The sequence below is a fragment of the Phaenicophaeus curvirostris genome, unplaced genomic scaffold, assembly GCF_032191515.1.
Source record: "Phaenicophaeus curvirostris isolate KB17595 unplaced genomic scaffold, BPBGC_Pcur_1.0 scaffold_219, whole genome shotgun sequence".
In the NCBI taxonomy this organism is placed as follows: Eukaryota; Metazoa; Chordata; class Aves; order Cuculiformes; family Cuculidae; genus Phaenicophaeus; species Phaenicophaeus curvirostris.
Window position 1 is genome coordinate 8927 of NW_027206834.1, and position 71515 is coordinate 80441.

General features: G+C 42.3%; 3 protein-coding genes across 4 annotated transcripts; 2 read left to right on the top strand and 1 right to left on the bottom strand.

Annotated features, from left to right (window-relative positions):
• The first annotated feature begins 5103 nt into the window (after window positions 1–5103).
• LOC138734787 (centrosomal protein of 85 kDa-like) lies at window positions 5104–9382 on the top strand. The gene is made up of 4 exons (XM_069882598.1): window positions 5104–5345; window positions 6851–6984; window positions 7257–7321; window positions 8150–9382. The coding sequence occupies exons 1-4, from the start codon at window positions 5104–5106 to the stop codon at window positions 9380–9382; spliced, it is 1674 nt and encodes a 557-aa protein (XP_069738699.1).
• Window positions 9383–23887: 14505 nt separating this feature from the next.
• Window positions 23888–48991, bottom strand: LOC138734785 (otogelin-like protein). 2 transcript variants are annotated; one of them, XM_069882596.1, is made up of 23 exons: window positions 47162–48991; window positions 46294–46471; window positions 45279–45421; window positions 44052–44075; window positions 43867–43963; window positions 43049–43234; window positions 40619–40833; window positions 39435–39576; window positions 38912–39097; window positions 38216–38428; window positions 37231–37335; window positions 36818–36925; window positions 36337–36438; window positions 35046–35150; window positions 34914–34954; window positions 33878–33941; window positions 32710–32888; window positions 32254–32358; window positions 31349–31468; window positions 29355–29400; window positions 27445–27516; window positions 25317–25396; window positions 23888–24188 (listed from the first exon to the last, which is right to left on the bottom strand). In XM_069882596.1, exons 1-23 carry the CDS (start codon window positions 48923–48925, stop codon window positions 23988–23990), a joined length of 4476 nt encoding a protein of 1491 aa, XP_069738697.1. In that variant the 5' UTR covers window positions 48926–48991; the 3' UTR covers window positions 23888–23987. The 2 variants fall into 2 exon arrangements, with proteins under 2 accessions (XP_069738697.1, XP_069738696.1); XM_069882595.1 differs by lacking the exons at window positions 27445–27516; window positions 46294–46471; window positions 47162–48991 and having other exon boundaries at window positions 45279–45411.
• A 12389-nt stretch (window positions 48992–61380) lies between these two features.
• On the top strand, window positions 61381–65659 carry LOC138734788 (centrosomal protein of 85 kDa-like). Its single transcript, XM_069882599.1, has 4 exons — window positions 61381–61622; window positions 63128–63261; window positions 63534–63598; window positions 64427–65659. Exons 1-4 carry the CDS (start codon window positions 61381–61383, stop codon window positions 65657–65659), a joined length of 1674 nt encoding a protein of 557 aa, XP_069738700.1.
• The last annotated feature ends 5856 nt before the right edge of the window (window positions 65660–71515 follow it).

Sequence of the window (71515 nt, forward strand, 5' to 3'; positions counted from 1 at the left end):
CCCTGTGTGTCTCCCCAGAAGTCTGTCGTGAAGAAGACCTCTAAGAGGAGCTACAAGAAGCAGTGAGGTACTGCCCAGGCACAGGGGACAGGCTGGCATCTGGATGCTGTGACCCCGTTCCCTGTTGTGTGTCTGCTCCTTTTGGTTATGACTGTGTGGAGGAGAGCTTCGGGACAGAGAAGCTTTATCCCTGTGCCCATTAAACACAGATGCCCCACTCCCAAGTGTTGAAAAAGAGAAGGAGTGGGAGAGGGATGCTGAACAGTCTCTAGTCACCGGTACTGCAGCCAGGCCCCAGATACGGATTGAGCAAGGCCTCTCCTGGCACGCTATAAAAACTCAGAGGCTGTACCAAATCCACAAGTGGCTGTGAGTTGATGGCCTAGGACATCCAAGACATTGGGACAATGGGCAGTGGAGGGAAGACAGCAGGACAGACGTGAACCTCTTGACGGAAGCTGGTAAATGCTTCACAGGAGATAATGCTTGTCAAAGTCAGCAGCTGAAAATAAGGACTTACAACTTAATGAACTTATAAAACAGATTTCAAACGAATCCAGTGAAGAGAAAAAGAAGATGGAGGAGAAACTTAAAAGTAGAGACCGATGTATTAATAGCCTGAACAGAAATGCCTGGAGATGTCTGAGCAAAGCAAAAAAAACCAAAGACAAATTGAAACTTTATTGAAATATCTGACTGATCTACGAACGCTGTATGATATACAAGGGCAGACTAAACAGCTACAAATTTTAGAAAAGAAAAACAAGCAACTTCAAGAAACGAAGCTGAGAAGCTGCAGTGCCTGAAGTGACGGAAGCATCTGCAGGTGATGGGCATCAGCCTATTGGGAATGGCGCTAGCTTTGGTTTGTGCGTATTCTTGCCTGGTCTTCAGCATCTTCTACTTCATTTTTCTTGCACTTTTCTCAGAGGAGAGAGAGGGCTGGAAGGCAACCCGCATTGTACTCATCATCAAAATTATAACTCTCTCTGGAGTCCTGGGTACGTTTCTTTTCCAAATCTCACAGTGGATTCACCTCTCGGATTTCACTGGGGGCTTCCTGGCACTGCTTGGCACTCAGGTTCTGCTGCTGCTCTAGATTCTCACAGCCATTATGAACCTCAACTGGACCAAGAACACACACCTGTATCAAGGCCCGTGTCCAGCCATGCCCTGACACATGGCTGTGTCCAGCGCTGCTGCAGCCAGCAGGCAGCAGACACCGACAGCCCCCACCCAGCATACGAGCTCCAGGGAATAGCTGAGTGGAACACCACCCCTTGGCCTAGGGCACAGCATCAAAGCAACAGGATTCCGGGCCCTGACCCAGAGGACAGTGAAGGAGACCCACCAGAACACGGCAGACAGTGGACACAGCCCCCTGAGTATAGCTAGCCTAAAAAAGATCACCCTGATGTATTTCAGAACATTACAGAGTCCTCCCAGCCTGTCCTGTGTGTCGGCACCAGCATCAGGAGGTGATGGGAGAGCTGGACTGTGGTCGTTGCCTCCCGCTGTGCTGGCTGTGCTTCCAGAAGCCTCATCTGCTGTTGCTTGGAACTCCTGCTCCTCTTGGCTTCCAGGTCGGGCATTCTCCTCACCTTCCTCCCACTGTCGATTCTGACCAAAGGGAAAATGACGATACTCAGCTGTGCACAACTTGACCCCAGAAGCACCCCAAGGGGTAGGGAGCAGCCCTTCACAGTGGAGGCTGCTTTTGTCTCGCATTGCCCAGTGGGGCAGCTCGGGGATACAAAGGCAGCTGCACTGGCACTGGCACCTCTGGGACAGGACCAGAGCTGCGTCCCCACCCCCAGGGATCCAGGCTCACCTCAGCCAGAATCACCAAGGCCACATCTGCTCATACCAGCAATACTGGCAAACAAATCCTCTAAGGCTCATTCTGGAGTGTTAAAAAGCAAACATCCTTTATCAGGCCTGGGCAACACGAGGGACTGATCTCCATCAATCATGTGCTGCAACACAAGTGCTGGTTACAGAATACATCTCCCACTCACAGGCAGACAGATAAATCTTCCCAGAAATCTTGTGCATATTCTATTACTTCTCCATCACACTGATCCAGTCCAGGAGCAGCCGCTGCTGGACGCCCCTCACCACCTCCGCACTAGAAGCTGTCATACCGCCCCAAGTGGGAAGCACAGGCACCCACGTGCCCCAAAGCATCGCTAGGGCAGCATTCTCTCATCAGTCCCAGCCCTTTTTGCCTCCAAATCATGGATACAGGTGAGCAGCAAACCAACCAGGTGATACAAGAAGTAGTTCCTGCTGCATAAAGTGGAATATTTTTGCTCACCCAGGGGGAATAATGGACACCCAGATGCTGACATAGAACTTGACCTGATGCATCTCATGGCTGCGGGGCTATTGGCTTTTAGGTGGGGATGGTGGCAGGGAAGAGACATGATATTTGGTGAAAGTTTGCAGATGACACCAAGCTGAGAGTTGGTGTTGTCACACCAGAAGGACAGGATGTCATCCCGAGGGACCTGGGCAAGCTGGAGAAGTGGGCCTTTTTCTGGTGGTTGTCTCTGTTCATTTTTCAGAGATCTCAGTGTGTGGCGCCACCAGTCTAACTCTTACTCAGACTCCCTGATGCTTCTTAGCCTGTCTACTTCCCCTCACAGCTCTGCCACCAGGCTGAAGAGGTAGTCCACTGGATCACAGCTTATACATCTTTTGCCTCTACTGCCCTCTGTTTCCCCTGCACGCTGGTGTCACTCCCTGCAGCCAGAGACGTGAATGGCTGTGTCTTCCTGGGAGCTCAGTCTGGGTTGACACCTCCCTTCTGGCAGGTGCAGAGGATGCAGTCTCGCCAGGAGGACACCATGGCTGGGCTCCCTCTCACTGACTGAACTTACCTCTTAACCTCGGAGACAGACTGCACCCTCCCTGCTCACCCTGCCTGCAAGGGATGCAGGCAACTTGCTGGGTGATCCCATCTGTGTCTGTTCCATGCATTCCAGAAAACCACAAATGTCTCAGGCTCTTCCTATTAGTTCTGCTTACAGATCAAAGGCGGCATCAGCAGCTCTGTTCCTGTACCATCCGTGTGTGCAGCATCACGTGCAGGAAGGCAAAGAGCAACAACACGGGGTCATAGCCAGATAGAAGCCTCGGAGGGCTACACAAGGAGAGGGTGCCCTGCCGGGCTTGCTTGGTTGCCAGGACAGAGGCAGGAACTTGCACAGGGTGGGTAACGGACACACAGAAGCTGACACAGAATCAGGGTGAAATTTCCTTTTGAGCTGGGCAGGTGATAGTTGGTGATCTCGGATTTGCATAGGAGTATTCTGTTCCCAGCTCAAGTCTAGGATTCCCTCTCTTGTCTGACTCTTTCTATGAAACCGCTAAGTATCCTTGGGCAGTGCACTTGCGTAGCTTGGAGCAAAGAGCGGTGACTGACTGAAGCAGTTGATGGCAGGGATTAAGCAGAAGCTTCATGGGATTTCAAGCCCCCCTAGTGGTCTTTGACAAGGTCCAGAAAGGAGCACTCTGAGAAACAATTGGATACTCTTAACTCTGAAAATGTTTGATGCTTTGTGAGCTAAGGTATAGTAGGAATTGATGGAGTTCAGTGGTCAGAGCTGTGAACAGGGGAAACAAAGGGGCCTACCACCAGCCCCTGGTCTCACCCATAGCATTCATGAACAGAGATATCCTCATCTCTGGCTTCCATTTCTCTTCTACTTCAGATAATTATGGGGAGTTAAAGCCCTGGTCCTCTGAGCAACATTCCATATCTGCCGGAGCTGCTCCTGTTGCCACCTCAAGGTCTCAGCATAAGGGCAGTCTAGAAGAGATGCAAACACTCCAGAGAAGAGGAGATATTGATGATGGGCTGGCCCAATTCAGTGGTTTTCTGAGATGATCTTGCTTCCTGAGTATCATCTTTGGGTAGCCAGCTCATGGTGGCTTTCCTCCAGTCTAAGCTGCTGAAAGGAACAGAGGAGGAACCTCCTGCCCCTGTTACAAGCTTCCACAGGGGAAGCAACTAGGGTATTAATGCAGAACACGACCTAGGAATTCTTGGATACAGCTGTTGGAAAACTCTGTGTACACAACGCAGGACATGACTACACCTAGTGTACCGTTCTTCTGATATCCACATGCCAAGGCCCTTTTGCCTCATCTCCAGTTTTGTAAATAACTGCTTCGTAAAATGACCGGCACACTTTAGCGGGGACTTCAAATAGAAATACATGCATTGTTCCTCTAGAAGAAACAATACACTTTTTCCTCAGTAGGACAGATCAAGAATGCTCGAGGAACAGAAGGATACCTCCTTACTCCGAAGGTGGCCGCACTTCTTCTTTGCTAAAGCGACACTGGAAAGTAGCTCTGGGTTAAATTCTTCACTGTGGCAAGCTTACACTTGAAATAGAAATTCATAACTCTGTGCTAGAAATCCTAAATAGAAATGAGTGAGGCGGTCAAGGTTGCCACACCAGAGGATTCTGTGTCAGATACTGTGAAATGTAAGAGAGAGAATATTTGAAATCCAGAAAATTTTTCCTGAGTTTTGGAATGTAATCTGAAAGGGTAATGATGAAAATCAGTCATCTCGAATGATAGCCCGCTTCATCACTTTTTATGCAATGCTTTAGTATCATGTTCAAATTAACACAAGAAAATTCTACAAGGGTGGACCAGGTTGGAGTAGGCTTTGAGCAACCTGATCTAGGGGAAGGTGTCCCTGCCCTTGGCAGGAGTGTTGGAAATGGATGATGTTCCCACCAAAAACATTTTATGAGTCTATGGTTCTTCAAACTTGTGATCCTCTGACTTCCACAGCCTCCATCACCCTGACCCTCCCCCTGCTGCCCCCCCACCCCCAGCCCTGACATGACACGCCCCAACAAACCCCACCCCCAGCCCTACCCCTCTTTGTGACACCACAGTAAACTCCCCACCCCTGTCCAGACACCCCGCAGGCAGCAGCCCTCAGTGCTGTCGGGGCTGTGCCTAGACTGGCAGCACTTCTCTGCCTGGCAGTGACGAGAATCAGTTCTTGGTTCTTCTCACCCTCCCCTCACAACCTCCCCACCCCTACGCTCTCTCCACCCCCATCCCCATTGTACCATGCAGCGCCTCACCAAGCACCTGAGGCGGGCATGGGAGCGACTGTCATGCCGCAGCGCTTCTGCGGCTGTTGATGTGGCTGATGAGCCCGATGAGCCCAATGAGCCCAACGAGCGCAACGAGCCCCAGGAGAAGAGCCGGGACGGACTGCACAGCGTAGCCATCAGTGGTCACCTGGCCAAGGCGCATAAGCACCAGTGGTGGAAGAGGCTTCGCATCAAGAGACAGTCTGCAAAGAAATCGTAAGGCTCAGGCAATGCCTGTTGCTAAGTCTCCAGCCCCTTGGCTGGAAGAGGGAGGAGGACTGCCCAAGCTGGGACAGGAGCCGGTGGATGCTCCACTCTGCCCTACACTGCCGTGCCCTTCCCTGCTCTGCTCTGCTAGACTGGTGCCTGTGAGAAACCTTGTGTGGAGCTCAGCAGGCCTTCGTCCAAGCAGAGATGGCTCCTTTCCTCTTGTCTGACTGAACACCTGGCTTGAGCAGGGCATGTGCTTCCAGGAAGACACCACACAGCCGTGCCGTTGCTGTTTAGAAATCCCTAATCCCCTCTGTCTCTGGGACATGTCTGATGTGGGACTGATCAGGGTTAAAACCAGAGTTCTATACAGGCTTTCCAGTCTCCATAGATGTAGGTAGCCTCCAGAGACTCCTGCCTTCCAAGACACAGTCTCTTTTGCTGTGCTTGATGGCTGGGCAGCCCTGCTGGAGGCAGAGACCAGTGCCTGGGCACAGGAGTCTCTTTGGGCAGGGAGCCCAGCGGTGGGTGAATGAACTGCATTATGCCTAGGAGCTGAGCATGCCTTGTCCTGCTACAAACCACTGCCTGACACTTCATGGCACTAGATCTCAACTTCAGTCCTTCTTCCCCTGCCCCTCTCTCAGCCTGGATTGATGGGAAGCAGGAGGGAAAGGTGCCTGTAGTAAAAGTCCCTTTAGGAAGACAGCAAGCTTAAGGATTTGCTCTATCAAAACAAGATGTTCATTCCCTTGCCTCCAGGCTTCTGGCAAAGTATCAGTATGGCGTTAACACACCATTTAGCGGAGCAGACTTGACCTGGAGCATGTTGTTAATGTTTTCTTTCCTTGTTTGTTTGAGGGTTTTGTTTTGGTTTTAGTTCTGCTTATGAAGCAAACCTGAAAGCAGTCTCTCTCTGGAGCACCAAGAGACCCTCTGCCACGGGTGTTAGAAGAGAATGCCTATGCAAAGTAGTTAAGCAGTGCAGTGCTTGGAATGCAACCCCCATCTTTCTTGGTCCCTTGCTACTCCACTTAGGAGCTCTTTAAAAAAACGGCTCCTGAGACTATCCGTGGGAATACCTGAATCCCTTCAAAATGAGGACTGGGTTTGAGGAGATGTTAGCCGAGCATGATGTGAAGAGTTGTTGTAGCATTACTGCAGCATCCTGATGAGGTACAAGCCTTGTAGCTAGATGTCGGTATTCCAGTGGGCTTATTATCCTCCCCGACCCTCGAAGCAAAGAGGGGATTTATCAGATGCGACTGTAGCCAGCAGGGATGAGTTACTCCAGGGACAAGAATAGGTGGCAGTAGCATGAACGTGCCTGTAGTCAGTGTTTCAGTCTCCACTACTAGAGTCGTGCAGTAAGTTGTGTGTGAGTTACCCTTTCTCAGAGGTCTATGAATATAGGTAGAATGGCAAAGAAATGGCCGTTAAATTCCAGCAGAAAGGGTATGCAAGTGTGTGTGTATTTTTGCGGAATGCATTCCCTTCCTTTCTGTGTGTAGTGTTACTGACCATCAGAAGGATGATGCAGAAGATGACAAGACAGAAGGATGTTCTGCGTGGGGCACAAAAGGCCAGGAAAAAATGGAGGCGGCTGCAGCCTTTCCCAAGGATGAACCTATATCGATGAAAGAAGGTAGGACACTTGACCATGGAGGAGGCTATGGGGACAGATAGGAGTGGCCTGTATTCTGTGCCTTCCGACAATGGGCTGGACAATGACATTATCCACGAGCAGAGAGAGACGGAGCATGCTCATGTTCCATTTTGGGGAAGGATGGCAATGGTAATTTCGTAATGAATTAGAAGGGCCACGTCTTCCAGATTCTCTGATGGGGAAAAGCAGATGGGGAAAAGCAGTGTGAAAAAGCTTCCACAGCTCCTTTGTGCTTTTTGCCTCCTTTGCAGATGATTTTCCCATATTAGACATTGAAAATGAAGAAAATGATGAGGACGTCTTGAAGGACTCTGAGGTAGAATGATAAAATCTGTAGTTATGGCACAAAATTGCACACGGTATTGGAGGAATGGTCTCAGCAGTGCCAAGTCAAAAGGGGCAATCACTTTCCTAGTCCTGCCGGCCAAACTGCTCTTGCTGGAAGCCACGATGCAATTCGCCTTCTTGGCTGCCTGGCAATCCTTCCTACTCATATTCAGCACCTATTGAGCAACACCCCCCAGCCCCTTCTCCACCAGCCAGCTTTCCAGTCACTCTTGCCCTTCTCTGAAGGAGGCAGTGGAGCCCCACTGGGCTGACCTGCTTCTGGACTCCTTTTCCTCTGCTGCTTCTGCCACACCTTCTCACGGGGACCTTGACGCACCAGTGCTGTAGACAAGATGTTCAATTAGGACTGAGACAATGTTAGGGCAATCTAATGACTTGGCTCTCCTAGTAGCTGCCCTTTGAGCTTGATTTCTAGTAGAGGACTGATGCAGTTAAGCCTCCTGCCACTTAGAGTCCTCCGAAAACCTAGGTGGCTTCTGCTGCGAGAAGAAATGCCTTTCCACCACTCAGCTCTCTTGCAGATCCCATCCGTGTCAAAGGATTGCCCATAGGACCCACAATCTAGACAAACAGGTGCTTCTGCCTCGCCCCTGTGCATCTTGGGCTGGTGTACTTAAGCCCCTTTCAAAAGCCCTACTCAACAGAAATGCCAAAGATGTTCTCGGTGTTTCTCCCTTCTCTTCCATCCCTCACCTCTAACATTTTATGCATGTTTTCAAAGAGGGAGCTTTGTGCGTGGCAATGGGTTGAGAAGGAGCCAGTGCCAGTGCTCACGTATCTCTTTTAAATTACACAGAAGGAATCTGTGCCTTCCGACGATGAGCTGGACAATGGCATTGTTCCAGAAGATGGCAGAGACGGAGCATGTTCGCGATCTATTTTGGAGCGGCATGGTAATGGTGAAGAAGATAGCAAACCTATGTCAGCCATCTGTGAAGCATTTGGACAGACATATGCAACTCTGGGACAGTTTGCAGCAGCTGAAAAGAAGGAATTACAACTCAATGAACTTATAAAACTGATTTCAAACAAATCTAGTGAAGAGAAAAAGAAGATGGAGGAGAAACTTAAAAGTAGAGACCAATATATTAATAGCCTGAAAAAGCAATGCCTGAAGATGTCTGAGCAAAGCAAAGAAAAACAAAGACAAATTGAAACCTTAATGAAATATCTGACTGATCTACGAACGCTGTATGATATACAAGGGCAGACTAAACAGCTACAAATTTTAGAAGAGAAGAACAAGCAGCTTCAAGAAACTACGACTGAGTTAGAAACGAAGCTCCTAGAGGTCCGGTCGCAGTGCAGAGAGAGAGAATTGCAACTCGTGTGTCAGAAGGAAAAAGAAAAAGAGCTGGTCACAGTGGTACGGGGTTTACAACAGAGAGTGGAAAAATGCCTGGAAGATGGTGCTCGCCTTCCCCTGTTGGACAAAAACCAGCTTCTGAGTGAGAATGAATGTCTCAAAGAGAAGAATGAGAAAGCCAGTAAGGTCATAGAGAATCAGCAAAATCAGATAGCTGCACTGATTTTAGACATGCAGTCTATGCAAGAGAACCTTTTGCAAGAAAATCAGGTAGTGGAGCAGATGATAAAAGGACTGGAAGAAAAAGACAGGAAAATAGAGCAGTTAAAAAACATTTTCTCGGAAAATCAAAGACTGATGGAAGAGAATGCCACTCTGAAAGAGCAGATGCGGCAGGTGGAAGATTCCAGGCAGCCAGTATCGGAGAAGATGCATATAGCAGACCAGTTGTTCAAGGAAATGTCCCATTGCATATTTGAGTTGAAAGCACTGTGCAGTATTCTGACTCAGAAAGCCCAGGGTGAGGAGCCAAATCTTTCCTTACCGCCGGAAATACAATCACTGAGCTGTTCAGCTGATGAGAATGAAAATTACTGCAGCGCAGAAAGCCTTCCAAAGAAGCTCTTGGACGTTTCTCAGTTACGAAAGGACATTGATGAATTAAGGACTATGATGTCAGACCGTTGTGCTCAGGACATCGCGGACAATTGTACCACTCAATAACAACATTTATTAAATGCTGCTGTGTCACAAGTCTTTGCATTTTTATTTGCATCATTGAATGGAGTGGTACAAACTACAAGAAATCTTTTCTCCAAACTCCTGAATGTAGGAACAAGCTGTGAAGAATGATTATTTGGATGCTCCGTTTCCTTCATTAGGGCTCATTTTATTATTTTACCTAGTTTCTGGAATCAAAGCATCAAAACAGCCATGCTGCTACTACTCTCAGTCTTCTAAGTTAGAATCATAGAATAATTTTTTCAGGAAAGAGCCTGAAGATCCTTGATTCCAACAGGAATCTTAACACTTCCAAGTTCACCTCATAAACCACGTCCATAAGTGCCACATCTACACTTTTTCTGAATACTTCCAATGAAAGCTAGGCAAGCACTTCCTCGGGAAGCCTGTGCCAGTGCTTGGTTGCCCGTTGAGTGAAGAGCCTTTCTGAATCTCCCATCCAGTCCTCCCCAGGAACCACTTACGGCCGTTCTATACTCTCCTATGACTTTCCGCTTGGAAAAGGACAGCCACATTCACCTCGACCCAATCTACTTTCAGGTAGCTCTAGACAGCAGTAAGGTTTCCCCTCAGCTTCCTGTTTTCTACTTCAAACAAGCCCAGTTCCTACGCGCCTCCTCCGAGCAGTTGTTCTCTAGACCATGCACCATGTCTTTTGCTGGAGGTGTTTACCCTTTTTTTTGCTTTGTCTCAACCTATATAGTTTTTAGCATGGCAGGAAAAAACAGTGGGTTTTTTGCATGGCAACAGGTAAAGAAGGAGTCGGTGTCACTTCTCAAGTACCTCTCTTATATTACACAGACTAATTCTGTGGCTTCTGAGGACAGGCTGGCCAATGATCTGATCCCACCTCCCTCCTCTGGGAAGGCTTGAGATGGGATTGTGCTCCAGGTCAAGGACTAGCACAGACCTACTGCTAACAGTCAGTTACCAGGAGTTTTTTTGCCTTAAAATGCAGAAAAAAGAGCTCTAAAGAGCAATCCTCAGTCCTCCAGGGAGTCTAGGCAAAAGATGGTGGCTGGGCTTCTGGTAGCCATGGAAGCTTTGCAGATCTCACGGGGATCTGATGGATTTGTAGCCTGCTGAGGGGTAAGATGTGAAGAAGCGGCACAAGCTGGAAGAGGGGGAATCCCACCTGAGGAGAACTATTAGACATTCTGGGGGCCTGAAAGGGTCAAAGACAGAATAATGAAAGCCAAGAGCCTGGAGAGCAATATTCTGTCTGGCCTGAAAGGGTCAGGAACAGAGTATCATGCCAACAACAAAGCTGCTCCTCCTGAAAGGGAGGTTGTGGACTATCAGGGCTCTTGGCAACATGCTTAGTTTCTCATCATTCCAGGGCCCGAGTTAAATATATTTCAAGAACACCTGCAGGTCTAAGATAAGACCAGCACAAACAGAAGAATGTGTGAATCCTTGAACAGACACGTAGTCCCTCACTTGTAGAACTTACATAACTTGTATTCTCACGGTAAGAATAGCAGTAATGTAAACAGTGCACTCAAGCTTGGTAGAAACTGACAAGCTCTCCCAGGAGAGTATAAAAACTCTGGTTGAGGAATAAAGATTTGCTACTTGCCACCAGAGCAGTAGTCCGTCTAGTCTCTCTTAGACGTCCCTGTGAGCTGGTCTCCGTCATTTGGTGCCGAAACCCGGGATACTCGGTTGCTAAAGGACAGGACGTCGCTCGCCTTCACGAGCCGCGGTTGGTAAGTTGAAATCGAGGGCGAGGACAAGGGATTTTGAGGCAGACGAAAGAAAAGAGAAAGAGAGAGAAGAATAGAAAGAAAGAGAAAAGGAAAAAAGAGAAGAAGAAGAATAAAAAAAAAAAAAAAAAAAAAAATGGGCATTGCTTTCAGTAATGAACGTAACATCTTTGCAAGTATGTTAAAGTCCCTGCTTTGTGCTAGGGGGGTAAAAGTTACAAGAAAACAAGTTGATCATTTTTTAGATTTCGTACAAGAAGTTTGTCCATGGTTTCCTAAAGACAGTACAATTAATGTTGAAACTTGGAATAAGGTAGGAGATAAGATTCAAGGCTATTATACTATTCATGGGCCTGAAAAGGTCCCTATTGATGCCTTCACCTTGTCGTCTCTGGTTAAAGAATGTTTAAGAGGGGACACAGGTGATGAAAAGTGGGTAAGAGAAACGCGCTCCTCCATTAAACGACTGTATCCTTCGCTTCCCCGTTCTAAATCTCTGGATGCTTTTCCTTCTTCGCCCCCCGCCACCCCCCCACCCAGGGTCCCGGAGCTCCGCTCCAGCCGCTCACCACCACCACTGCCGCCACGAAACCAAGTGGTGCTGCAATCGTCTGCACTTCACACAATACCACGGAACGTAAACGGACCATTGGGGGGTGGCTTTACTAACTTGTAATTAGAATGATTGTCAATAATTCGATTGGGAATCTTTGTTTTACCTGGGGTCATTAATGCAGGCTGTACTGGAACGATTTAAGCAAGAGTATGAATGCTGTCTCCACTAGTGTTACGAACACCATTTCCACTAGTATTAATAACAACAGATAGCCGAATAGTGTATTTAATTTTATTCAAAGCAATTGTGTTCCAAGCTGACTCTGTAGAGCATGACTCACAAAGATTTGAGTCCATTAGAATCCCTGAAATACATTTGGCTTAGTCCCTATAAACTCAGCCTCTTATGTTGAAATGTAGTGTAACCCTTAGCTGTGCACGTTCCACTAATCTTGTGGGGGAGAGATGTATTAAATACAATGGGAATAGACATTGGAATCATGAACGAGTGAAAAATTGGGTACATTTCAAAATTTAGTGGAAGAGCAAATAGATCACGGGCATACAGTCCCATTTAATAGTCCTTGGAACATACCCGTATTTGTAATAAAAAAGAAATCTAGAAAATGGCATTTATTACATGACTTTTCTAGACAAACTACAAGAGACCCTAGATAAGCAAGCAGACAATATCACCGCTAGATAAGTGTTGCTTAAACGATCAGCCTAAAAGAATGCAAAGATGGACTTAGTACATTGTTAATTGCATGATCACCTGTTACAAAGATTGCTTGTTTTACCAGAATTGACTGATGCCGACTTTATGAGAGCGATGCAAGTAATAGCTTGAATGCCTATGCCTCCTGACTTTATATCAAAGGGCACTAGAATCATTCAACTGATTTGTTTTTCAGCAGTTGCACCCCATGAAGAGACAGAGGCTGTGGTTCAACTGACCAGTCCGTGATTCTATCAATACAGAAACTACAAAAGATTACCATAAGTGAAATATTTGTTAGACAATCGACATAAGCCTTATTAGATAATGCATCTGCGTAATTTAAGTGTTGTATGTTCCCGGTACCGTGTGTAATTTAAACATCCGTAACATGGAAAAATTGTGGATCCAATAGTAATAACCAACATTGTATGACTGTATTCGGCTAGCTGAGAAATGAGTGGGTGTGCGTATGTGTGTTTGAAGCGCTTCAAACGTTTGTAAGACTTAAAAATTGTTTTTGATTAACCTTGAAAATATATCTCTGGGACCTTTCAATCTCAAATGTCCACTAAGCCGGCAAACAGGTAGATTTACCTGGAGATCTTTGGAATGAAAGGCTTCAGAAGGAAAAGTTTTAAAATACCTAGTAAAAGAAAAAAGTTTTAAAATGCCTAGCAAAACATGCAGCTGTATGTGTGTGAGTGCCCCCCCCACCCCCCGCCCTCCCACCCTTCTCTTTCCTTTCTAAGTTTTTTTTTCCTTTCAGCTTTGCAGCAGTCTAAAGGAGTTAACGGTGTTATCTTTCTAGGAAAATGTTGTGAGAACACTCTGCATTCCAATGTTGCTCGTCAGCAATTGCTGGGTCCTAGTGCAGACAACCTTTAGGGATAATTGAGGCAATAATAGACGAAAATTCAAAAGCTTCATTACAAATTATTGAGTAGATATTTTACCACATTAACCCCAAAAACTATATTCACTAAAATTGAAATGATTATAATGATAATCACTAAAGGAAGAAAAAGAAGTGTTCAGTTATTAGGCCAAGGCTCAACAATCATTTATATCACAATGATAAATGAATATGCTAAGTGCTGCATAGCAAATATTTTGAATTTATAAGTAGATCTAATAGATTATCCAGAAAGTATTGACATCCATTTACCCAGTCATGGCATTATTGAACCATCTACTTCTCCATGGAATTCTCCTATATTTGTAGTGAAAAAGAAAACAGGTAAATGGAGATTATTGCAAGATCTTCGGGCAGTAAATAAGACCATGCATCCCATGGGTGCTCTGCAACCTGGGCTACCTAGCCCTATGGCAATACCACCAAATTATCAGAAAATAATAATTGATTTAAAGGACTGTTTTTATACAATATTGTTAGATCCCGATGATTGCCAGAGATTTGCTTTTAGTGTTCCTTCTGTCAATTACAGTGAACCTATGGACCGATATCAATGGAAAGTTTTACCTCAAGGTATGGCGAATAGTCCCACTTTATGTCAGAAATTTGTAAACAAAAGTCTTCAACAAACTAGATTGTGTTTTCCAACATTAATTTGCATTCACTATATGGATGGTATTTTGTTGGCTGCTGAATCTGTGGAATTACTGACAGCAGCCTATTCTCATATGGAACAACAATTAGAGCGAAATGGGCTGAAGATAGCCCAAGATAAAATACAGCGAACTTTTCCTTTTAAATACCTAGGATTTCAATTGTATCCTAAGTATTTTGCACCACAGAAAATTGCTCTTTCAGTACAACATCTGACAACCTTGAATGATTTCCAAAAACTTTTAGGTGACATCAATTGGATACGGCCGTTTCTGAAACTCACCACTTCTGACCTCAGCCCTTTATTTAAGATATTGGAAGGAAACCCTGACCCTAATTCCCCTCGTGGCTTGACTGAGGAAGCCTCTCAAGCCTTGACAAAAGTAGAAAAGGCCATGACAGATGCGAGATTAAATTACACTGACATAAATAAGCCTTGGGAATTAATTATTCTTCCCACTAAATTATCTCCTACATGAGTATTGTATCAGGATGGAATCCTCTGTTGGATTCATGGCTGTCATGGTCAGAATGTTGTCTTAAAATCGTACCCCCATAAAGTTGCAGAGTGTGTGCAACAAGGTCGAAAATTAAGTATAATTTATCTTGGAAAAGAGCCAGTAAAAATAATCTTGCCTTATAAACCTGATCAAATTACATGGTTGCTCAATATGACGGATGACTTTGCCTTATCCCTTGCAAATTTTCCAGGACAAATATCTAACAAGTACCCATTAAACAAATTACTCAGTTTTGCAACATATCACTCTATTGTTTTTCCCAAAATTGTAAAACAAGCACCTTTACAGGATGCTTTGACTGTATATACTGACGGATCTTCAAATGGTCGTGCTGTACTATTATCACCACCTGATCATTTTGTTTGGATTTTACAGGATGTTTCTGCACAAATGGCTGAACTATATGCTGTTTACCAGGCATTACTGAAATATGCGCAACCTTTGAACATTATTACTGATAGTTTGTATATTGTACAGGCTCTGTGTATGCTTGAAACAGTACCAATGATACATTCTAAAGTAACTTTCATTCAACAGCATTTAAGTCTTATACAGTCCCTGTTGCTGCCCAGTTTTTGTGGGGCACATTCATAGTCATTCTAATCTGCCTGGTCCTATGGCACAAGGCAATCAATTAGCTGATGATCTGACAAAACCGCAAGTATATAATATATGTAAGGCTAAACAACTCCATGAATTACATCACTTATCTGCCCGTACCTTAAGAAAAATGTGTAATATTACACGAGAACAAGCACGATTGATCGTTAAAGATTGCTCCTCTTGTGCTCCATTACTGCCTGCCCCTCACTACGGCGTTAACCCTAGAGGCTTGTTGCCTAATGATTTATGGCAAATGGACGTTACTCATATTCCAGCTTTTGGGAAACTTTCGTATGTTCATGTCACCATAGACACTTTTTCACATTTTTCCGTTGCATCTGCTCTGTCAGGGGAGAAATTATTGCACGTATGTACACATTTACTTCATTGCTTTAGTGTTATGGGGATTCCGAAAACGATAAAAACTGACAACGGCCCTGCCTACATTAGTCAAGGATTCAAAACCTTTTGTCAACAATTTTCTATTCAACACAAGACAGGCATTCCGTATAACCCGCAAGGACAAGGTATAGTTGAGAAATACAATCACCTTCTAAAAACTCAAATTAATAAACTAAAAAGGGGGGACATGGGGAATAAAGGATACCCCATTTTCCTTATTATCACATGCCTTATTTGTTCTGAATTTTTTTTACATTAGATGAAGATGGTCAGTCTGCTGCTGACAGACATTGGGATTATAAAAATAACAATAAGCCTGAGATATATTGGAAAGATCCAATGGATGGAAAAATACGTGGTCCTGATCCGGTACTAATCTGGGGCAGAGGGTATGTTTGTGTATTTCCAACAGATGAAACCTCACCCCGGTGGATTCCAGAACGGTGCGTCCGACATGCCAAAAACAAAAATGGGAAAGCTGCGGAGACGAATGCAAAGACTGTCGTTGAGCAGAGACTGGGAGACGAGGATCCGGTTGGTAGCAATGCTGCTGAGCACCCTATGGCTGATACAACACAGATGTAAGGCAGAAACCTATTGGGCTTTTGTCCCCAATCCTCCTGTTATCCATCCAGTTACATGGGAAGAACCAGTGGACATACCTGTATACAATAATCAGACTATATTTATGGGACAATATTCTGATAAACATATTGTGGCCTTTTCGGCAAACTTTAACTTTTCTGGAAAAATAGATGGTAATCCAATGTGTTTTCAGACTAATCGTACTGAATTATTGTGTGAAGAAGTGATTGTTCAGCATGATTGGGATACTAATGTGTCGGCAGGGATTCATTGGGCTTTAGATTTTTATTATCCAAATCTTACGAATGGAAGTAAAGGTTCTGGAGTACCCCCGCCGCATATTCCCCCATGCCGAAATTTATCTCCTTCACAGATGGATTTTACACCATCTTGGAGAGTGTGTCACACTAATGAAACAACATGTTCAAATACATCTCTATGTGACTGGAATATAATTAATAAACAATTGCGGCCAATAAATTTAGTTTCTGGAATATGGACAAAAAATAATCGTACATTCTGTTCTAATTTATGGAAGGCTGTTGCCGCCATGGGAAAAGTTAAGGCAAAAAAACTAAATATTACATGGACTCAAATAGGATCAGTATGGGCAATGGGAGAGACACAAAATGTCATTGAGTTTTATATGCGGGCTTGTGTTCCAGAACCTTATGCGTTCCTAAGTGGAATGTTGACCATTATTAATAATACAGTTAATTGTACCAACTGTCAAATTTCCAATTGCATGAACAGCACTAGTGATCCTTTCTTATTGGTAAAACAGCCTGATTATGTATATTTACCTGTCAATCTATCGCAAAACTGGTATGCGGATAGAGGATCAGAAATATTGAAAAAGGCAACGCAGCAACTCATGCACCGGCATAAGAGAATGATTGGACTAATAATAGCAGGAATTACAGCCTTAATTACTGCTATTACTGTAACAACAGTAGCCTCCATTTCTTTGACCACAAGTATTCAAACAGCCACGTATGTCAATGAGCTATCAATAAACATATCAAAGGCATTCCAAAATCAAATCAATTGGGATGAGAAAATTGAACTACGTTTAAATTCGCTTAAAGACACTGTTGATATTATGGGGAAACAATTGCAGATCTTAGCAACTCGAGAATCCCTTTTGTGCCATGTAAAGTATCGTACTATTTGTGTAACTCCAGTGACATATAATTGCACTGTATTCTCATGGCACAAAATCCAAAGTCACTTACAAAGCATTTGGGATAATGCCAATACTTCTTTGGACCTGGACGAATTGAGGCAACATATTCAAGATATGTTAAATTCTCATAAGATAGATCTATCTGTAGCTGAACAGACAGAAACTTTTGTCAATGCTTTAAAATCTGCTTTTCCGTCTTTTGAATCTTTCAAACAAGGGATTTATGGCCTGATAATAATTGCTGTTGTAATCTTGTTGGGACTACTTGTCTGTCCATATGTACTAAGACTTATCATAAAACAATTCCGACAAGTAATAGTAGATTTGAGAAAAATTAAATTGGAACATATTAGAGACAAGCCAATACCACTTTCAATTTAACAAATAAGAAAGGGTGGAATGAGGAGAACTATTAGACATTCTGGGGGCCTGAAAGGGTCAAAGACAGAATAATGAAAGCCAAGAGCCTGGAGAGCAATATTCTGTCTGGCCTGAAAGGGTCAGGAACAGAGTATCATGCCAACAACAAAGCTGCTCCTCCTGAAAGGGAGGTTGTGGACTATCAGGGCTCTTGGCAACATGCTTAGTTTCTCATCATTCCAGGGCCCGAGTTAAATATATTTCAAGAACACCTGCAGGTCTAAGATAAGACCAGCACAAACAGAAGAATGTGTGAATCCTTGAACAGACACGTAGTCCCTCACTTGTAGAACTTACATAACTTGTATTCTCACGGTAAGAATAGCAGTAATGTAAACAGTGCACTCAAGCTTGGTAGAAACTGACAAGCTCTCCCAGGAGAGTATAAAAACTCTGGTTGAGGAATAAAGATTTGCTACTTGCCACCAGAGCAGTAGTCCGTCTAGTCTCTCTTAGACGTCCCTGTGAGCTGGTCTCCGTCACCCACCTCCACCTAAGAAGAACTTTTTCTCTTCTGAGGGTGGTGAGAGAGCGATGTCAGGGAGCAGCACGGGCACTCTCCCTCGCGGACTGGGAGCCAACGAGATCCCCACGGCCGGCGGGGCAGGGCCCAGCCTCGCCCGATGTGAGCAAGAGAAGCAGGCGGTGCCAGGGCAGGCAGCTGGGGCAGCCGAGAGCCCAGAGGGTTGAAGAAGTGCCTGGTGAGGCCGCAGCTATGAGGGCGCGCCAGGACCAGGCCAGGCCGGGCTGGGGTTCAGGCCCGGTGGTGGCAGCAGGGTCAGACACAGCCCAGCCATGGCCAGGCAGGGCCACGGGGAGGCCAAGGGCAGGCCGGAAAGGCAGCCGGGGGCTGGAGCAGCGAGGTCTGTGGCCAGGCAGAGGCTCAGCTGAGACACAGCTGGAGACAGGGACACCGTGACAGAGCTCAGGCAGGGTCTGGAGGACTGCGCCTGATGTAATGGGGTATTTCAAAAGAATTTCTGATTTAAACTCAGTAAGATAGACAGGATTCATTGTCTTTGTGATTTGGCTGATAAGAGCCCAGGAAAGCAGTGTAAAGCAAGCTGGACAAGACTAATTGTCCTCGTGTAGTTACCCAGCGTTTGGCGTACTCTGCCAAGCTGAGCAGTTCTAAGCCATAGTCAGATTCCCTTGAGGTATGCATTGGACTTGACCATCCTTCATTATTACCACCAAGTATGCCCAGGCCCTTGAGCAAAAGCAACCTCACAAATGGGTTTGCCTTTGCCCGAAGCAGGAGAAAGCCAACCACTTCTTCTGCTTTATGCTGAAAGTCAAACTGAGAGGGACCGTCTTCACTGGTAGATCCCCTAAGTGTTTACTGTCTATCTTGGGCTGGTATACTAGAGGCTGGTATCCTATTGGCGAGCTCAAGAAACTACCTTTCTGTCAGAGAAACCTTGGATGCCCTGCGGGTTGCCACACAGCTGGAAGAGCAAGCCAGCAAGCAGAGAAGCCAGCAGAGGCCTTAGTAAATACAGCAAAACCTGGTCCATTGGGAGCGCAGCGATGAGGAGTGGGGCAAAGGGGTGTGGGGCAGTTTGAGCAGGCAGAGTGCAGAGAGGGGCTAGAGACCAGCCAAAAGACACTGAAGACCACGGTGGCCACCCGGCAGAAGATTAAAGCTGCTCCGTGTGCTGCAGCAAGCAGGAGGGATGCTGCCACCCAGCCAAAGCTGCAGTGGGTGCAGGCAGCTACCCAGACCCTGGGCTGCAGGCAGTGCCCCCCTCCCATACCAGCTCGTGCTTCTGGTAGCACGAGCTATCCTAGCAGCTCAGGAGAAAGCTATCCCCATGTTCCGGAAAAAAAGCCGTCAGGGGAAAAAAACAGCTTGGTTGAACAGAGAGATCTTGAGTGATATCAAGAAGAAGAGAAACATTTATGGGCTCTGGAAGAAGGGACAGGCATCTTGGGTGGACTACAGGAGGGAAGTGAGATTGTGCAGAGAAAAAATCAGGAGGGCTAAGGCCCAACTAGAAACCAGATTGGCAAAGTCTGTGAAAGACAACAAAAAATCTTTCTATAAATATATGAATAATAAAAGGAGGACTAGGGAGACCATATAGTCCCTATTGGATGCAGAAGGAACACCAGTGACAGGGGATGAGGAAAAGGCTGAGGTACTTAATGCCTTCTTTGCCTCAGTCTTTAATTGTAAAGAAAGTTGTTCCCTCTGTGTGTGAATCCAGGAGTGAGAGGAGCAAAATGAGGCTCCCATGATCCAAGAGGAGGTGGTCAGAACCTTGCTTGCCCGACTAGGCACCCACAAGTCTATGGGGCCAGATGGGATCCACCCAAGGGTATTGAAGGAGCTGGCGGATGTGCTGGCCAAACCCCTTTCCATCATCTTCCAACAGTCCTGGAAGACTGGGGAAGTTCCACTGAACTGGAGGCTGGCCGATGTTGTGCCCATCTACAAGAAGGGTCGCAGGGAGGACCCAGGGAACTACAGGCCTGTCAGTCTGACCTCAGTGCCAGGGAAAGCCATGGAACAGGTGCTCTTGAGTGCTATCATGAAGCACATGCAAGCGAACCAGGTGATCAGGCCCAGTCAACATGGGTTCACAAAAGGCAGGTCTTGCCAAAGTAACCTGATTGCCTTCTATGACAAAGTGACTCGGCTGCTGGATGAGGGAAAGGCTGTGGATGTGGTCTTCCTGGACTTCAGTAAAGCCTTTGACACAGTTTCTCACAGCATTCTGCTTGAGAAACTGTCAGCCTCTGGCCTGGACAGGTGCACACTCTCCTGGGTGGAAAACTGGTTGGATGGCCGGGCCCAGCTAAATGGTGTGAAATCCAGCTGGAGGCCAGTGACAAGTGGGGTTCCCCAGGGCTCAGTGCTGGGTCCAGCCCTGTTCAATGTCTTTATCAATGACCTGGATGAAGGCATCGAGTGCACCCTTAGCAAGTTTGCGGATGACACTAAGCTGGGTGGAAGTGTTGATCTGCTGGAGGGTAGGGAGGCTCTGCAAAGGGATCTGGACAGGCTGGACCACTGGGCAGAGTCCAATGGCATGAGGTTTAACAAGGCCAAGTGCACTCAGGGCACAACAACCCTGTGCAGTGCCACAGACTAGGAGAAGTCTGTCTAGAAATCTGCCGGCCAGCAGTGTGCCCAGGTGCCCAAGAAGGCCAATGGCATCTTGGCTTGTATCAGAAAACGGCGTGACCAGCAGGTCCAGGGGGTTTATTCTCCCTCTGTACTCAGCACTGGTGAAACCACTCTTGAATCCTGTGTTCAGTTCTGAGCCCCTCATCGCAAGAAGGATGTTGAGGCTCTGGAGCAAGTCCAGAGAAGAGCAACGAGGCTGGTGAAGGGGCTGGAGAACAGGCCTTATGAGGAGCGGCTGAGAGAGCTGGGGTTGTTTAGCCTGGAGAAGAGGAGGCTGAGGGGAGACCTCATTGCTCTCTACAACTATGTGAAAGGAGGTTGTGGAGAGGAGGGTGCTGGCCTCTTCTCCCAAGTGACAGGGGACAGGTCAAGAGGAAATGGCCTCACGCTCCGCCAGGGGAGGTTCAAGCTGGATGTTAGGAAAAAAATTTTCACAGAAAGGGTCATTGGACACTGGAACAGGCTGCCCAGGGAGGTGGTTGATTCACCTTCCCTGGAGGTGTTTAAGGCACGGGTGGACGAGGTGCTGAGGGGCATGGTTTAGTGTTTGATAGGAATTGTTGGACTCGATGATCCAGTGGGTCTCTTCCAACCTTGTTATTCTATGATTCTATGATTCTATATTTAAGTTACAGACTGGGGGAGCAGAACAGTCCTCCACACTTCAGGCTCGTTCAAACCTTCTGTCAATTGCAAGACCTGTGAAGGTCTAGTTCATGTTACATAAAACATACTCCGTTATGCTAATGTCACATTCATGGAGGTAACAGAGGTGGATGACTGTCCAGAAAATGGTTCGCAACTTTTAGTAGATGTTCTCTTTCCAACCAGGCCAAACAGTTTGAAGTTGACGTTTAATTGTAAAATGAAAGACAATCTTAGATATCTAGCTCTGCTGAAGACGTGAGATTTTGCTGTAGGCTTCAGGGAGAATCCTGACACAATTCCTATTGATTGTTGCACTTAAAAGAAAAACCTCAGATTTGGTGAATGGGAAAAACATCTTCTAATACCATTTTCTTTTTAAATGTTATCACGGAGTTTATTTTAAACATAACTGCTTTTAATTTCTAGGTTCATCTAAGATTCTGCATTATCATTCATCCTTAGTGGCACAGGTAAATTTAGTGCATCAACAGTAATTGATTAGCATTCTGCAAGATAATACTTATTAATTTCTCTTTAAATACAAATAGAGTTCTAAATCCTACAAAAGCACATTGCTTGCAAAAAAAACACAGCTGTGGAATCAAAACACATTAGGTGTTTAGTTCATTATGTGGAACAATGCCGTCATGTAGGAGCTTCCGTAAGTAATTTATCAAGTGCTGAACTCATTAAGAATTTTTGGGCCAAACTCTCATAATGCAAATATAGGATTCCTGTCTCTATATTGATAGATCAAAAGGCCTTGAGGATGTATTTTTTTCTGTTAAAAGTCGCCCTTTTAATTTGCTTAAGAGTACACAAACTTTACAGCTATAACTCTGACTTAATTTCCATTTCTGGCCTGCATTGGTAGCAATATCAGAGAATATTTTTGTTCTAGGTCTTAGTATATAACAACTTGAAATATTTGCCATACAAATAAGAAAAACATGCAAATGAAGCATATACTTTGACAAAACAATGATTTCTTTTGACTGCTACATGATCACTGTTTCTTTATAGTGGTTAAATATTATACTGGGTTTTGCTTATTTTTCATTGTATAAACCAATGTCATAATGCATCCTTTTTGTAATGAAATGAAAATAGCTTGAAGTAAAAACTGTCAAAATGTTTTCAGACAAGAATTTTAGTTCTGGAACAATTTTCATGATAAGAAAAATATTGGCCACCATAATGTCAATGGCAAAACTCCCACTGTCATCATGTAAACCAGTTTCATTCAGTGAGTGTATAAAGAAAAGTAGTCTTCTAAAAAAATGTAAATTCCATCCTTAGTTCTAAAGAATATATTATGCAATATATTTAAGAGAAATGGAGAGTATATTAAGCTTAAGTTGCTGAATCATGGATATTCCCAGCCTGAACATAAATAGCTCACCTAAGCCTTTCAAAACATATATTTTATCTGGATTTTTTTCCTAGTCGTCTCCAAAATTATTAAACCTAAATTCAGTCAACAGTCCAAATCTCAGTATTAAAAAAAAAAAACAAGAAACCAATTTGTACATACTTTATAAAAAGATACTAAACACAAATTTTCAAACTGGGCAACAGAGGAAGAAAGCCATTATGAATAATTAAAATATGCAGTATCTTAATTTTTTAATAAATATATATACACATGGAATCTTACTCTACAGCTAGAAGACAACTCACTCCTTATCTGTGAAAACTGAAAAATGGATATAAAATAGAATTTTTCATATCAGAAACAGCTTTAGGTATTTTTAATAAAGGCACAAAAGCTTAAACTCTCCAGCCTTTTCCTTGTCATGCTTCATATTTATAGCATATATTTAAAATAAGTCATAGAGTCATAGATCAAAAATAAATAAATGACAGAAGTTCCAAGATATTATTATCATTTTACTGGATGCTCTGGAGATTTACCACAGGTACATACAGACCACAGTTGTGGTGTTTCTCAGTGACTTACAGTGTAATCAGAGTCCATTCATTGACCACAGTGTAATGGACAAAAGACACACTTTTCAGCAGGATAAAAAATGTTTCATTTGAACCCACTATTTTTTTTTAACAAGGTAATTCAGTTGTTCTCAAAACACTAATGTGCTTCTTTCCCATGTAAACAGGGGACCCGTGATAGTTCTTAACTGGAAGTTTCTAAATAAAGGGAAGAGAAACCAAGAAATTCTGAACTTTGACAGGTAGCCACAATCCAAAATTTTACAACAGTGGAAACACAGGCATTAACTGGTTTTCAACAGCTTAGCAGAAAACCACAAAGTAGAAATAAATGAAGGCCAAATTATACCTTGTTCAAAAGGATTTATATTTTCTTTTTATTTATGCCAATATTTAAAAAGAAATTCTGAAGAACAATGAGCGACATAATCTTTACTAAATTTGCAAAAAGTTACATTATGAAGAATAATTGAGGACATTTTATTTTTTTTTCCCCTGCAGAGTACTGTAGCCCTCCAAGGTAAAAAAGGGAGTCTGGTGAAAGGAAGCTAATTTTAATTCTTCAGATTAAATGATATCCACAGTAATGTTCAGTTCCATTGGCATGAGCAGTCTATAGGCTCTTGAATGACGTACGTAATTTCAGTGCCATTTCCTGAGCAGCGTAGTGGTACAGTGAGATTACGTGTTCCATTTTCTCGACAACATTTACAAAATCTTAAATGGCTATCAATATTGACATTGAAAATTGTTGCAGATGGGCATTTTCCGTCACAAGAAGCCACATTTATCTGTAGGTAAAAGAGTAACTGAAGTTAGAGATGTCAGGTGTTAGATTTTGAACTTGCTGGTTAAAACCCATTTTTACATTTGAAAAGGACTCTGGTCTTAAAAATTATTTTGTCTTCTAAATTTCAGAGCAAAACCTTTTTCCACTATTGCATTAGACAAAGAGTCTTCTTGCCTGATACCCTGACAGAAAAGAAATAGACTTTTTTCAATTAAAACTTAAGCAGAGCCGAAATGCTGGAAAATACAGAATGTCCATGTTAGGTCTTGTTATTTTAGTCATAGTTTTAAATCTGTTTTCTTAAGCAAGTGAGGCATATGAAGGATGCTTTGATCCACTCCCTTCCAAAGAGCCTGTGAACAAATGGGCCATAAACAAACAAATTAGACCAAAAGGTAACTCTTAGAGCTTTCCTGGAATTTTCCTGTCCGAAGATTGACAGCATTAATCTGGCCAAAGAACACATACATAGTTCCAAACCAGCCATTCCAGATACCACCATGTGACGGGCCAAATTCCTGTCATTGAAACAATGTCAGGGATTTTGCTGTAGGAGAGCTGGGGGGAAGGGAAGTGGAGCTAAGGATGTGAATAGAAATTTTGAGGAGATAAAAGTCTGGAAGAACTTCTGGGTGAAGCGTAAGGGAATCTGGACTGTGGGAAGGGTGGGCAGCCCTCAAGGAAATCTGTGATGATATTTTGCCTCTTTCCTTAGGACTGCTTAGGTTCTTGAACAGAATCTCACCAGAGAAGAACACTTGGAGAGTAAAGGTCTTTGAAGATGAAGGCAGCAGTGTTTCTATCACCTTCTAAGTGGAAGCATTTCTGCTCCTCTTTTAGAATGGGATGTTATCTCATGGTGAAGAGTTCAGTGTCTTTGTTAGTTAGAAGCAATGACGCTGTATCGTTTTCCTCTGAAGCCAGATGTTTTTCCAGGTAGGAATGCTCAGTCTTCCAGTCATAGGAACAGCTAATTTTACACCATTTACTAGTCGGATAACATTCCTCAGGTCAAAGGTCTGCTTTTGAAAGATAGCAACAATTTTTTGTTGCTTGTTGATAGCTATAACCTACTTCTGAATATTTGGCACGGTAAGCCCAGTGTGAAACATCGGTCTTTTATGCTTACCGGGCTTTGACTTATACAATCGTTTTTTCTTATGGTCGTCCTGATTGTCATTTTCTGGCAAATCCTTTCTTCCTTTTTGCCTGACCAAACACAGAAAATGCATACTGAATCAATACACTTTTTGTACCGTGTTTGCTACTAAAAAAGTGAAACTGTTAAAATAATTTTAATAATTATGTTAATAAATACTTCCTGAGCATTACTATTGATTTTATAGCTGGCACATATGAAGTGTCAAGTGGCTCATTAAGTGATACAGATTTTATAAACATTAAAATAATAATATGATTTTGAATTGCATATATGGCAAGACAATACGAGCAACTAGAAAAAAGATGTCTCGAGTAATTTTGAATACTATTAGAATTAATTCTGTTTTGATAGGAATACTGAATATGAATAAGATTCTGATCCTGTATGTTAGAAAATTTTCAGAATTTAACATTTTATAAGGTAAAGCAGTGAATGTGATTACAAATGTGATGTCATTTTGAATGTTTAGAATTTAAATAGAACTATATAATTTCAATTGAATTTCTTCAAGGAAGCTTTGAAAGAGAGGAATGCAAATGTTTGCTAGATACATTGCAGTTTTTACCACCGGAACCGAAGCTGTAGCTCTGTGTCAGCATATGGATCTAGGATTAGGGAAATACTACAATTTTCAGTACATTCTGGAAGAGATTGATAGGATTTTTCCTTTGATTTGAAAAACAAAGCTATAGAGTGCTAAGCCATTTTTGACATACTAAAAATTCTGTTATGGTACTGAAACAGCTAAATGTACAATCTTTCGTGCTGTGCTCCATATCAGGCTGTTTGTTATTACTATCTGTATAACAGCAGTTATTTAGGTCTCCTGTTTCACCACCCGTCAAAATTGCTTATTAGTTTTTCTACACAACCATTCTGGACATTCAGTATGTAAAACAAGCACTATTCAGCGGTTTCTCCAACTTCAGCGCATGCCTTCGTGGGTGGGTGTACACAAGAACAACTTTTCTGTTCCCCGGGACCTCGTGAGCACTTCTATAAGATAAATGTGTTCTGCGTAACTGAGATATTCTGCAACCACAACTCCAGTGGGTATTTAAAAATTAGGCTGGCTGCAGAGTGGAATTAGAATTTAATCGATGCATTGCATGCTCAAACAAGATGCTGTTACAGAACTGGTAGATCACTGTAGGACCGAAGCTGTTAGCCTCCGGCATCTTGGTTGTTGCTCAGCAACACTTAAGAAGAAGAAGTCCTGTGATATTTCCATCAGAAAGCACTTGCCAGCATAAATATGTGGAGACAGTGGAATCTTTGTACTTCTACAAGTCATGTGGAGAGATATATGACATTTCAGCATACAAGGTGCTGATATTTAATGAAAACTCTGTTGCTATGTTTTTCTCTCTCTCACTCTCAACAGTCAAGAAGATCTGCATTCATTATTAGGTATACTTTTTCTACTCACTCCTTATTCCAGTAAGGAGTTTCTGTGACTTACCTATCTGTAAAAGCAAAGAATTGTGTTCAAAACGCAACGGTTATGTAACATTCTGTAATTTCCGGTGTAAAGACTATTTATTAATGCATGATTGTAGTTCTATGTTCCCCCTCCCCCATCATTTGCATAACATGTTATTTGTGACAAAAAATAAATACAGCATAAATCCATATCTACAAAGGTGAGCTAGGCAGCTATGCACAATCTTGCTCTATTTTAAGATAAAAACAGTTCCGTGATTAAATTCAGAGACCTGAGATCAAATTTAAAATCTCTTGGTAACAGTGTTCAGGGTGATGATGTTTTTTTAAAGTAACATTTCTTGTTTTGGCTACCCTGTACAGTAATTTCACATATTAAAACCAGTTTCAGAAAGGAATAGGAGGAAGAACCATCTGCAGCATATACCACAAATGGATGAACCTAATTCTGACAGGTGCTGAGCAGTGAACCCTAACCAGGCTTTAGAAACCCACTGATTTCAGAGGCCAGCAGGGGCTCAGCATCTCTCAGTATCAGGCCCAATACCATTAATTGCATGGCAACATTTAATAGTGATGACAGCCATACGTGTATATCAAGCAGTGCTTCCACTATTATTAGAAAAAGAAAAGACGTTATTAAAAGTAATACCTGGTTCACAATTAATACTATTGGTAGGCACTACTGGACTAATGGCAAAGGGTAATAGACCCAGTCCAGAACCTGGCAGAATCATTAGGAATATAAGTTTCTCATTAAATAAAAACATTTTTATTTAAAAGACATTTCATTAATTCTTACACTGCCAACTGCAATTTTTCTGTTAGAAAAAAGATGATGAGCTTTCTAAATTTAGAAACTCTGCAGCTGCTTCAAGTCTCACTAAAGACGGCCTGAACTTTATTACTCTCTGGTTAGCACAAAACTGGAATGATGCTTCCTTGTAAACCAAACTTTTGTAATGAGTCTCTCTATGGCAAGGTAAGAATTAAATATTTGCATTCACTTTGCATGCATTGAATCACAAGCTCTTTCAGAGAGATTATTTGTTCCCATTAAGACCCCAAGGTGCTGCAAGCTCTACTTCTAAGTACTCTTTTTATCTGCTTCACCACAGGGCACATGCTTTTGGTTAAAATAAAACAAATTTTAAATAAAAATAAAATAGCATATAATTGTATGAATTATAGCTGTGTTTTTAGCAGTCACCTCAGCAAGTGTTTCTGAAGTATAACGATGCCTTTCCTGAGGCCAAGAAATACAGTCAAAATTATAGGTCTTCCTGGTCAACAGAAAACCAGTAGCTGTTAATTCTTTTGACTAATACAGCAAACCTAACTGGGGGGCAGTAGTTAAATACTTTTCAACGTAGCTTATCACATTAGAAAAATAATATTGATTAGTAAGCTTTTAAGCACAATTCTGGTATGTTACTTTTCTATGCTGATTTTCTGTCAAAAAATATATTATGTTGCATTAAAATAGCTTTTATTTTATATTTTAGATACAATAGAAGAACAGTACTTGCAGTTCACTTTCAAAGCTTTAGATGAATTGGAAACTTAAATATTGTTCTGTATTTGATAGATCTGAATATTTCTTGTTATATCATCCAATTACTTACAATATAGTGCACTTCTGAATCTTTAATTACTATGTAATGTATGGTCTTAAGTCAGTGACTTCCTGTTCAATATTATTAAGTAAAGTTTGTCCAAAAAGATTCCAAGGATTAATTTGCTCAGATATTTTAACTCTAGTGTTGAATACAAAAAAAAGACCAAATAAGAAGGGGGAGGGGGGTTGTAGCATTCAACAAGCTCTTGCTCTGCACAATTAGTTATATACAATGGTGTTTTATTTTTATATATACATAAATATATACCCGGAGAGTAAAACTTTTCCTAGTCAAAACTGCAGAGAAAATCAGTTTGTCCTCAACTAACACTCAAAATTGCATAAGTTATAAAACTTTATATAAGCTTGCATCACAAAATACACTCAGAGAATGTGAATGTATTCCCAGATATTGAAAAGTCAATTTTATATAAGGATTTCTTTAGGTATTACTATAACTCTTCCACATTTGGGATTTAAAAAATTATATTCCAGTATTTTTTGCCCTAGGAGGTGCATACTAGCTGTATAGAATAAATCGGTAAGTTTGGAGTCATCTTTCAAAACATCGTCAAATTAGAAATAAATTTTAGGACTGTAAACCCCTATCTTTCATGGTGAAAATCTTATAAGCAGTATTTTAGAGTCAGGTTAGCAATAAAGGGAATGTTTTCATTATTTTACTCAAGATAACTTTTTATCTTACACAGGCTATATTTGGAGAGATTTGGTTATACTCCAGAACAATAATGTTAAAAATCACCAAGTCAGCAGCCAAACGAAGCAAGACTTTTAAGAGAAGTAGTTAGTAATTAAAAGAATTGTATGTGATTTGCAGGAGCTGCATGCTTTTTCTTTCTTTGTGTCCCAGCAAGTGAGGTTAAAAAAACAAGCCCTCCAAAACCAAAGCCAAACTAGCACATATTGCAGCCTTCATCACTTACAGGTCTTGCAGCAGCCATCATTATACGTCTGCACAACGCCTCCATTCTAGAAAAATAAAGGGAGAATATTTCAAAAAAGACTGTGCTCAATGCAAAGGTAAATTGTATCTCAAGACGTTCCGTGTTTTAAAGATGTCCAACTAATTAGAAATAGTGTCACTGAAATCAAGGGAATTACAAAGATATGAATCAGCTCAAGATTTGGTTCACAAATTCTTTACGGCCTTTGACACTGGAAATGAATTTGTCACTGCTCATCTTGTATCCTTTGTATAAGACACTTAGTCTGTATAAGCTTCTTTTTGGATCATCCACTACCATCTGTTCCTCACTGCAGAGATTTATTAAGATAGTTTAAAAAATTCATGTATGCGTCTTTGCTGATGATGCAAAAGAATTTACATTCATCACACGCCAAGCAAATAATTAATACCTAATAAGCAGCACTTTACAACATTAAATATGTATATATACACGCTTTTGGAAGAGAATATTAACTGCAGAATTTCAGAAACATTAGCGTGCTCAATTCTTTTTCTCAATTACAATTGCTATTAATTTCTGCTGAAGTTGCTTGTTAGAAAGTGGAAGTGTATGGAAGTGAAGCAAATGTCCTTCTGAAATTAAAAGAGAGCATGAGAAGGGTGAGCGAAGAGAGAGAAGTTGTCTGAATCTGTCAGAATGGTTGCAAGCAAGAAAAAACATGCCCACAATTTCAGTGCATAGCCCAGAACTGCATATCAAGCAGACAGCTCAACATAAATAACACCCTTATGATAACAAGAGACAAAAAGCAGTTTTAAGCTTCCATCTTTTCATGTTAGCATGAATTTTTTATCTCGTTGCATAAAAACTGCTAAATAAGTTGTTCAAGAACATTATAAATGAGCACTTAAACTCAGCCTCTTAAATCCATATTCCTAAATTATCGTGAGCTGTCTCTCAGAAGAGCTTTCTCCTCAGCTACTGGTTCAGTTCGTCTACAATGAGCAGCTCTGAAAAACAGGTAAGTCTGATTCAGGGTGGTAATTTTAGGGCTCCATTCTTCAAAATCCTCATTTATTACTAGAGAAAGATCCTAACAGATGATAACAAAAGGGTTCCAAGGCAGAAACTCAAGGATAAAGTCAAAGCAGAACAGGCATTAATTTCAGATAGAACGCCTTCTTCAGGATTGGAAGGAGAAAGGACTTTTTTAAACAAATGCAATGGATTAGTGGGACTTGAGCAAAGTTTGTAATCTGTATTCAAGGCAGTGATGGTACTTATCCTCTCTACATGTATATTTATTTTAGTAGTAGTAGTAATAAATGCTGTACTGCAAGTGCAATAATTATAAGAAGCGTTAGAAAGTTAGAGAAGTATTAAATTACAAATTAAATTGTAAACAAATATGTAATCTACATGAAGCATCCATGTTCTTCAAACTAGTTTATATGGGCATGCCAAATGCAGATTTTTAGATATATGATGTAGGTAAATGCCTTTTCATGTATGAGAGGTATCATTTGTTATGTTATACAAAGCCTAGTTTAAGAGATAATCAAGTACATATATACTCTGTCATCTTTCTAATCTTTGCACGGCTTAAGAAATTTTTAATGTAGCCCACTTTTATAGGCAGCATTTCTGAATTGTTTGATCCAATTTATTTAGTGTATGTGTACTACAAATTTGGCAAAGTGTTATTCCAAACTTAAGTAAGACATAGTGATTAGCACTTCATATAAAAGTATGTCAAGCGTGGCTCCAATTCCACAATATTTTAAAGCAATTACCAATAAGACCTGAAACAAATTTTCATAATCCTCACAGATATTTTGTTAGCCAAAAAGCAAACAGAAACATAGAAAACAAGGCTATAAGTTGCTTGCTTACATGTTTTTACTTACCATTTTTTTTAATTTAAAAAGTGCACGAGGTGTGCACGCATTGTCTGGTGTAAGCCAAATTCCGTATCAGTTATTGTCAGTTACCTCACCCATAGTACAAACCTTTGTACACTCAGTGTCATTAAAAGGGGGGCAGGAAACACTTGATCCCACTATGATAGCCCCTGCGGGTGTCTTTGCGCACTTGTAGGTAGTGCAGTTGGAGCTCCAGCTGCTTCCTTCCTGAATATATAAAACAAAACCAATGTCGGGAAAGACAAAACATTTCAATTTTATCTCCAACCCCAAAGGTCTGTAAAAATGGTGCCCTGATGCCGTAACACCTACTGGAGTGCAAAGTTTGTTGCAAACCACCCATAGGTGACAAAGGGAAAAAAACATCCTCTAACCACCAGCAGCTACTCCTCCCTGGAGCCATGGCTCCACTGTGCAGTGTGCTTCTCAGCATGAGTGTCCTAGTGTAGAATGAAAAGTCTCTGTGACAGAAAAAAGTCCAATAGTTTCTTTTGCTCCAAAAGTAATGGAAAGTGCGAATTAAATCATGGCCACATCTACATTTTCTTGTCTGTGGGTGCTGGAACGCACCATCCTGAACCTCAGTGCTGCAGTTTGAACACTTCCTTTCTGCAGAAACCAGACGGAGGAGAAGAGCGTCCCTGGGAAGACTCAGAAGCTCCTAACTCATCTAAATCACACTTTTGATACAATTTGAACCCTACCCTGCACTTAGAGTATATCCAGGCTTAACTAAACGATGACATGCCCATATCTCTGTAGAAAATACTACAACAAATTAAATGAAATAAGGAATTCACCTAGTGTGAAATCGAAGACCTTTAAAACACACTCCTTTCCTATCATATATCATAAATGGCTCTTAAGAGTGTAACTGGCAGTAAGGAGGGATGAAACAAGACTCACAGCATGAGTTAACTTAAGAAGTAAGTGTCAGACACCTATTTATTGTCTCGTTGGAGTTATTTCTATCTCTTTTCAGAGGCACTTACCTCATACACAATTAGTGTTCCATTCTCAGTATGAAAAGAGCAGGACACGTTTTGACAGGTACCACAACAAGTATGGTGACTGGAGGGAGGGATATATATTTGATGCTGGAAAGAAAGGAAAGCAATAAATAAATATATACGTAAGTAAAATTTTCAACATACATTATAGGAAAATTCATTGATTTATTAAACTAAAAATACCAAGAGAAACGATGGATGGATGGATGGATGGATGGATGGATGGATGGATGGATGGATGGATGGATATTTTTACATATGCTGCTAGAAGTTGCTTTTCAAAATAATGCTGGAGGCAGAAGACGCACATCATCACTTTTAAGTTGTCAAGTTGTTGCTGAGCAAACAGGGCTGGCAAAAGTCTTCACTTCTACTGTTATCCTAATGTTATAGTTGTGCTCAAAAATTGCATCATTCCTTTATTTTAAGGATACTCACAGCTTCACATTGTTGCGAACAGTTCACTATTGTAAAATACATGGCATTATATCCTGTGTTCTCATCTTTTTCTTGTAAACACTGTACAGCGTAACAAAGGTCTCCATCCAAGTACTGAATTACTGACTGTCCAGGATTCAGTACTGTGACCTCTTCGAAGATGCACACTTCATCCTTCTCTAACACCAAAAGAAATAAATGTTACCAGAGGGGAGGGAAAAAGAGGTCATCAAGCAATTTAATGGAATCAGTGTGAAGACAAAAGTAGGGTAAAGTGCTATGCTCTAGAAAGATTGGTTGGTGGTTTAATTATCAAGCAAGGGAAGTAGGAGCTGTAATTCAATTTAAGAAAATGCTATGAAATGCAAAACTGCCATTTGTCAGTTATTATCAACTAAAATTGATAGTGTTCCAACTATGAAAATTAAAAAGGTTGATGATTGCATTTTTATAAAGACTTCTAGTATTTAACATTGAGCTAAGTACACTATATGAATTATTCTGCACTTCACAGAATGTTTAATGTCAAATAAACTAGTATGTCTGAAATCACCTGTGGGATGGGTGTGTGCTCAAGCTGTGCTCTAAGTGTACGTTGCTCCTGGAGGCAGTTTAGCATGGGCTGAGGTCAGGTTTGCAGTGCACCTGAAGCACCCCCATGCACAGTGCAGCTGAAGTCTAGTCTACACGGGGTAGCTGAGTGAGGGAAGGGAGCAGAGGTCTGGTTGAGAATTTATCTGGGTCATCGCTTGTCCATCCCAGAGAGGTTTGGCTTGGTACCTACCCTTATGCTGGCTGAACAGGTCTGTTGCTCTGGTGTGACATGTCTTACTTGTCCACAACACTGGACTAGAAGCAGTTACACCACTCATACTCAGCTGTGGTTCATGACCTGCCTCTCACCAGAGAGACAGTACCTGACTCTGAAAGCTTAAGGATTTTTAGAACTCTCCTACACCCCACCAGAACGGACACAAAATTTGATGAGTTAGCAAAGCATCCTATTCAGAAAAGAGAGCATAATTACATAACTAGGTAGTCACACATAAAAATGAAGATAAAAGAATGTTTATGTTTGAGAAGGTTCTTATGGTCCTACTTCTGCTTTCTTTGCATGGTCTTTTTACTAACAACTAAAACAAAACAGCTAGAAATAGGAAAAACTTACCACAAACGTAATGAGTACATCCACAAGCACTGGAAACACTACTGTCTATTTTTTTAACTTCCCCCTGAGTATAAAAAGGTAAAAGAGTTTGTTATGTCGTGCACAATTAACTGTAGTGCTAAACAGACATTTTTCTCTAAAACTAAAATATTACTTTCATCATGTCTACCCCTCCTTTCATAAAAGAGAAAATTTTTGATTTACTCAAGAAAGAGTAGCCCATTTAGAGTTATTCAATGTATTTATCACTTTCAACAGAGGCAAAGCACTTAATTTTCTCTAGGAATGCATGTGAATAGCAGAGTTACTAAACAGTAATTTTTCCTGAGATACATAGTTATTTCAATACTGAACTTGATAGGAAAAGACTGTTTCCTAATAATTTTCTCCCAAAAGATAGATGAAAGCTCTTCAAATTTGCAAGTCCTCCCTAGAATTTAAATTTTCCAGTCTTCACATAAGGGAAAGAGAAGTCCAAGCTATAGGCTTGATAGGCAGAATATCCCTTTACTAATGGGAGTTCAAACATTCACTCGTAATTATTTTCCAGATCACAGTCCCTATAATTGGAAAGTATGTGAGGAGCAAGGTATTTATGACTTCTCATATGAGCTAAATTCAATGATGTTAAATCATTTTAATGAAAAGCATAAATGATTAACTCAATAACACATTTCTCCAGAAAATACATGTGTTCATAAAGCTCATTTCTACTTATTAAAAAACAATCGGGAATTGTTTACATGGAAAACTTTCCCTGCACACTGTTTTGAGTCAACATTGAAAAGAATAATATTGCTTTTCTTTTTTTTTTTTTGACATCTTAAAATACACAAAGTGAAATTTCCCTAAGGAATAGCTGACACTGTGCAGACACCTGATGGAGTTACGTGCTTGAGCTGGGGACCAGGAGGCAGTCTCAGTCTGTCCCGATTTAGTCTTATCACCCTTTACAGATAATTGACACAAGGAATTGAAAGGGAAGAGTAAGAGGGTTGAATAACATTAATAAAAATATCTAAAGGACAGTGCTTACCAATTTACAGGTCGGAAAAGTAGTGTTTTCACAGCTGCATTCTGAGAAGAGAACAAGAAAATGTTATTCATCAGTTAGTTAATTTTTTGGCTTCTGTTAACAGCAATGACTAAGGAATAAAGCAATAATTACCACAGTGCCATTCTGGACAACACTGCCCGGGTATTTTTTCCTTCACAAGTTTCATGTCATCTGTGCAGTTCATAGGAGGCTCAGAACAAAGATTTTCATCACAAACTAAATGGGAGGGAAAGATGGGTATGAGAATTCATTCCAATTTCCTTTGACTTTTCCAGCTTATACTTCTTTTGATACACAATTTTTAAAATAATTTTTTTTAAAATTTTATTGTGCTTCTTAAACAAAGAACTTCAAAAGTGCTTTTTGTTGCCTTAGAACATGTTTAAATTTAAACATCACACCGGTATCATTTAATATTCTTCCTACTTCAGGGTCACTCAAGCTGATAACCAGTACCTAAGAAAACTAAAATCACAGCTTTCTGAAAACATGTTTGTTTTTTTCCTCTAAGCTACAGATGTGCCGCGAAGCACATTTCTGTAAGATAACAGGGAGCAACTGCCCTCCAGAGATGACTCTAATAGGAAAATACCTGCCTGTATTATCAGAGGTGGCTTATTTGGTGGGACTCTGAAAGAAGACCATATACTAAGATCTGACTTCCTACCTGCCAGAATTTGCTAAAAACAGCACCAAACAACTTTGCAGAAACTTTCACCTCAGTGCAAGTGCCGGGAAACGGAAAGCACCCAAATATGGAAGCATGTGAAGTAAAAATCATTAAGCTCCAAACTTACTGGAAGACAATTTAATCAATTGTAATTACCCAAAGACTGCAATGGGATGAGAGTTAATGTAAATTAAGCAGTTACGCTTGTGGACGTTACTGAAGAACAAATAGCACAATTTCTGTGTTTTATGAGGCACATTTATTTCTTCTGGCTGCTCATTGTTTCAATAGTGGTCAACCCAGAAGAATTTGAAACCCTTGGCCTACTCCTTCCCCTAAAAGTTAAAAGTGTAAAGAAACTGCTGAAACACTAATGAGTGATACAACAGAGGAACAACAACATGGAAGCTGTTTTAATATGAACAGTGACATAGTCCAAGGATGGCATTCAGTTCCACATTAATATGCTGGTATTTAGATCACTCTGAAAGTAGCTATTTGCTCTCTGGTAAACTAAATAATCTCTCCAAACTCTATTCACTGGATTGGTTAGAACACCACTGAGTTTGTCAAGGACTTTGAACCTACTTCAAATGCAAACACCCTCGTTTAGATCTCTTAATCTCTATCTGAAGCCCGCTCTAACTGCTGAATGAAAACAATCACACACATACACAGTCTGTCATTTTACTAAATTCGATCACGTATTGAACTGACAGTAGTTACACTCACCGCAGTAGTAACGAGGACAACAGTATTGCATGGTACTAAGGTCTACGGTGAGAATTTCCCCTTCATTACACAAGGGAACAGGCTCAATACAGGATTCACAAACTAAATTAAAAAAAAACCAACCAACCAAACAGACATTTATAAAGTTCTAGATACTAAAAAGTTCGCACATGTGAATTCTATTTAATAGACTATATGACAAGTCATATTATGTTTGTTACTTCGATAAAAGGGTTTTTATGGATTGACATTCAAATTTAAAACTATAACAAAGTTTAAGTATGATGTTCAAAATGATGTTGGAAATAAAAGATCCTCAAACCCAAGAATAATTCATGCTCCAGGCAATCTAACCTGGGTGAAGTCCAACCGACCGCTGTAAAACTTCTTGGCCTAAGTTACTAGGTTTGAAACTATAGACAGTTTTTGTAAGTACTTAACTATTTCTTAGTTATTCATCAAAATGTTAGAGGCTTTTTACCACAGAGATAAGAGAAACAACAGGGATCTTCCTGTTTTGTTTCAACAATAAATTGATCTTCTCTGCAGTCCGGCTGGGTAGCATTGAAACAAACTGAAGGGTCACATTCTGTAGGATGTGAAGTAAACAATATTGTTAAAAGAGTCATAGCAACAATACAAAAATGATAAAAGGCAAAATATTCTTCATCTACTTATTAGAACATACTCCAAATCATATTGTAAATCAAGAGTGACACAAAACACAAGAACAAAAAAGCATCAGAGAGTGAAAAAATCCCCATCATTTTCTGCTGCTGTTTATAATATCCCATTACATTAACAATCAAAACAAAGTGTAAGACAAATTTTCTTACAACACATAATACAAGCATGGAAGATCTCTCAGTAACTGTGGTTTTGTATTTCCCTTACCACATCGGTACTGTGGACAGCAGGACAGGGCGTGGTATCCTACCACTAATTTTTCATTGGCTTTGCATGTTGGAATATTAGTGTCACACAATGACATGTTACATTCTGTGGGATAAAAAACAATCAAATTTGACATATTTGAAGAGATGCACGTGCAAGTCCTATAGCTCAACGTATTTGTACCACCTAGTATAGAGATCTACAAACTAGGCACAGCCCAAGTCATCTTAAAGTGCACTCCATAGTGTCATGTAGGCCTCCAAGCTCAGCCAAGGGCCAGTGTAACTCCATTAGTGTGGTGCATTATACCTCTCTTAAAGCAGATATTTACTTGCTCGGCTTCCTACACATGAAGCCAGCTAAAATGTCCCAGTAAAAATATTCCCTAAAAAAATTGACAATACAATCTTTTTTACAAGCATCTAACTAAGGAGCAAAAGCACCATATCAGCTAGATCGTTTGTTCTTGTTTTATTTGAAGATGTTATGACGACATAAGTATCTTTTGCTTAACATTTTAGGAGCAATAAGCATATTCCTTTTTCTAACAACCATGGTTAGACAGAATGATCGTATTCAGTGATCAGCTCACAGAATGCTGCTTCTGGGAAAAAGCAGCAAGTGAGAGGACACCCCTCGTGACGCCAAAACACTAATAAGAGAAGCATACAGGCTCTGACGACTGTCCCAATTACCAAGCTACTTCTGTCATCGAGTATTTCTCAATTTCTTTTGAAATTCCACCCAAGAGCTTAAAAATTCATTTTTAACAGAAGATTTGTTTCACCAGTGGACTTCTAAGAAAAAAGAGTGAGATAGCCTTACAAAGAAAAGAAACCTGCTTTCTTGGCCCAACCAGGCACAAGTACCTAAAAATCACTTCTGAAAAATGTTACCTTGAACCCTGTCTAAACATTGTTATCTGCCAGTGGATGTCCGGCACTTACCTTACACTTCTGCTACTGAAAACAAGTGCAGTACATACCACAAACTTTCTTTGGACAGCAAGCTCTCTCTTCAATGACCTGGACAATAACTTCCCCTTGTCTTTCACAGGTTAGTGGTGCATCCTCATCGCATTCAGGTTCTACAGCAACAATGCTTCCATTTTCTGAACAGTTGTACATGCAACAGCCTCTCATGGATCCATTCCAGATCTCCCCAGCAGAGCGGGGTTGTCCTTTGTTATCTGTACACGCTGAGAGAAAAAACAGTATATCCTTCAACAAGCAGAGAGTGCAGATATCCTGCAAACAACTGTGAATTGCATAAAATTATTGCATAAAATAAGAGCCCTGTGGAGCGTTATGATCAAGGAATCCAAGAAAAGATAATGACCTCGAAAACCCCAAATGAACAAATGCTTTGCCACGGGTGAAGATACTGTGTGCAAGGGAAAGAACCTGCCCATACTGTTCCTTCTTAAGTATTCCAGGAAAGAGAGCTACAGAAGAATGACCATCCTTTTTTCCCAGGAGAAGTACATCATCACTGGCTCTTGAATACAGGTGAACTGAAAGCACAAACTGCTGTAGCTTGAGGATAAAGCTGGCCACTGTTGAAGGAAGCTGTACCAGATCCACATTTACTGAGGGTGGACACAGAATTTAAACATTGCTTACACCGAGCTGCTGGTTAATATTAGCATATCTGCGAAACCACTCTCTCCTGCTGCACTTACTGCATTTTTCTTCTGGTATACAGAGATCAGAGGCTGTTCTATGCAGAATAGTGCCATTTTTACAAACACAGTCTTCCCTTAAATAAGAACAGGGAGAATCTTCATAGAACCATTTATTCAAGCATGTCTTGGCTTCACAGGGTTGCACACAAGGCTGATATTCCTTGCCCTCAGGACAACTCAATGCTGCAAATCATAAAAATAGGATATCGAGTGCTGCTGTTATTCCTTCAGTATTTCATTGGATAAACAAGTAGTAAGAACAACTGAGTGTGTCACAGACATGCATTTATATTTTCAACAGTACTTCAGGTAAGCAACTCGTTCGATCAAGATTAAAACTGATTCATGACACTTAGACTAAAACAATACATCTTGAGAACTCCTACCCTGATTTACTAATGCTGTGATAGAATGAGAGGGTACTTACAAAAACAATAGAAAGAAATGTATTTTTAACTCATCATTAAAACTGCAGCAATATAAAGCCAGATTGGGGTATAGAACATGGCTATCTGCTTACAACAGTAATCAGGTGTCCTCCATTTAATGCAGATGTTGTGCTTGTTGCATAAAGCCACATATGCAGAAAGTGCATCACACTCATAATTCCAGAAATATGTACTGTTGATCCACATCTTCTCACAAAACTCCTGTGGTGAAACCTAGGAACGTATTGTAATTGAGAATTAACAAGTAGAAGAGTTTTCTGTAATTAAAAACAATCATTAATTACAAAAAATAATACAGCTACCAGGGAAAAATCACAAGCAGGGATATTTTTCAGAACACTCCTTCAGCAAAACTGAAACCGCCAGAATTTTTTATGCACATCAGTAGGCACAAAACAAAGTCCTAATGAGTTTGTCACACTACTTACAAGAACATTTGCAGTAGAGCCCTGTAGCTAAAAGTGAACAAACACAGCTGAACATTGCTGCTGTACCTTTCATAAATTCTTGCTGTGAATGAATTCTTGCCGAATACTCTGTTTCTGTGTCCATAGGACCCAGTATAGCCTATCTTACTGGGTCTAAATGCAGGTGGTGCAACCTATCTTATTTCTATTGGTTTTATTTGCGTAAGCTTATGGCAAGGTGGAAGGAGTCAGATTTTGTTTCATTCTGCCTGTTCACTGCTGTGCTGCAGCCCAGCTCTCCCTGCGGTTTTGGCAAATCTTCAAGCAGTCACTTACTTTTGCCACATCGCTAGCTCTATTACCTATCTTTGTCCACTTGCTTCTTGCCTGGGAAGCACGCAATACACTTTATCCACTCTGCTCTGTCATCATTGTGTGCATGAAAGGAAACAAATTTTATAATGTATTAACTAAATGCTTGGCAGTTTTCATGCTAGGGCAGGTGTTGCTGTAAACCGGAAAAGAAGCAATTGCATTGTATCTGAGTCTATGAGAGTTCTCCTGGAGGCGTATATGAAGTAGGAATCCTGACTAGTCAAATTCCCCTTAATTATTTTAAAATTATATATGTAAAAACAGTTATGAAAAGCAGACGTGCTGCACTACACATTAGAAAGTACAGTGTCCAGAAACAGATGATTTGTGTAAAAAATGCTACCAAATTGCCCAGTTGTCAACTCATGAAAATAAGCACAACATTAAAAATCTGCATAGCTCTCTCACTCTTTTATTAACTATACATTTTTTATTTAATTTGCACCTGGAGTTTCACTGATCTTTGTACTCACTTTCTTGTGACAAGGGATGAAAGTGCTTCTGTTCAACAGTTCCATACAGTATGAGCAGTTATCTTCAGTACAGCTTCTTACTGGTCTCCTAGTCGTTACATCAAGTGATTTCTCGATTTCCCAGCTCCTAATGAACACTTCGATTTCCTCCAAATTTTTAATTATGGTCCTGTTTTGCATTTTGAGGTCATCAGTAGGGTCTCCGTTACACACCCCTGGAGACAGAGCATCGCATTCAAAGCACAAGCAAACATGCCACATTACTTCCTTTGGGAAAGAAAAATGCACTTGATAAGGTACGATTAACATTGCTTAACTGTGAGACTTACTCATCTGAATTTATAACTGAAAGCAGTTATATGTCCACTGTAGTTCCAAATTTATAGCTACGATTTTACTTGTCAGGTCAATGGCCAAGCACAACAAGCAGATACATGCAGTGCAAGTGATGATATTTTTCCCAGCAATTAATTAACTTTGGAGAAAAACTCCTACCAAAATGTGATGTTGGGTGTGGCAAATGCACTGACTTGGCACCAGATTCTGATCTCATACTACCGAAGAGCAATGAACTCCTTTGCAGTAAATGTTGATGGCTTTCAAATTAACTGCACATCACTGATGATTTAACACTGTACTGAACTTAATTGAACATTCTAAATGCAGGAAGTTATGAAAGGAATCTTGTGATGATCAAATTGCTTTCTCTAGAGGAAATATTTTTCTTATTTAAAATTATTTATAGAAATCCACTGAAAAAAACAACCCCTCCAAACTCACCTGACATTGAATGGCTACCTGAACCCATTATTGTATGTATTCAGTTAATTCATCAGTGAAAACCTATACTCCTTATAAGCACATAACAAGCCATTAAAGCCAGAACTGGAATCTTCAGAATAGTGTTTTGCATCGTAGGGACTGATCAGCCAAAGTTCCTATATCCTTCTTTCACTTTCCTTCTGCATTGCTAACCACAGCCTAAATTCTTGCCTTTGGGCTTCCAGCCTTGCCTTCTGATACTCTCAAGGGTCCCTTGATAGAACTGGACTAGCCTGGTGCGACAGGCTCTCAGACCGCATAGAGAAATACTGAAGATGTTTGCATGATAAGAAGTATTTGACAGAAGCAGTTCTTTCTAGGATTCTTAATATTTCTGCTTCTTGCTTCTTGTCAAAATGTGCTGGCATTAGAATTCGTAGGGACATATTACAGAATTGCAGAATCAATACAGCTTTAAAAATAAAGAAAATATACCCCATAGTCCCACATGGTTTTGTTCATTTTTTTTTTCTATGAGAGGGGAAAGGACAGGAGAATCCCAGATGGGAACACATGGCGAAGAATAGGACAGAAGCACTAAAGCAGCCTTCAGATTTCACAGAAAAACATCAGGTAGAGTAACGCTTTGCAGTAGAGGTTGGATTTGTCTGTGTAGTCTTCCCCTTTGTGTCTTTTCATGGCACAAAGATTATTCTATAATATAATCCTTCCTACACTTCAGCTCATCTCATCTCAATATTTTTCAGCAACCATAGAGAAGATGACATGATAGTGGGAAAAGATGCAGTACCTGCCAGGGCCAGCATTTGCCTTCTCTCACTAGATGTAGCAAAACTTTCCTTTTGTTCAAGCAGAATACAGTAATTGATTATAAATGCTTAATTTGTTCATGATTGTATTTAAATTGAATTTTTCTGCTTTATAACTAAAAGCATTTTAAAATATTATAGAAGTTCATTTTCCTGTGCAATATGGTGTAGAACCTGTAAAATCACAGTGCACCAGAAAATTAAAATTTATTATAGAATTCAAATAACTCTGAAATACCTGCTCACATCTTTCCATATAAGTCATACTGGCAGAGTTATAATCAGGGAAGCCAGAAACACGCTAAATTTACTATCATTGCAATTTAAGTCTGAGTCAACTCAGCATGGTTTTGGACCCTAAATCCAGCCTTAAGAGGTCTGAATTCGGATTTAGCATCCTCGGGGAACTTGAATGCTTCCCTAGATACACCTTTTATTAGTGTTTGCTTAACAATAAGCTGCCACTGCTAATATCTGTCAGTTCTTTTTTCCCGTGATCACTGAAATATACTGTCGCTACCTGAAATTCAGTAGTCACTTCTCTAGTGAAAATTTTCCCCTTTTCTTCACTTGACTTCAACAGTATTCTTAATCACAAGCAGAGATGTGAACATTTTTTAAAAGTTAATTTAATGCAATGTCTTGATCATTACTTGCTCTGAAAACTCCCTTATTAGCAAGCAGTGCTTTGAAACAGAATTTTTTATTTCTCGTTATTAATTAATAGAATTACAGGAGCTTGCCTTATAAGGACAGCAGATCACAGACACAAAAAGGAGATGTAAGTTTTAAATGGGACGTTATTAAGTAAGAAAAAAAATTGCCACCATTGTCTCACCACAGAGTCCTTCTGTCTTCATCGATGCGTTAGGGTGTGGTCCATACTGTATATCTATGATGCCTGTAACATGAGCCCACTTGATGCTAATACCAGCTGCAGTATTAATGACATACATTGCACCCGTATCATGAATACTCAGTCCTTCTTTTGAAAGAGGTAATGACTGAATTACAGAATCCACTACTACCTAAAATGAACCAAATACATTTTAGGGATAGAAACAGATTGTGATGATTTTAAATGTCTTTGCATCTTATGGCAAAAGATATTTTTTACAGCCTCTGCCACGTACAGTCAGTGTTTAAATCACAGAGCTTGCTGTCAGTGCCATTTCCTATAACTGAAGATGAAGTACACATAAGAAAAAACAATGATATTGAAATCTTTTCTAATTAAGGAAGGAATAAATCTCATCTATCACATGCTGTATAGTAAAAAAAATAAAGCAAAACACCAAAACCAAACCTCATCTCAATTACTCAAAGTTATCTTTCTGAACTGATCTTAGTACATTTCTGTTCAGTTCTAGGCTATCTGGAAATACAGCCTCAGGTATAAATGCCTTTTGCAACCTCTTTAAAATGACAAAAGAACTTCAAAATGTCATTTTGTATTAATGACCTATAAGTGAAGCATGGTATCAGAAGCGTACGCTTCTTGCTTCTAGTCTACCCAAAATTACTCGGAACCTGAACTGCAAAAGTAATCCTAATCCTGTAGTACATTAATTAAATTCTGATCTACTGCATTCTACAAGAGACTAGCTCTCTAGCTATCTTTTAGGTGTACACATACTATACATTTGTGATATATACTTACTTTTCTTGCTAAACGATCAATAAGAAATTTATGTGTGTGTGTTGTTACATTTAATTTCTTAAAACAGAGCCCTGAAGTGCTTGCAGGGGGAACCTTGAAAGAAAAGTGACAAACAAGTTTAGTTACTATTGTTTCTCTAATTCTGTACCAGTGCAATTAGTAAAAGAAAATAAGTACTCACTGGTTTTCTTATTGAATTTGCACTCTGGAAAACATTTAGAAAAACATTAGAAGTGCAATGATAGTCAACAGCATTCTTCTTTGGCAAAAATACGATGACCGTTTTCTTTGTGTTTGAAGCTATTCTACAATCAATTTTATAATCAAACTATTTTAATACTTCCCTTATAAATAAAAAATACATATTTTGCAGCAAATGTAGTACACCTTTCCATGACCTATTTTTAGAAACTTGATTTACTTATTAAAGTTTCAAATCAAATTTATGTGGGTTTTTATGGAAAATAATACAGAAAAGATAACACAACATGAACAAGCTCAGTTAAAAATACATAGAAATACAATGTTGATGCCAATAAAATCCCCATCTCTAACTTTGATAAAGCTGCTACTTTACCAAGGCATAGTTCTGCACAAGATTGCATATCTCTTAAAGAACTACACCTACAGACCTCTAAAGGTCATCTGCCTACGTGAGCTGTGTTTTGCGTTAAACTGCAACTAAGAAACAGTGAAGAGAACAATTTAAAAGTAAACCTCTAAAGATCAAGTGTACGATTGCCGAGTGAGAGTAGGTAAGAGACCAAGTAGGGATGGGAAGGAAAGAAACTTGATGAAGTTCCTCATCAGGAACTTGTTTATCCACAAACTAAAGACGGACATACAAGCCCATTCTTCAAGGACTGCATAATTTAGGACTGTGAACAATACAAAGGAAATGTATGTACAGACTCTAAGAATGACACTGACCTGGCTTAAAGCCGCAGTCTAAAAATAAAGTGGCTGGATCCTCTCTGTCGGTAACGCAGAGAGTTACACAACTACAAAGAACAACTCATCACCCTAATCCCAAACTCATTAAGACCTTCTTAAAATAACTACAGAAGATTTTTGTGATTATTCAGTAATTTAACATATTGTAAAGTATGAATTCAGGGCCTCAAGAATATTTGTGGGCAGAGAGTCTGAAGCTATTCAGAAGTTATGTCGCCGCGATAGTTTAAAAGGAGCCTACGTTTGATTTTCCTCATAATATCACATAGCAATAACTATTTAACCTTAAATAAAATTTGTTTATTTAGACAACACATTGAAACATGCTCCTTGAATGTTAAATAACTTTCCATTTTTCAGTTTGTATGGGTTTTATCTGAAAGTTATATTTTTGCAGAATTTCATACCTATAAGAGAAACTATTTTCATTATTGTGGAAATGCAAGAATATTACCTGATTAGCAGGACATTTTTCAATATGAGCAATGATGGTTTCTCCTGGTAACTTGACTAAAATGTAGGAAGCCATATTACAGAGGGCTACGTTGTTTCCATCGAATGTAATAACACTCAGTTCAGACAGTACAGAGCATTGACCTAAAAAAGAACTGTCATTTAATGAGGTTACCACAAAACCAAATACAAGGCATTTCTAAAACCTTTCACTTTTATCAACATTTGCTTTCATATGACATATATTTGTATACATATTGATGATCATATTCTGCAGGCAGCATACTGAGCCATAAGCAGAAAGAAGTGTCCTCTGTTACTTGGTGAAAATATCTTAACCTGCCACTGTGTGTCCAGTGATAAAGTTTAAACTGGCGATAATTTTCACTGAAGTCAGTGTTTTACAGGCAAGGTCAATGAATCTGTACTTTGCCTAATAAAACATATGCGTTAAAATATACGTATTTTTGAGACGTAGATAACAGGAGACTGCTCTGTCCTGTCTGGAGACAAATATGTAAAAGTGCAATATTGGTTTCAGTAACGGTGCAAGGCTTTTAATATTACTTTTATTTGGGCTTTTTGAACCCTTGGCAGACGGTCAGCTGCCAGTTTCTGCAACTTCTACATATGAGTAAAACCTTCTGTGTTAACTGAAATTTGGGGGTTCTGTCTTTCAGAAAATGTCGGTATTTCATTTTTTTTCTTCACAGAATGTTAAAATCTCAGCATTTCTACTGACAGAAATTCTGAAAAGTCTCAGCTGGAAAATGTTGGTGTTCACGTCACAGATTTCATTTCAATGTTTTAATTCAAAACCAACTATTTTGACTCTCTTGAATGTTAATACAAAGATACCAAAACATTCCCTATATTTTATTCTAATGATGAACAGCTCTTTTAAATTTATGCCAGTATTCAACTTCATATCCCCACTGTAATAAATCCTTAAGTTATTACTTGAAATTTACAGATCAAGGCTCTGTGTTGGTTTTAAAAATAAAACAGTGACTTACAGGGACATTCGCATTCTGGGCAACAACTGTCAGTATTCACTTGAACTGGCATTCCTCGAAAACCACAGTCTGGCTTCTGCACGTCCTTAGGGCAGTTCCTTGAAAGGCTGTATAACATCCAACCCGTATTAACACATACGAACTGGCTACATTTATCAAGAGGTTCAAGGTATCTTGGCTGTCATATAAAGGAAAAACAATCAGAATCAACCTTACATTCATTGCCTTTATGAAGCTCAAATGATTGCTTGTTCATCACCCTCCCTGAGACAGAATCAGCATGTCAATATGACCTCTCATCGGTTATTGTTTGAATTAATTGATTTTATGTGGTTGTAGCAGGTGAGAATGATGCACATCACCCACACCCTTCCTGTTCCATCTAGCTTTGGTGGAATTCTCTATGTAAACCATTATGCATCGTGGTTACATGTTACATTCAGTAATAATCTGAAGCTTTTTAAGAAATACCGAATTACGCATTTCCAACTTTTTAAACCATATGACAAAGAAACACATGGAAAACAAAGAAAGACAGGGTGATGTTATCCAGAAATAAAAAATAAAATCTATGGATTGTGGCTTTTTCTACAACTCAGAAATATTTTTTGCTATCTAGAATTGGCATATAATTTTAAAAGCTATTTTTTTAACAGAGGAATCCATTCAAGTGGCAGAAAATGCCAGGGCAGTATAAAAGCAGTGATTCAACAAACCTCCAAGAAGAAAGAAGGATTTTTAAATATACAAATAAAAACAAAAAATAGAAGATATTTAAAATCTCTATTATTTACATACATAGCATAACAGAATGGACTGAAAAGCCATAGATCTTTTAACACATAGGGGCAAGTAAAACTGACCATACCACACATTCAGAAGCTGTAGACATCGGTGTATGAATCATTGTATCAAAGAAAGCCTTGCCAGCCAAAACTGTCATTGTTTCTGTGTTTACTAGAGAAGTTTGTGCTTCCACAGGCTCTGAAGAGGAAGGCAGAGCCGTAACACCGCTAGAATGAGATAAATTCGTTAGCGTTCTGGTCTGCAGCTCTGTGGGTTCTGTTAAATTGAAATAAGGTTGAATTGGTTTCTGCATTGGGATTTTGGGCCAATCTGATGTTGTTACATGCAGGACACCAGACAGAGAGAGATTTTTAACTGAGGTGGTAGTTCTTGAAAAAGGTGAACTCTGAACTGCAGATACTGTCAAATACGGGAGGGAAGATTTCTCAGTTGTGGTTGACTTTGGCTTGGTAATGTTTCTTTGTTCACGCGAAGGCTGACTGCCTTCTGAAATATGCGCAGTCCTTTCAAATAAGGTTGCATATTTAACTTCTGAAGCTGTAAATGGGGTAATCTTTGTCTGGGATAATGGACTCGTAGTACCACTTGTTTTCATGATTATAATTTTTGGAGTTTCGTTAGTGCTCTGTAAAGCCTGAGTCACTGCAGATGTAAATAAAGATTTGAGTGACACATGCATGGGTGTTTCTGTGGTGTTAGGAAGTGAAGATGAAGCCATAAAAAACTCCAGGTCAGCAACAGAAGAATCAGTGGTTTCTGTAGCCATCCTAGAGGCTACAGTAGTGGCAGAAGCAATTAATGAACTTCCTGAAGAGCTGGGTGGTATTTTTGCAAAAATATAAGGTGCTTTTAAGGATGTAGCATTCACTCTTGTGTTCATGATCATTGGTGTAGTAGATTGAGTGATGAGTCCAGCTGATATGGCTGATATCGTTCCATCTTCTTCTGAAGAACTCTGTTTTCCTAGAGAAACAGTAGAGATACGAGTGGTCTTAGGAGGTGGTGAAGACATAGGGACCCTACTGGACTGGCTGTCTAAAGTGGCTTCAGCAATTGTAGGTGTTAGTAAAGGGGGCATTGAAATGGATGTTTTTAGTGCTGCTGAAAGGTTGGTAGAAAGGCTTAAGTTTGAAGTGAAGGTAAAAGAATATACAGAAGAAGTTGTGAAGTCTATAACTGGACTTTTTGAGGTTCCTTGTGTATCTAGAGATGAAATGGATGTTTTGGTGGCAGTTAAACTTCGTGTTAATGATGATGTCCTACTGACTGTGGGAATCAATGAAGAACTTGTAGTATGAGATGTATAAGGTGGTACTGATGCTGATAACAAGATTGTAAAAAAAGGTGATGACCTTGTAAGAGAAGGATCTTTGGGAAGGAAAGTGCCTGAACTTCGTGCCACAGGGTCAGTTTTCAATTCTGTATGTGAACTGCTTGAGTACTCTGCAATTTCTGGAGTAATTAATGTAGTGTTTAGAGGTAATATCAATGTCCTAAAAGGGAAGACCGTAGACATAATGGATTTCTGTGGCTTTTTAGAAATGGATGAAGCTGAAAAGGAATCAGTGTGTGTTATGAATTTATTTTCTCTTGAGTCTTTACTTGCTATAGACCTATCTGAGATTGTTGGGTTGACTAGAAGAGGAGAAGCAGCAGAAGGTACTTTATAGAGACTTTGGGAGGCAACAGTAGTATCTGCCATAGCTTTGGGCTTCAGTGAGGTAATCGGTGAACTCACTGGTGTAGATACTCTGCGTATTACAGAAGGACTCGAATAAGTGCTTATAGGAATTTGGGAAGCAACTTGAGATGAAGAGACAGTCATTACGGGTTGAGCAGCAGGAATGCTGCCTTTTATTAGTGGAGATGTCTGCTTGTGAGCAGTCGCTGAAATATCCACTGAAGATAAAAATGGCTTTGGAGAAATACTAGCTGAAGAATTTGCATTTGATGATATTAGAGAAGTTTTAGACAAGGGTTTTGCTGTTTCAAAATATGAAACTGTGAATAATTGAGGAAAACTTGTCTCAAAATTAGCTAATCTTGTAGTCATAGGAATTTGAGAAGCAGTTGAAGTCAGTGCAGAAATAGGTGTTGAGTGAACTGTAGTCTGACCAATGCCAGATCTAGTTCTAACAGTCAAAGTCGATGTGCTTAGTGTCAACCATGAACCTAGGAAAAATACAGGTCTTGTGAAAATTGCTCTGCCAGCCAGCAAAGCAGACAAAGGCGCTTGAGAGGATGTTGTTGCTCCCTTAGAATGACTTGCTGAAGGATTCCTACTCCTCCCAATCCCTGCAGGCAGCTCAGAAGTGACAAAAGATGGCTTGGAGGTTAAAGTTGTTAAAGCTGAAGTAGGGGAAAGAGTCCCTAGCTGAGTGGTTGATGTTTCAAGTGGAAATGGAACTACCACTACAGAAATTGGTGTTGTTAATAATGTAGAACGTGTTGGGTTAGGACTTGCACTGAGCAGGGTTGTTGGAGTTGCTATTGAAATGGGTAAAGTTATAGATGCAGTAGAACTGAGAGTACGTGATGTGACTGCTGAGGCTTGAAGAGCAGCTGGAAGACCTGTTGAAGAGATGAGTTTGGAAAAGACAGTAGGGCTGGATGTGCTGTGAAGTGCATCAGGAGGCTCCACTGTACTTGGTAATGAAAATGTTGAATAGGTGGCTGCGTTAGATGCTTCCAATGAACAGAAGTCTGTAGTGGACTGTGCAGATGCATTCATTTCCCTTAAAGTGGTGTTTGCCTTCATGGTTACTTTGTCTGTCACACCAGTATGCGTTGACTCAGTCCCCAAAGTAACAAGTAAAGGAGGTGTCTGAGGAAATCCGTCCATAGCAGCACCCATGTGAGAGATTAACAGTGAAGGTTTTGTTCCAACTGCTGATTCTGTAGGCGTCACAGGTATGCCTAAAAGGAAAAACTCACGCTTCGTTGTCTTTTACGGATTAGTGGTGAAGCAAATGTATGGGACAGTACGGCAAGCATCCTTCAACCCTTTAAAATATTGTATAGTTAATTCTAAAGCCATAGTAGAAAGCCATAGCAGAAATAGAATTTTGTTTCTGAATTTTTAATAATGAATTCTTTGCGTAGTCTGAGGTATGTGATAGCTTTGGTCCATTCTGCTTCCACAACAAGGAGGAAGTTCAGATCCCTAAGCAGAAAGGTATCCCACAAAGCAAAGACCTTCAATATAAGACTGCTGTTTTAACCAGATGTGTTCATTTTAGATATTCTGTGGCTGGTGTTGATGAGCCCAACAAGCCCGATAAGCCCAACAAGCCCCAGGAGAAGGGCCAGGATGGACTGCACATCGTGGCGAGGAGAACAGATAGTTGAGAAGATGACTAATGAACTTGAAGAAAAAGAAAGGAAAATAGAGCAGTTAAGTAACGTGTTCTCTGAAAACCAAAGACTGATGGAAGAGAATGCCACTCTGAAAGAGCAGATGCGGCAGCGAGAACGGTCCAGGCGGCCGGTATCTGAGATGCTACCTATAGCAGACCAGTTGTTCAAGGAAATGTCCCATTGCTTATTTGACTTGAAAGCACTGTGCAGTATTCTGACTCAGAGAGCTCAGGGTGAGGAGCCAAATCTTTCGTTACTGCTGGGAATCCGATCACTGAGCTGTTCAGCTGAAGAGAAGGAAAATTACCACCGCGCAGAAAGCCTTTGAAAGTAGCTCTTGGATGTTTGTCAGTTACGAAAGGACATTGATGAATTAAGGACTATGATGTCAGACCGTTATGCTCAGGACATGGGGGACTTTTACAGGGTACCTCATAGGAAGACGAGTCCCGAGTAACGACCGTACACCGATGCGATGCTAAATCGTTCTCACTTTATTGCCAAAGTATCACTTATTTACACACCTTAAAGCTTTCCACGCGCCACAAGACATAACATTATTGGTTAAAACAAGCTGTCCACGTGCTCAAGGTTGCTTTTAATTGGTTATCATGCGATGTGCTGCAGTTACAGTTTGTTCAGCCTGAGTAAGAGCAAAGACCTTGTGCTCATCAATTTGAAACAAGACAGTGTCCTTCTCCACCAGTCAGCAGAGTCTGACGTGATGACTTCAGTCACTCAAGCTCCTTAGAAAAGTCTGTCCAAATGGTGAAATTTGTTATAAAAATGTAAACAAATGGGAAGGTTGTGGGGGGGAAATGTCATCAAAAGATTTGAGTCACTTACAGGTTGCATCCCATCTCCTCCCGCCCTCAAGACACCATTGAGTTGAGACATTTGTGTTATGTGCTCAAAGAATATACATCTTAACATCAAGCTACTTATCTCTCTACACTTTGATTGTAACCCCATATTTCTTACCTGCATATCATTCCTATTGATGCTTTTCAATGTATTTTCACAAACAGTATCGTATCCCCAGCCACCACCAAGCCCTCGTTCAGTCACAAATTGTTATAATCAATTATTCTTAATAACATCAACTTGTTCACACATATACAAGTCTCAGGAATCCTGATGTAACGAAGTATTTCAAGAGAATTTCTGATTTAAACTCAGCAAGATAGACAGGATTCATTGTCTTTGTGATTTGGCTGATAAGAGCCCAGGAAAGCAGTGTAAAGCAAGCTGGACAAGACTAATTGTCCTCGTGTAGTTACTCAGCGTTTAGCGTAGTCTGCCAAGCTGAGCAGTTCTAAGCCATAGTCAGATTCCCTTGAGGTATGCATTGGACTTGCCCATCCTTCATTATCACCACCAGGTATGCCCAGGCCCTTGAGCAAAAGCAACCCCACAAATGGGTTTGCCTTTACCTGAAGCAGGAGAAAGCCAACCACTTCTTCTGCTTTATGTTGAAAGTCAAACTGAGAGGGACTGTCTTCATTGGTAGATCCCCTAGTGTTTACTGTCTATCTTGAGCTGGTATACTTAAGTGTCTTTCAAAAGACCTACTCGACAGACATGCCAAAGATGCTGTCTCTGCTTCTCCAGTGTATTCTATCTCCCACCTAATAGCATTTTACGTATGTTTTTAAAGAGAGAGCTTTGTGTGTGGCAATGGGTTGAGAAGGAGTCAGTGCCAGTTCTCACGAATCCCTCTTAAATTACACACGTGTACTCTGAGGACAGCCTGGCCAATGACCTGATTTCACTTGCAGACAGAGAAGGAATGTGTGCAAACATCATTTCAGAGGAGGATGGCAATGGTAGTTTCCTAACGAACTAAATGGGTCCCTTTGCAAGATTCTCTGTAGTGAAGCAGATGGGGAAAAGCAGCACCCAAAGCAGATTCATACTGGGTACCTTTGGTGTAGTAGTTTTCTCGTGTCAGGAGCTGAAGATGAGGACAAGTAGGAGGTCTTTTACAAGGATTTTGAGGTAGAATGATAAAACATTTCTGCTGGAAAAGAGTCTTAATCTACTAACGGGAAACGTAACTCCTCCAAACCCACAACTAAACCACGTCCCTAAGTACCATGTCTACACTTTCTAAATACCTCCAGCAATGGCAATTCAAGCACTTCCCTGAGAAGACTGCGCCAGTGCTTGAAAGCCCTTTCAGTGAAAAGCTTTTCCTAAGCTCCTATCTAATTCTCTCCAGGCACAACTTAAGGCCGCTTCCTCTTCTCCTGTGACTTGCTGCTTGGCAAAGGAGAGCGACATTCACCTTGCCACAACCTCCTTTCAGACAGCTGTCGACAGCTGTAAGGTCTCCGCTCAGCTTCCCCTTTTCTAGATTAAACACGCCCAGTTCCTAAGCTGCTCCTCCGAGCAGCTCTTCTCTAGGCCATGCAGCACCTCTTGGCTCTTCTTTGGAAGCGTTAGGGCTCCTCAAGGTCTTTCTGTAGTGAGGGACACAAAACTGCACACGGTATTGGAGGAGTGTTCTCAGCTGTGCCAAGCAGAAAGGGATAATCACTTCCCTAGTTCTGCTGGCCACACTGCTGGAATGGAAGCCACGATGCTATCAGTCTTCTTGGCTGCCTTGGAACACTTCCCGCTCCTATTCAGCACCTACTGAGCAAACACCCATGTCCTTTTCACGGAGCGTTGACACTACAAATCTCACTGCAGTGCAGGAATGGTAATTTCCCAACTAAGTGAATGTGTCCCTTTGTAAGCTTCTCTACAGTGAAGCAGAAGCGGGGAAACTGTGTGAAATAAGCACTCACAACATCGTTGCGCTTTTTACCACCTTTGTAGGCAGACACTTGGTGCAAGAGGCAGTATTGGAAGAAAAGTGTTAGGACCCCTCAAGGTCCTTCTGTATTGAGGGGCACAAAACTACCCTTGGCATTTGTGGAGTGGTCTCAACAGTGCAAAGCAGAAAGGGATAATCTCTTCCCTAGTCCTGCTGGCCAAACTGCTCTTGCTGCAACCCACGATGCTATTGGTCTTCTTGGCCGCCTGGGAACCCTTTCCGCTTATATTCAGCACCCGTTGAGAAATGCCCCCAGGTCCTTTTGCGCCAGCCAGATTTCCAGTCACTCTTGCCCCTTTTTGTCTTGCTCTAACTTTATATCATTTTTAGCACGGCAGCAAGGACCGGAGCTTTGTGAGTGGCAACAGGTTAAGAAGGAGTCAATGCCAGTTCTGAATTATCTTTTATATTACACAGACTGATTTTGTAGCTTTTGAGGACGAGCTTACCAATGACCTGATTCCACCTGGAGACAGAGAAGGAGCATGTGTGAAAGTCATCAGAGGAGGACGGCTTTTCCAACCTCTGCCCAGTCCCAGGGGAACGTCCAACACATTCAGCTACAAGAAGCTGCTGGAGAAGAGGAAGGGCCAGTGAAAGCTTTGCAGAGCCTTCCCCAGCTGTGGGACACTTCAATAGCAGTTACTCCAAAATCTGGCCTCTGTGCCACTGGCTGCTTTCTGCTTGCCAGCAATCCTTAGCTTGTCAGCAGCCTTTCTTCACCTGTGAGTTCCCCACAGCCGATCCTGCCTGAGAGGGAAAGCAGGATCCTAGCAGTGTAGTGATGGCATGAAGGGAAGGTGCCAAGTCCAAAGCTACCTTAGGTTCACAACATTCTTGCACAGCATTACTCACTCTCTTGGCAGCCGAGGGGTAGGGAGGGATGCAGAAAAGCTTAGTCTTCTGGGGTGCTCTTCACTGCAAGAGAAAAGGCCCATTCTCTTGCCCCTTTACGCTCAGCCTGTGGACCGCAGTGGTGTACAGCAGCTCCACAGAGATGTTCATTCCTTCACAGGCACCAGATCCTGCACTGGAGCTGTGTGCCTTTAGCCTCCCTGTCCTGCTGCCTTTGTCCAGGCACCCAGCCATCATCTTGCCGGGAGGAAGGCACAGCCCCAGCCTTGGAAGGTGTTCAGCTGCCTACAAGCTACCACAAGGAATGGCCGTGCAGTCCCAGCAGCACAGAGGATCCCTACAAGCCCCATCTCAAACACAGATACCCCAGGCAGCTCCTGAGCTGTGCACATCGAGCCTCTCTTTGCCCCAGACACTGAGACACGGGACTCTCCCATGGTGATCCTTTTCAACGATTGATTTTGACAGTTATATTGTTTTAGGCTATTGCTCTGGCTATTGGAAAGTAAGCATTGGTAAGTAGGAGAGAGGGGGCAAAAGAGAGAGAGAAAAAAAAGAGAAGAGGAAGAAAAAGAGAGAGAGATGTCACCTCCCTTTGTCCCACAACGGTCCTCTGAGAAGTCTGTCTGTCTGTCTGTCTGTCTCAAGGTCCTTAATGTGGTGGGCATGCCACAGAGGTTGCCAGAGAAGACATCTTTTTATGCAGCACTGCTCCAAGTCCCTTCCTCCCTATGAAGACCAGAGGGGAGAGGAGACATAGCCTCTCTCTTTGTATGTCAGGCAGAGCTCTGTGAAGGTCCATGAGGGGCTCTTGTATTACTTACCCCCAAAATGCTAGGCAAAGAATTCATGGATCAGTAAAGCATTCATGGATCGGTCAAGCACAGCTTCTCTTCTGCTCTGACTGGCTGATTCTCTGCACGTCAGTTCTGGGAACGAAGCCCCACTTCCATCATGCTTCCTCGTCAGGTGCAGTTCCCATAGACACAGCAACTAGACCTCGGAACATAACGTTCAGAACACCAGCTGATCCAAGCCAAAAGGGTTTAGAACATTCTAAGTGAAAGAGCTAATTTGCCTGCGGAGTGCCTGTCAGAGTGATCAGAGGGGCATTACTGGGAAAAGTAAAATAGGTCCTTCTAAACATGAGACACAAAGCAGAGGAGAGGTGACAGATTCTGTGGGATTTCCTTGGGCCCTCATACACGCAGAGCTCACAGAGTAGCACTGGGTCTCTGACGTGACTCTCCTCCACCCGTGCCATATATTTCCATGAACTTCCTTGGAATTTAATCCTGCCCACTTTCTAGTGAACGTACGCAACTAGGACAATTTTGATATTTTATGGGCATGGGGGTGGCAGGCATAGAATGTAACAAGAGATGATTGAACAAAAAGCCCGTTTCTACCAGCTTGCCTTCCTTAGGGAACCAGTCTAAAGAAACACAGTGTCAAGGGTTGGTGGGTGGGCAGGCTCACGAGCTGGCTAGGCTCTACTGCTCCCGGCAGTCAGTTCCAACAGAATCCTAGGACAGCTGGCCAGCTAACTAAGAGCCCCCTCCAAATGCAACTGGTTCTCCCTCTGAGGGCTGCAAGGCAGGATGGCAGGGAGAATGGTGGGTGGGCATGAGCCCTTGTGGGACAGGGAGAGGAAGAGCAAAATGCCTGGCTGTGGGAGAGCACATGGAAAGATAGGCAAACCAAGAAGTAATACCAAGAGCAAGACAAACCCTGGTGAAATTACATATGTGAGGTCTCATTCTGCAACACACTCTGGCTCCAAGCACAGATATTTGAATCATAGAGTCATAGAATCATAGAGTCATAGAATCATAGAATCATAGAATAGATGGGGTTGGAAGGGACCTTAAAGATCATCTAGTTCCAACCCCCCTGACATGGGCAGGGACATCTCAGTATATGAGGTTACCCAAGGCCCCATCCAGCCTGGCCTTAAACACCTCCAGGGATGGGGCATCCACAACTTGCCTTGGCAACCTGTCACAGTGTCTCACCACTCTCATGGTGAAGAAATTCTTCCTAATGTCTAATCTAAATCTGACCCGTTCCAGTTATTACCCATTCCCCCTTGTCCTATCACCACAAGCCTTTACGAATAGTCCCTCTCCATCTTTCTTGTAGGCCCCTGTGTGTCTCCCCAGAAGTCTGTCGTGAAGAAGACCTCTAAGAGGAGCTACAAGAAGCAGTGAGGTACTGCCCAGGCACAGGGGACAGGCTGGCATCTGGATGCTGTGACCCCGTTCCCTGTTGTGTGTCTGCTCCTTTTGGTTATGACTGTGTGGAGGAGAGCTTCGGGACAGAGAAGCTTTATCCCTGTGCCCATTAAACACAGATGCCCCACTCCCAAGTGTTGAAAAAGAGAAGGAGTGGGAGAGGGATGCTGAACAGTCTCTAGTCACCGGTACTGCAGCCAGGCCCCAGATACGGATTGAGCAAGGCCTCTCCTGGCACGCTATAAAAACTCAGAGGCTGTACCAAATCCACAAGTGGCTGTGAGTTGATGGCCTAGGACATCCAAGACATTGGGACAATGGGCAGTGGAGGGAAGACAGCAGGACAGACGTGAACCTCTTGACGGAAGCTGGTAAATGCTTCACAGGAGATAATGCTTGTCAAAGTCAGCAGCTGAAAATAAGGACTTACAACTTAATGAACTTATAAAACAGATTTCAAACGAATCCAGTGAAGAGAAAAAGAAGATGGAGGAGAAACTTAAAAGTAGAGACCGATGTATTAATAGCCTGAACAGAAATGCCTGGAGATGTCTGAGCAAAGCAAAAAAAACCAAAGACAAATTGAAACTTTATTGAAATATCTGACTGATCTACGAACGCTGTATGATATACAAGGGCAGACTAAACAGCTACAAATTTTAGAAAAGAAAAACAAGCAACTTCAAGAAACGAAGCTGAGAAGCTGCAGTGCCTGAAGTGACGGAAGCATCTGCAGGTGATGGGCATCAGCCTATTGGGAATGGCGCTAGCTTTGGTTTGTGCGTATTCTTGCCTGGTCTTCAGCATCTTCTACTTCATTTTTCTTGCACTTTTCTCAGAGGAGAGAGAGGGCTGGAAGGCAACCCGCATTGTACTCATCATCAAAATTATAACTCTCTCTGGAGTCCTGGGTACGTTTCTTTTCCAAATCTCACAGTGGATTCACCTCTCGGATTTCACTGGGGGCTTCCTGGCACTGCTTGGCACTCAGGTTCTGCTGCTGCTCTAGATTCTCACAGCCATTATGAACCTCAACTGGACCAAGAACACACACCTGTATCAAGGCCCGTGTCCAGCCATGCCCTGACACATGGCTGTGTCCAGCGCTCCTGCAGCCAGCAGGCAGCAGACACCGACAGCCCCCACCCAGCATACGAGCTCCAGGGAATAGCTGAGTGGAACACCACCCCTTGGCCTAGGGCACAGCATCAAAGCAACAGGATTCCGGGCCCTGACCCAGAGGACAGTGAAGGAGACCCACCAGAACACGGCAGACAGTGGACACAGCCCCCTGAGTATAGCTAGCCTAAAAAAGATCACCCTGATGTATTTCAGAACATTACAGAGTCCTCCCAGCCTGTCCTGTGTGTCGGCACCAGCATCAGGAGGTGATGGGAGAGCTGGACTGTGGTCGTTGCCTCCCGCTGTGCTGGCTGTGCTTCCAGAAGCCTCATCTGCTGTTGCTTGGAACTCCTGCTCCTCTTGGCTTCCAGGTCGGGCATTCTCCTCACCTTCCTCCCACTGTCGATTCTGACCAAAGGGAAAATGACGATACTCAGCTGTGCACAACTTGACCCCAGAAGCACCCCAAGGGGTAGGGAGCAGCCCTTCACAGTGGAGGCTGCTTTTGTCTCGCATTGCCCAGTGGGGCAGCTCGGGGATACAAAGGCAGCTGCACTGGCACTGGCACCTCTGGGACAGGACCAGAGCTGCGTCCCCACCCCCAGGGATCCAGGCTCACCTCAGCCAGAATCACCAAGGCCACATCTGCTCATACCAGCAATACTGGCAAACAAATCCTCTAAGGCTCATTCTGGAGTGTTAAAAAGCAAACATCCTTTATCAGGCCTGGGCAACACGAGGGACTGATCTCCATCAATCATGTGCTGCAACACAAGTGCTGGTTACAGAATACATCTCCCACTCACAGGCAGACAGATAAATCTTCCCAGAAATCTTGTGCATATTCTATTACTTCTCCATCACACTGATCCAGTCCAGGAGCAGCCGCTGCTGGACGCCCCTCACCACCTCCGCACTAGAAGCTGTCATACCGCCCCAAGTGGGAAGCACAGGCACCCACGTGCCCCAAAGCATCGCTAGGGCAGCATTCTCTCATCAGTCCCAGCCCTTTTTGCCTCCAAATCATGGATACAGGTGAGCAGCAAACCAACCAGGTGATACAAGAAGTAGTTCCTGCTGCATAAAGTGGAATATTTTTGCTCACCCAGGGGGAATAATGGACACCCAGATGCTGACATAGAACTTGACCTGATGCATCTCATGGCTGCGGGGCTATTGGCTTTTAGGTGGGGATGGTGGCAGGGAAGAGACATGATATTTGGTGAAAGTTTGCAGATGACACCAAGCTGAGAGTTGATGTTGTCACACCAGAAGGACAGGATGTCATCCCGAGGGACCTGGGCAAGCTGGAGAAGTGGGCCTTTTTCTGGTGGTTGTCTCTGTTCATTTTTCAGAGATCTCAGTGTGTGGCGCCACCAGTCTAACTCTTACTCAGACTCCCTGATGCTTCTTAGCCTGTCTACTTCCCCTCACAGCTCTGCCACCAGGCTGAAGAGGTAGTCCACTGGATCACAGCTTATACATCTTTTGCCTCTACTGCCCTCTGTTTCCCCTGCACGCTGGTGTCACTCCCTGCAGCCAGAGACGTGAATGGCTGTGTCTTCCTGGGAGCTCAGTCTGGGTTGACACCTCCCTTCTGGCAGGTGCAGAGGATGCAGTCTCGCCAGGAGGACACCATGGCTGGGCTCCCTCTCACTGACTGAACTTACCTCTTAACCTCGGAGACAGACTGCACCCTCCCTGCTCACCCTGCCTGCAAGGGATGCAGGCAACTTGCTGGGTGATCCCATCTGTGTCTGTTCCATGCATTCCAGAAAACCACAAATGTCTCAGGCTCTTCCTATTAGTTCTGCTTACAGATCAAAGGCGGCATCAGCAGCTCTGTTCCTGTACCATCCGTGTGTGCAGCATCACGTGCAGGAAGGCAAAGAGCAACAACACGGGGTCATAGCCAGATAGAAGCCTCGGAGGGCTACACAAGGAGAGGGTGCCCTGCCGGGCTTGCTTGGTTGCCAGGACAGAGGCAGGAACTTGCACAGGGTGGGTAACGGACACACAGAAGCTGACACAGAATCAGGGTGAAATTTCCTTTTGAGCTGGGCAGGTGATAGTTGGTGATCTCGGATTTGCATAGGAGTATTCTGTTCCCAGCTCAAGTCTAGGATTCCCTCTCTTGTCTGACTCTTTCTATGAAACCGCTAAGTATCCTTGGGCAGTGCACTTGCGTAGCTTGGAGCAAAGAGCGGTGACTGACTGAAGCAGTTGATGGCAGGGATTAAGCAGAAGCTTCATGGGATTTCAAGCCCCCCTAGTGGTCTTTGACAAGGTCCAGAAAGGAGCACTCTGAGAAACAATTGGATACTCTTAACTCTGAAAATGTTTGATGCTTTGTGAGCTAAGGTATAGTAGGAATTGATGGAGTTCAGTGGTCAGAGCTGTGAACAGGGGAAACAAAGGGGCCTACCACCAGCCCCTGGTCTCACCCATAGCATTCATGAACAGAGATATCCTCATCTCTGGCTTCCATTTCTCTTCTACTTCAGATAATTATGGGGAGTTAAAGCCCTGGTCCTCTGAGCAACATTCCATATCTGCCGGAGCTGCTCCTGTTGCCACCTCAAGGTCTCAGCATAAGGGCAGTCTAGAAGAGATGCAAACACTCCAGAGAAGAGGAGATATTGATGATGGGCTGGCCCAATTCAGTGGTTTTCTGAGATGATCTTGCTTCCTGAGTATCATCTTTGGGTAGCCAGCTCATGGTGGCTTTCCTCCAGTCTAAGCTGCTGAAAGGAACAGAGGAGGAACCTCCTGCCCCTGTTAAAAGCTTCCACAGGGGAAGCAACTAGGGTATTAATGCAGAACACGACCTAGGAATTCTTGGATACAGCTGTTGGAAAACTCTGTGTACACAACGCAGGACATGACTACACCTAGTGTACCGTTCTTCTGATATCCACATGCCAAGGCCCTTTTGCCTCATCTCCAGTTTTGTAAATAACTGCTTCGTAAAATGACCGGCACACTTTAGCGGGGACTTCAAATAGAAATACATGCATTGTTCCTCTAGAAGAAACAATACACTTTTTCCTCAGTAGGACAGATCAAGAATGCTCGAGGAACAGAAGGATACCTCCTTACTCCGAAGGTGGCCGCACTTCTTCTTTGCTAAAGCGACACTGGAAAGTAGCTCTGGGTTAAATTCTTCACTGTGGCAAGCTTACACTTGAAATAGAAATTCATAACTCTGTGCTAGAAATCCTAAATAGAAATGAGTGAGGCGGTCAAGGTTGCCACACCAGAGGATTCTGTGTCAGATACTGTGAAATGTAAGAGAGAGAATATTTGAAATCCAGAAAATTTTTCCTGAGTTTTGGAATGTAATCTGAAAGGGTAATGATGAAAATCAGTCATCTCGAATGATAGCCCGCTTCATCACTTTTTATGCAATGCTTTAGTATCATGTTCAAATTAACACAAGAAAATTCTACAAGGGTGGACCAGGTTGGAGTAGGCTTTGAGCAACCTGATCTAGGGGAAGGTGTCCCTGCCCTTGGCAGGAGTGTTGGAAATGGATGATGTTCCCACCAAAAACATTTTATGAGTCTATGGTTCTTCAAACTTGTGATCCTCTGACTTCCACAGCCTCCATCACCCTGACCCTCCCCCTGCTGCCCCCCCACCCCCAGCCCTGACATGACACGCCCCAACAAACCCCACCCCCAGCCCTACCCCTCTTTGTGACACCACAGTAAACTCCCCACCCCTGTCCAGACACCCCGCAGGCAGCAGCCCTCAGTGCTGTCGGGGCTGTGCCTAGACTGGCAGCACTTCTCTGCCTGGCAGTGACGAGAATCAGTTCTTGGTTCTTCTCACCCTCCCCTCACAACCTCCCCACCCCTACGCTCTCTCCACCCCCATCCCCATTGTACCATGCAGCGCCTCACCAAGCACCTGAGGCGGGCATGGGAGCGACTGTCATGCCGCAGCGCTTCTGCGGCTGTTGATGTGGCTGATGAGCCCGATGAGCCCAATGAGCCCAACGAGCGCAACGAGCCCCAGGAGAAGAGCCGGGACGGACTGCACAGCGTAGCCATCAGTGGTCACCTGGCCAAGGCGCATAAGCACCAGTGGTGGAAGAGGCTTCGCATCAAGAGACAGTCTGCAAAGAAATCGTAAGGCTCAGGCAATGCCTGTTGCTAAGTCTCCAGCCCCTTGGCTGGAAGAGGGAGGAGGACTGCCCAAGCTGGGACAGGAGCCGGTGGATGCTCCACTCTGCCCTACACTGCCGTGCCCTTCCCTGCTCTGCTCTGCTAGACTGGTGCCTGTGAGAAACCTTGTGTGGAGCTCAGCAGGCCTTCGTCCAAGCAGAGATGGCTCCTTTCCTCTTGTCTGACTGAACACCTGGCTTGAGCAGGGCATGTGCTTCCAGGAAGACACCACACAGCCGTGCCGTTGCTGTTTAGAAATCCCTAATCCCCTCTGTCTCTGGGACATGTCTGATGTGGGACTGATCAGGGTTAAAACCAGAGTTCTATACAGGCTTTCCAGTCTCCATAGATGTAGGTAGCCTCCAGAGACTCCTGCCTTCCAAGACACAGTCTCTTTTGCTGTGCTTGATGGCTGGGCAGCCCTGCTGGAGGCAGAGGCCAGTGCCTGGGCACAGGAGTCTCTTTGGGCAGGGAGCCCAGCGGTGGGTGAATGAACTGCATTATGCCTAGGAGCTGAGCATGCCTTGTCCTGCTACAAACCACTGCCTGACACTTCATGGCACTAGATCTCAACTTCAGTCCTTCTTCCCCTGCCCCTCTCTCAGCCTGGATTGATGGGAAGCAGGAGGGAAAGGTGCCTGTAGTAAAAGTCCCTTTAGGAAGACAGCAAGCTTAAGGATTTGCTCTATCAAAACAAGATGTTCATTCCCTTGCCTCCAGGCTTCTGGCAAAGTATCAGTATGGCGTTAACACACCATTTAGCGGAGCAGACTTGACCTGGAGCATGTTGTTAATGTTTTCTTTCCTTGTTTGTTTGAGGGTTTTGTTTTGGTTTTAGTTCTGCTTATGAAGCAAACCTGAAAGCAGTCTCTCTCTGGAGCACCAAGAGACCCTCTGCCACGGGTGTTAGAAGAGAATGCCTATGCAAAGTAGTTAAGCAGTGCAGTGCTTGGAATGCAACCCCCATCTTTCTTGGTCCCTTGCTACTCCACTTAGGAGCTCTTTAAAAAAACGGCTCCTGAGACTATCCGTGGGAATACCTGAATCCCTTCAAAATGAGGACTGGGTTTGAGGAGATGTTAGCCGAGCATGATGTGAAGAGTTGTTGTAGCATTACTGCAGCATCCTGATGAGGTACAAGCCTTGTAGCTAGATGTCGGTATTCCAGTGGGCTTATTATCCTCCCCGACCCTCGAAGCAAAGAGGGGATTTATCAGATGCGACTGTAGCCAGCAGGGATGAGTTACTCCAGGGACAAGAATAGGTGGCAGTAGCATGAACGTGCCTGTAGTCAGTGTTTCAGTCTCCACTACTAGAGTCGTGCAGTAAGTTGTGTGTGAGTTACCCTTTCTCAGAGGTCTATGAATATAGGTAGAATGGCAAAGAAATGGCCGTTAAATTCCAGCAGAAAGTGTATGCAAGTGTGTGTGTATTTTTGCGGAATGCATTCCCTTCCTTTCTGTGTGTAGTGTTACTGACCATCAGAAGGATGATGCAGAAGATGACAAGACAGAAGGATGTTCTGCGTGGGGCACAAAAGGCCAGGAAAAAATGGAGGCGGCTGCAGCCTTTCCCAAGGATGAACCTATATCGATGAAAGAAGGTAGGACACTTGACCATGGAGGAGGCTATGGGGACAGATAGGAGTGGCCTGTATTCTGTGCCTTCCGACAATGGGCTGGACAATGACATTATCCACGAGCAGAGAGAGACGGAGCATGCTCATGTTCCATTTTGGGGAAGGATGGCAATGGTAATTTCGTAATGAATTAGAAGGGCCACGTCTTCCAGATTCTCTGATGGGGAAAAGCAGATGGGGAAAAGCAGTGTGAAAAAGCTTCCACAGCTCCTTTGTGCTTTTTGCCTCCTTTGCAGATGATTTTCCCATATTAGACATTGAAAATGAAGAAAATGATGAGGACGTCTTGAAGGACTCTGAGGTAGAATGATAAAATCTGTAGTTATGGCACAAAATTGCACACGGTATTGGAGGAATGGTCTCAGCAGTGCCAAGTCAAAAGGGGCAATCACTTTCCTAGTCCTGCCGGCCAAACTGCTCTTGCTGGAAGCCACGATGCAATTCGCCTTCTTGGCTGCCTGGCAATCCTTCCTACTCATATTCAGCACCTATTGAGCAACACCCCCCAGCCCCTTCTCCACCAGCCAGCTTTCCAGTCACTCTTGCCCTTCTCTGAAGGAGGCAGTGGAGCCCCACTGGGCTGACCTGCTTCTGGACTCCTTTTCCTCTGCTGCTTCTGCCACACCTTCTCACGGGGACCTTGACGCACCAGTGCTGTAGACAAGATGTTCAATTAGGACTGAGACAATGTTAGGGCAATCTAATGACTTGGCTCTCCTAGTAGCTGCCCTTTGAGCTTGATTTCTAGTAGAGGACTGATGCAGTTAAGCCTCCTGCCACTTAGAGTCCTCCGAAAACCTAGGTGGCTTCTGCTGCGAGAAGAAATGCCTTTCCACCACTCAGCTCTCTTGCAGATCCCATCCGTGTCAAAGGATTGCCCATAGGACCCACAATCTAGACAAACAGGTGCTTCTGCCTCGCCCCTGTGCATCTTGGGCTGGTGTACTTAAGCCCCTTTCAAAAGCCCTACTCAACAGAAATGCCAAAGATGTTCTCGGTGTTTCTCCCTTCTCTTCCATCCCTCACCTCTAACATTTTATGCATGTTTTCAAAGAGGGAGCTTTGTGCGTGGCAATGGGTTGAGAAGGAGCCAGTGCCAGTGCTCACGTATCTCTTTTAAATTACACAGAAGGAATCTGTGCCTTCCGACGATGAGCTGGACAATGGCATTGTTCCAGAAGATGGCAGAGACGGAGCATGTTCGCGATCTATTTTGGAGCGGCATGGTAATGGTGAAGAAGATAGCAAACCTATGTCAGCCATCTGTGAAGCATTTGGACAGACATATGCAACTCTGGGACAGTTTGCAGCAGCTGAAAAGAAGGAATTACAACTCAATGAACTTATAAAACTGATTTCAAACAAATCTAGTGAAGAGAAAAAGAAGATGGAGGAGAAACTTAAAAGTAGAGACCAATATATTAATAGCCTGAAAAAGCAATGCCTGAAGATGTCTGAGCAAAGCAAAGAAAAACAAAGACAAATTGAAACCTTAATGAAATATCTGACTGATCTACGAACGCTGTATGATATACAAGGGCAGACTAAACAGCTACAAATTTTAGAAGAGAAGAACAAGCAGCTTCAAGAAACTACGACTGAGTTAGAAACGAAGCTCCTAGAGGTCCGGTCACAGTGCAGAGAGAGAGAATTGCAACTCGTGTGTCAGAAGGAAAAAGAAAAAGAGCTGGTCACAGTGGTACGGGGTTTACAACAGAGAGTGGAAAAATGCCTGGAAGATGGTGCTCGCCTTCCCCTGTTGGACAAAAACCAGCTTCTGAGTGAGAATGAATGTCTCAAAGAGAAGAATGAGAAAGCCAGTAAGGTCATAGAGAATCAGCAAAATCAGATAGCTGCACTGATTTTAGACATGCAGTCTATGCAAGAGAACCTTTTGCAAGAAAATCAGGTAGTGGAGCAGATGATAAAAGGACTGGAAGAAAAAGACAGGAAAATAGAGCAGTTAAAAAACATTTTCTCGGAAAATCAAAGACTGATGGAAGAGAATGCCACTCTGAAAGAGCAGATGCGGCAGGTGGAAGATTCCAGGCAGCCAGTATCGGAGAAGATGCATATAGCAGACCAGTTGTTCAAGGAAATGTCCCATTGCATATTTGAGTTGAAAGCACTGTGCAGTATTCTGACTCAGAAAGCCCAGGGTGAGGAGCCAAATCTTTCCTTACCGCCGGAAATACAATCACTGAGCTGTTCAGCTGATGAGAATGAAAATTACTGCAGCGCAGAAAGCCTTCCAAAGAAGCTCTTGGACGTTTCTCAGTTACGAAAGGACATTGATGAATTAAGGACTATGATGTCAGACCGTTGTGCTCAGGACATCGCGGACAATTGTACCACTCAATAACAACATTTATTAAATGCTGCTGTGTCACAAGTCTTTGCATTTTTATTTGCATCATTGAATGGAGTGGTACAAACTACAAGAAATCTTTTCTCCAAACTCCTGAATGTAGGAACAAGCTGTGAAGAATGATTATTTGGATGCTCCGTTTCCTTCATTAGGGCTCATTTTATTATTTTACCTAGTTTCTGGAATCAAAGCATCAAAACAGCCATGCTGCTACTACTCTCAGTCTTCTAAGTTAGAATCATAGAATAATTTTTTCAGGAAAGAGCCTGAAGATCCTTGATTCCAACAGGAATCTTAACACTTCCAAGTTCACCTCATAAACCACGTCCATAAGTGCCACATCTACACTTTTTCTGAATACTTCCAATGAAAGCTAGGCAAGCACTTCCTCGGGAAGCCTGTGCCAGTGCTTGGTTGCCCGTTGAGTGAAGAGCCTTTCTGAATCTCCCATCCAGTCCTCCCCAGGAACCACTTACGGCCGTTCTATACTCTCCTATGACTTTCCGCTTGGAAAAGGACAGCCACATTCACCTCGACCCAATCTACTTTCAGGTAGCTCTAGACAGCAGTAAGGTTTCCCCTCAGCTTCCTGTTTTCTACTTCAAACAAGCCCAGTTCCTACGCGCCTCCTCCGAGCAGTTGTTCTCTAGACCATGCACCATGTCTTTTGCTGGAGGTGTTTACCCTTTTTTTTGCTTTGTCTCAACCTATATAGTTTTTAGCATGGCAGGAAAAAACAGTGGGTTTTTTGCATGGCAACAGGTAAAGAAGGAGTCGGTGTCACTTCTCAAGTACCTCTCTTATATTACACAGACTAATTCTGTGGCTTCTGAGGACAGGCTGGCCAATGATCTGATCCCACCTCCCTCCTCTGGGAAGGCTTGAGATGGGATTGTGCTCCAGGTCAAGGACTAGCACAGACCTACTGCTAACAGTCAGTTACCAGGAGTTTTTTTGCCTTAAAATGCAGAAAAAAGAGCTCTAAAGAGCAATCCTCAGTCCTCCAGGGAGTCTAGGCAAAAGATGGTGGCTGGGCTTCTGGTAGCCATGGAAGCTTTGCAGATCTCACGGGGATCTGATGGATTTGTAGCCTGCTGAGGGGTAAGATGTGAAGAAGCGGCACAAGCTGGAAGAGGGGGAATCCCACCTGAGGAGAACTATTAGACATTCTGGGGGCCTGAAAGGGTCAAAGACAGAATAATGAAAGCCAAGAGCCTGGAGAGCAATATTCTGTCTGGCCTGAAAGGGTCAGGAACAGAGTATCATGCCAACAACAAAGCTGCTCCTCCTGAAAGGGAGGTTGTGGACTATCAGGGCTCTTGGCAACATGCTTAGTTTCTCATCATTCCAGGGCCCGAGTTAAATATATTTCAAGAACACCTGCAGGTCTAAGATAAGACCAGCACAAACAGAAGAATGTGTGAATCCTTGAACAGACACGTAGTCCCTCACTTGTAGAACTTACATAACTTGTATTCTCACGGTAAGAATAGCAGTAATGTAAACAGTGCACTCAAGCTTGGTAGAAACTGACAAGCTCTCCCAGGAGAGTATAAAAACTCTGGTTGAGGAATAAAGATTTGCTACTTGCCACCAGAGCAGTAGTCCGTCTAGTCTCTCTTAGACGTCCCTGTGAGCTGGTCTCCGTCATTTGGTGCCGAAACCCGGGATACTCGGTTGCTAAAGGACAGGACGTCGCTCGCCTTCACGAGCCGCGGTTGGTAAGTTGAAATCGAGGGCGAGGACAAGGGATTTTGAGGCAGACGAAAGAAAAGAGAAAGAGAGAGAAGAATAGAAAGAAAGAGAAAAGGAAAAAAGAGAAGAAGAATAATAAAAAAAAAAAAAAAAAAAAAAATGGGCATTGCTTTCAGTAATGAACGTAACATCTTTGCAAGTATGTTAAAGTCCCTGCTTTGTGCTAGGGGGGTAAAAGTTACAAGAAAACAAGTTGATCATTTTTTAGATTTCGTACAAGAAGTTTGTCCATGGTTTCCTAAAGACAGTACAATTAATGTTGAAACTTGGAATAAGGTAGGAGATAAGATTCAAGGCTATTATACTATTCATGGGCCTGAAAAGGTCCCTATTGATGCCTTCACCTTGTCGTCTCTGGTTAAAGAATGTTTAAGAGGGGACACAGGTGATGAAAAGTGGGTAAGAGAAACGCGCTCCTCCATTAAACGACTGTATCCTTCGCTTCCCCGTTCTAAATCTCTGGATGCTTTTCCTTCTTCGCCCCCCGCCACCCCCCCACCCAGGGTCCCGGAGCTCCGCTCCAGCCGCTCACCACCACCACTGCCGCCACGAAACCAAGTGGTGCTGCAATCGTCTGCACTTCACACAATACCACGGAACGTAAACGGACCATTGGGGGGTGGCTTTACTAACTTGTAATTAGAATGATTGTCAATAATTCGATTGGGAATCTTTGTTTTACCTGGGGTCATTAATGCAGGCTGTACTGGAACGATTTAAGCAAGAGTATGAATGCTGTCTCCACTAGTGTTACGAACACCATTTCCACTAGTATTAATACCAACAGATAGCCGAATAGTGTATTTAATTTTATTCAAAGCAATTGTGTTCCAAGCTGACTCTGTAGAGCATGACTCACAAAGATTTGAGTCCATTAGAATCCCTGAAATACATTTGGCTTAGTCCCTATAAACTCAGCCTCTTATGTTGAAATGTAGTGTAACCCTTAGCTGTGCACGTTCCACTAATCTTGTGGGGGAGAGATGTATTAAATACAATGGGAATAGACATTGGAATCATGAACGAGTGAAAAATTGGGTACATTTCAAAATTTAGTGGAAGAGCAAATAGATCACGGGCATACAGTCCCATTTAATAGTCCTTGGAACATACCCGTATTTGTAATAAAAAAGAAATCTAGAAAATGGCATTTATTACATGACTTTTCTAGACAAACTACAAGAGACCCTAGATAAGCAAGCAGACAATATCACCGCTAGATAAGTGTTGCTTAAACGATCAGCCTAAAAGAATGCAAAGATGGACTTAGTACATTGTTAATTGCATGATCACCTGTTACAAAGATTGCTTGTTTTACCAGAATTGACTGATGCCGACTTTATGAGAGCGATGCAAGTAATAGCTTGAATGCCTATGCCTCCTGACTTTATATCAAAGGGCACTAGAATCATTCAACTGATTTGTTTTTCAGCAGTTGCACCCCATGAAGAGACAGAGGCTGTGGTTCAACTGACCAGTCCGTGATTCTATCAATACAGAAACTACAAAAGATTACCATAAGTGAAATATTTGTTAGACAATCGACATAAGCCTTATTAGATAATGCATCTGCGTAATTTAAGTGTTGTATGTTCCCGGTACCGTGTGTAATTTAAACATCCGTAACATGGAAAAATTGTGGATCCAATAGTAATAACCAACATTGTATGACTGTATTCGGCTAGCTGAGAAATGAGTGGGTGTGCGTATGTGTGTTTGAAGCGCTTCAAACGTTTGTAAGACTTAAAAATTGTTTTTGATTAACCTTGAAAATATATCTCTGGGACCTTTCAATCTCAAATGTCCACTAAGCCGGCAAACAGGTAGATTTACCTGGAGATCTTTGGAATGAAAGGCTTCAGAAGGAAAAGTTTTAAAATACCTAGTAAAAGAAAAAAGTTTTAAAATGCCTAGCAAAACATGCAGCTGTATGTGTGTGAGTGCCCCCCCCACCCCCCGCCCTCCCACCCTTCTCTTTCCTTTCTAAGTTTTTTTTTCCTTTCAGCTTTGCAGCAGTCTAAAGGAGTTAACGGTGTTATCTTTCTAGGAAAATGTTGTGAGAACACTCTGCATTCCAATGTTGCTCGTCAGCAATTGCTGGGTCCTAGTGCAGACAACCTTTAGGGATAATTGAGGCAATAATAGACGAAAATTCAAAAGCTTCATTACAAATTATTGAGTAGATATTTTACCACATTAACCCCAAAAACTATATTCACTAAAATTGAAATGATTATAATGATAATCACTAAAGGAAGAAAAAGAAGTGTTCAGTTATTAGGCCAAGGCTCAACAATCATTTATATCACAATGATAAATGAATATGCTAAGTGCTGCATAGCAAATATTTTGAATTTATAAGTAGATCTAATAGATTATCCAGAAAGTATTGACATCCATTTACCCAGTCATGGCATTATTGAACCATCTACTTCTCCATGGAATTCTCCTATATTTGTAGTGAAAAAGAAAACAGGTAAATGGAGATTATTGCAAGATCTTCGGGCAGTAAATAAGACCATGCATCCCATGGGTGCTCTGCAACCTGGGCTACCTAGCCCTATGGCAATACCACCAAATTATCAGAAAATAATAATTGATTTAAAGGACTGTTTTTATACAATATTGTTAGATCCCGATGATTGCCAGAGATTTGCTTTTAGTGTTCCTTCTGTCAATTACAGTGAACCTATGGACCGATATCAATGGAAAGTTTTACCTCAAGGTATGGCGAATAGTCCCACTTTATGTCAGAAATTTGTAAACAAAAGTCTTCAACAAACTAGATTGTGTTTTCCAACATTAATTTGCATTCACTATATGGATGGTATTTTGTTGGCTGCTGAATCTGTGGAATTACTGACAGCAGCCTATTCTCATATGGAACAACAATTAGAGCGAAATGGGCTGAAGATAGCCCAAGATAAAATACAGCGAACTTTTCCTTTTAAATACCTAGGATTTCAATTGTATCCTAAGTATTTTGCACCACAGAAAATTGCTCTTTCAGTACAACATCTGACAACCTTGAATGATTTCCAAAAACTTTTAGGTGACATCAATTGGATACGGCCGTTTCTGAAACTCACCACTTCTGACCTCAGCCCTTTATTTAAGATATTGGAAGGAAACCCTGACCCTAATTCCCCTCGTGGCTTGACTGAGGAAGCCTCTCAAGCCTTGACAAAAGTAGAAAAGGCCATGACAGATGCGAGATTAAATTACACTGACATAAATAAGCCTTGGGAATTAATTATTCTTCCCACTAAATTATCTCCTACATGAGTATTGTATCAGGATGGAATCCTCTGTTGGATTCATGGCTGTCATGGTCAGAATGTTGTCTTAAAATCGTACCCCCATAAAGTTGCAGAGTGTGTGCAACAAGGTCGAAAATTAAGTATAATTTATCTTGGAAAAGAGCCAGTAAAAATAATCTTGCCTTATAAACCTGATCAAATTACATGGTTGCTCAATATGACGGATGACTTTGCCTTATCCCTTGCAAATTTTCCAGGACAAATATCTAACAAGTACCCATTAAACAAATTACTCAGTTTTGCAACATATCACTCTATTGTTTTTCCCAAAATTGTAAAACAAGCACCTTTACAGGATGCTTTGACTGTATATACTGACGGATCTTCAAATGGTCGTGCTGTACTATTATCACCACCTGATCATTTTGTTTGGATTTTACAGGATGTTTCTGCACAAATGGCTGAACTATATGCTGTTTACCAGGCATTACTGAAATATGCGCAACCTTTGAACATTATTACTGATAGTTTGTATATTGTACAGGCTCTGTGTATGCTTGAAACAGTACCAATGATACATTCTAAAGTAACTTTCATTCAACAGCATTTAAGTCTTATACAGTCCCTGTTGCTGCCCAGTTTTTGTGGGGCACATTCGTAGTCATTCTAATCTGCCTGGTCCTATGGCACAAGGCAATCAATTAGCTGATGATCTGACAAAACCGCAAGTATATAATATATGTAAGGCTAAACAACTCCATGAATTACATCACTTATCTGCCCGTACCTTAAGAAAAATGTGTAATATTACACGAGAACAAGCACGATTGATCGT

Coding starts and splice junctions, on each gene's coding strand:
- LOC138734787 (XM_069882598.1), top strand. CDS start 5,104: ATGCAGCGCCTCACCAAGCACCTGAGGCGGGCATGGGAGCGACTGTCA. Junction 5,346..6,850: donor AGACAGTCTGCAAAGAAATC/GTAAGGCTCAGG, acceptor TTCTGTGTGTAG/TGTTACTGACCATCAGAAGG. Junction 6,985..7,256: donor ACCTATATCGATGAAAGAAG/GTAGGACACTTG, acceptor CCTCCTTTGCAG/ATGATTTTCCCATATTAGAC.
- LOC138734785 (XM_069882596.1), bottom strand. CDS start 48,925: ATGACTGTCTCTTCATCTCAAGTTGCTTCCCAAATTCCTATAAGCACT. Junction 46,472..47,161: donor CTACAGCTTCTGAATGTGTG/GTATGGTCAGTT, acceptor TTTATATGACAG/CCAAGATACCTTGAACCTCT. Junction 38,429..38,911: donor TATACCAGAAGAAAAATGCA/GTAAGTGCAGCA, acceptor TTTTTCTCTCAG/CGTGTACAGATAACAAAGGA.
- LOC138734788 (XM_069882599.1), top strand. CDS start 61,381: ATGCAGCGCCTCACCAAGCACCTGAGGCGGGCATGGGAGCGACTGTCA. Junction 63,262..63,533: donor ACCTATATCGATGAAAGAAG/GTAGGACACTTG, acceptor CCTCCTTTGCAG/ATGATTTTCCCATATTAGAC. Junction 63,599..64,426: donor ACGTCTTGAAGGACTCTGAG/GTAGAATGATAA, acceptor TAAATTACACAG/AAGGAATCTGTGCCTTCCGA.